The sequence below is a fragment of the Nicotiana attenuata genome, chromosome 2 (genome assembly GCF_001879085.1).
Source record: "Nicotiana attenuata strain UT chromosome 2, NIATTr2, whole genome shotgun sequence".
NCBI lineage: Eukaryota > Viridiplantae > Streptophyta > Magnoliopsida > Solanales > Solanaceae > Nicotiana > Nicotiana attenuata.
The window spans coordinates 17,896,441-17,968,529 of NC_031990.1; the positions used below are offsets into that span (position 1 = coordinate 17,896,441).

Here is a 72,089-nt window from a genome sequence, read left to right on the forward strand (position 1 = left end):
ATCAACACAATGTTAGAAACATTTTTCCTTTATATCACTTATCATCAAGGACCAGGTACATTAGGTTATAAACATCACTGTTCAAAGTGTAAACATCACTTGTTTAAAGCACAACCTTTTTCCCCCTTTTGGCATCATCAAAAAGTTGCATAAAAAATGTGAGATAACCAGATTTTAAAGCTTACTCATGGCTAGTGGGGCTACTTCAAATGCAATCATGAATTAATCATCATAGATCAAGCTAAGAATTTTAACCATCAAAGAAATATAAACAAACAGTTAGAGCAAAAGGCAGTGAATTTTATTAATGATTGATAGATTCTACCAAAAAGCATAAGAAGAAATAAAAATACTGAAAACATGAGCAAAAGAAACAAAGTCCCGAATTGGGTCACTGGTTGATCTACACTAGGTTAGGATTTAAGGCTTGGAAGAGGTAGGGGCTGGGTTATTTTCTTGGAGAAGTTTCAGCATGTCTTGAAGAGTTCCATCATTCTTCTCCTTTTCCCTTGCAAGTTCAGTTCTGAGAACATCTCTCTCAGATTCTACCTCAACCAATCGTGTCTTCAGCCTTGCTATCTCAATATCCTTTGCCTCACTCTCCTGTACCAAGACTCTGACTTTGCTATTGATAGGTGTCTTTTTAAATGAACTGGGTTCATTAGGAATGACATTGACTTCATAATCGCAAGCAAGCAGAGTATTAACCCCACTTATTCATAGGTACCTTGAAATGTGCAAGCACAGTTGTGAGAATGAAACCATAGGGAATGGCATGAGTTTTTGGTGCCATTGATAACTCTATCAGTAGGTCCGCGAGGGTTTCCTATTCAGATGCAACGGGTTCATCTATATTTTTGCCAAGTTGAACCAACCCCTCAACAGCTTCGCCAGACCCACTTCCCCCTGTTTTGCTCACACTCTCTTCTATTTCACTAAATTCCTCTCCCCAAACAACCATTGCACCAGTTTCTTTTATTATACCAACAGGAGTGGGTGAAGAATCAGCCACTCTTGTCCCCTTTCCCCTCACAGTACTCCTAGCGCCCTTGCTCTCCTTTTTTTTCATTTTTACCACCAACTTCTCCAGATTATGTAGACTCTATACCTGCTATACATCCTACAAATCTATTCTCCAAATTTGCAGCAACTTTGAAAATTGTCTCAGGAGTAACTTTAGAATCAGAAGATACCTGTTCAGTTTCGGAATACCTACTTTCTTCCCCCTTAGCAGCAGACTTAAAATGAATTTTCAGATTTCTAGGATTCTTCTTCCTACCTGCTTTCAATTGCTTATTTATTTTCTTGATCTGCTCTCCTTCAGCGACAATCTTATGAGCCATCATCTTTACTCTACTTTTCTTCGAGATTGGTATGGGTGAAGCAGTGGTAGAAGGTGTGGAAATGGTTTCCTGTGGTGGTGATGAAGAATTTTCAGAAGTGTTTGACATATCTAGGCTAGGGTATGAAAAAGAAGAGAATTAGATTGTGTTTGGAAGATAAAAGAAGAATGAGAGTTTTTGACGTCTTGAGAGAGATGAGGTAAGGAATACACTAAAGTTGATCAATATACAGGGAATAATTGATGAGGTAACTACAACTTTTCAGACTCTTAGAAGTTTAATCAAACTAAAATTCAGTTTTGAAGAGACGTTGGAGTGTATCCTTAGAATCTAGGTACTTCCATTTGGTTGGGACTCTTTTGAATAGGACTGGTTCACTTGTAACGGATAAGTCCAAAAGGAGTTTGGTATTTGGTAGGACTCTGCTCATGATCCAAATATAGTTATTTTAAATTATGCAGAGTGTAGAAAACATACCGTGTTATCTTGATGAACCAGGTTCTTCACTGATAATTCTCTTGTGTGAGTCTACATTTGCCAAAATAGAGAAAATATCATTAGAGATTAATGAGTCATTTTGACACATGGCATAAGAGTATACTATGGAAAGTATGAGACTGAGCAAGATTTAATCTACTTATACACAATTCACAGCCTTTTTAACCAATTTTTTTTTTCATTTTTTTTTCGTTTAACCTTGAACTGGTCCTTTTAGGTGATCTTAATCATCCCTAATTCCAACCTGTTCCTCTCAAAGTGATCTCTACTTAAGGCTATTGTGAAGATGTCAGCAATTTGCTTGTTAGTAGCACAAAACTCCACAGTGATCAAGCTTTTCTCATAGTTGTCCCTAAAAAATGGCTCCTAACACTATGTACTTAGTTCTCTTATGATGAACTGGTTTCTTTGTCATACTAATAGCACTAGTGTTATCACAAAAAATAGGGATGCAACCAACATCAATTCCAAAGTTCAGTAATGGTTGTTTGATCCACAATAATTGAGCACAACATGAAGCAGCAGCAACATACTCAGCTTCAGCAGTAGATAAGGCCATTGAATTTTGCTTTTTGGTAGCCCATGACACAAGACATGAACCAAGGAAGTGTGCCATACCTGAGGTGCTCTTCCTATCCACAAGGAAACCTGCATAATCAGCGTCAGCATATCCCACTAGGTTAAAATTACTACCTTTTGGATACCAAAGGCAAAGGTCAATGGTGCCTTTCAAGTATCTCAAAATTCTCTTGACAGCAGTCAATCGAGCACAAAGACCTATACTGAAAATAATATCAGGTCTGCTAGTAGTAAGATACAAAGGAGAACCAATCATTCCCCTATACAACTTCTGATCCACAGATGAACCAGGTTCATCTATATCCAATTTCGTGGATGTTGCAATAGGAGTGTCAATTTCTTTGGATGTTCCTTCCTGGTTTTGTTACTGAGGAATAGGTTCATGGACAGGTTCCCTCGAGGTTTGAGGATCAGTTCCTCTCTAGTCAGTTCCCCCTGTCATGTTGCCCTGGGTGGAAGGACCTGTTCCATCACATGTTCCTTCCTGTGATGCTTCTTCAGACTGGACTATGGTTTCACCATTTGAATTTCTTATCAGCCCAATCTCTTCATTATCTTGCTCCTGCTTCTCAGAAAGAATGTTAGTTTTAAATAACATATACATTTTTTCTACACACATAGTTCTTTTATTGTATATCTTATAAGCTTTACTATGTAAAGAATATCCCAAGAATACTCCCTCATCACTTCTGGGATCATACTTACCTAGGGAGTCTTTGCCATTATTGTGCACAAAGCACTTGCATCTAAATGCCCTAAGATGGGATATATTTAGCTTTCTCCCTTTAAGTGACTCATAGGGAATCTTCTTAACAAGAGGTCTAGTCATGCAAATATTTATGATGTAGCATGCAAAAATTTAGCAAACTTAGCATTTTCAAATTCAGTTCCATGATCAGACCTAATTGATGCAAGTTGTTTACCTAGTTGTTTCTGAGTTTTTCTAACAAAAGAAGTAAACATGTCAAATGCTTCATCTTTAGATGTTAAAAATAATGTCTAAGTAAACCTAGAGTAATCATCAACAAGCACCATCACATGTCTTTTACCACCTCTGCTTAATATTCTCATTGGACCACAGAGATCCATATGGACCAGTTCCATCGTTCTGGTGGTACTTACCACTTTCTTGCATTTAAAAGAGGATCTTACCTGCTTCCCCCTTGCACAAGCCTCACAAACTTTGTCTTCCTTGAACTTGATGTTAGGCAGCCCTATCACCAGGTCCTTGGAGACTAATTTATTGAGTTGACTCAGACTTGCATGTCCAAGTCTCTTGTGCCAAAGGAGGGGATCATTGTCCAACACACTTAAGCAAGTGAGTTCATTTTCTGAAAGTGTGGACAAATCTACAATGCATGTATTGTTTACTCTTTTTCCCTGCAAAACAATCTTGTCAATGGTAAGATTAATCACAAAATATTTGGTAGTGGTGAATGCTACCAAGTTACCTTTATCACATAATTGTGATACACTGATTAGACTGTTCTTTAGGCCATCTATCAAGTAGACATTCTCAATAGAGTGAGAGTCAGTCTTACCTACCTTTTCAACCCCAATGATTTCACCTTTCTTCCCATTTCCAAAGGAGACATTACCTCCTTTGAGGTCCTCAAGTGAAAGGAACTGGTTCTTGCTTCCTGTCATATGCTTTGAACAGCCACTATCCATGTACCATATTTGGCTGCTCCCCTTCACTTGGACCCGCGAAAGGAAATCAGGGGTTAGTCTTAGGAACCCAAACTAGTTTGGGTCCCTTTCTATAGGCAAAAGGGTGAATCAAATTCTTTTTAGCCCAACCTGGCAGCCTATTTTTCCGTTGAACAAATTCTTTATTCTTTTGATAGCCTTTTCTTTTGCAATACGTTCACTTTATAGTGACCAGTTTTACTACGGTGTGTGCAAATTTTGTTCTCAGGAAGTGTGAGGTACTTGCTTTTGGGGTCCCACTTTGGTGCTTGGGTCCCGTAGTCAAGTCCTCTTTTGTTGCTACTATGGTGTTCTTGTAGCCATGAGAGTGCATCGGAGGCCTTGTTCCATTTGCAGGTTCTGTGTAGTTCGTGTTTCACCTTTTTTAGATCCTCTTTAAGGACTCTTATCTGCTCATCTCTTTTGTACAACTCATCTTTCATTTTTCCTACATTTTCTTCTAAAGTGAGTTGTGTGTGATCAGATTTCTTTTTACCAGTTCCTAATTTCAATTTTAGATTTTCAGATTTAAGCTCTAGGACTGTGGTGTCAAGTTCATGAACCTGGTTCTTCAACTCAGCATTTTTACTATCACTCTCATTAGCCCTAAGTTCCAGGTTTTTGCACTTAGCTTTCAGAATCACACACTCCTTAGACAACTGTTCCTTCTTTTCATTATTTATAACTTCAAATTCATCAATGAAATCTAGAAGTAATTCAGATAGACTTTCTTTAGACAAAAACTTAATCTTGTCTTTGAGATGAATTATACTTACCTCAGATTCCTCATCGGATTTTCCAATTGCCATAAGTGCTTGTTCATCTCCATCTTCGTCTTCTGAGTCATCATCTGAGCTTTCTCCCCAAGCAGCAACCATAGCCTTCGTTGATCCTTTGTTCTTCTTGGGATGAACCTGTTCCTTCTTCCTGTTCCTTCGTTCAGCTCTTTCCTTCTTCCATTCAATTTCCCATTGAGGGCAATTTTTGATGTGGTGATCAGTCTTCCCACATTTGTAGCACCCTTCATTGGTTTGTTTTCAGGAACCCTTGGTTTGTTGTAGCTTCCATTTCTTGAAGGACCATTTTCTCTTATTAGGTACTTCTTAAAATCCTTTGTGATCATGGTCATTTCATCCTCATCTAGATCAGCACCTTCAGTGATTCTGAATGCCATGCTCCGTTCCTTCTTGGGTGCATCCATCTTCATGGTTTGCCTTCTAAGTTCATAGGCAGTGAGATTTCCAATTAGCTCATCCAATTTAAGAGTGGCAATGTTCTTTGATTCCTGAATAGCTGTGATTTTGCTTTCCCAAGAGATTGGCAGTACCCTTGTCAAAATCTTCTCAACTTTGTCTTCTTCAAGAATAACCCTCCCAAGAGACTTAAGTTCATTTGTCAGTGTGGTGAACCTTGTATACATCTCTTGGATGGTTTCCCCTTCCTTCATGGTGAAATTCTCATATTGAGAATACAGCAGTGTTCCTCTGGACATCTTCACTTGAGGTGTTCCTTCATGTGCAACTTGCAAAGTATCCCAGATTTCCTTAGCAGTGGTACAACTTTGAATTCTACTGTACTCATCTGGACCAAGTCCACACACAAGCCATTTCTTGGCCTTAGCATTTTTCTCCCATTTTCTTAAATCCTCAGTAGTGCAGTCAGCTCTAGTTTTTGGCACATCCACTCCTTCAGCATTCTTCTTTGTAGTTGCTAGAGGACCATCAGTGACTATGTCCCAGAGTTCATAGTCTTCTCCTATGATGTGATCCCTCATCCTGTTCTTCCACCAAGAATAGTACTGACCATTGAAAAGTAGAGGCCTAATAGTGGATTGCCCTTCCCAGTTCCCAGGTGGTGCACTCATGTTGATCTTTTCCTAAGGTGTTAACCTCTTCAAGGATAACCCGCTCTGATACCAATTGATGTTCTAAACGTCAATACCACACAAGAGGGGGGGTGATTTGTGTGGTACCCAATTTTTGCTCTAGAAGAACCTGGTTCTTCTAGATATACTAACTACTGCTGTTTGCGGAATAATAAATACAGAAAATAAAGAACACAGAGATTTTTACGTGGAAAACACCTGGCTCAAAAGGTAAAAAAACCACGACCTACTACTCAGTAGGATTTTTCCAAACTTCCACTAAAATCACTGAGCCAAAACAGCATTTACAAAAACTCTTTGTAAACCTAAGGATTAACTCTAATCCCGCTGTAGCAACCGGCCTCTAACTGCTGCGACAACTTCAAGTTAACTCTAACTTAAATACTCAAAATACCTATTACAATTGCTTCTAGATAAAGCTGAAAGGTACAATATAAAACACCTACTACAATTGAACTAGAAATAAAGAAAGACACATAAAACTCTTAATGGAGCTGGTTCTTCAATCTGGTTCATGTAGCTTCAGGTTTGCACACTTGAATCACACACGAATTGCTTGCAAAAAGCCTTGCTATTTTGCTCTCAATTCACGTTTAACTTCTGCGTTTTTGTGCAACACACGTAATGTGAGAACATCCTGCAATTTATAGAGTTAGTAGATGAAGAAATAACTAGAGTTCTGATGCAACTCTTCCTTGGTGGAAGAGTTCTAGTTGATTTCAACTTCTAACTCCTTCCCTATCTTGGATAGTGTTCTCTTTGATTAAGGACTCCTTCTCCTTATCAATTATGCAACCTTTTCGATCAGGAGATATTAAATACACCAAGTTAAGCTTATCTCCTTCACGCGCATCCCACATGCTTGAATCTGCCTGTTTTTGTGAACCTGAGGGATGGACCACTGGATGGACCTGGTTCATGTCTGAGTTCCTTTGTCAGTCTTCAAAACTAACCTTTACTTGGGCCAATTTGAGGCAGCGTAGATGGCTTGAGTTACTAAAGGATTATGATATCACCATTCTTTATCATTCGGGCAAGGCAAATGTGGTAATGGATGCCTTGAGTAGGAAGGCAGAGAGTATGGGTAGCTTGGCATTCATTTCAGCGGAGGAGAGGCCACTAGCTTGGGACATTCAGTCCTTGGCTAACAGACTTGTGAGATTGGACATTTCAGAGCCCAGCCAAGTCCTTGCGTGTGTTGTTGCTCAGTCTTCATTATTGGGGCAGATCAAGGCTCGGCAGTTCGATGATCTGCATTTGGCAATTCTCAAAGATACGGTGCTATAGGGTAGTGCCAAGGAGGTTTCTATTGGCGAGGATGGTGTTCTGCGACTCCTGGGTCGCCTATGTGTTCCTAATGTCGATGGCTTGAGGGAGCGGATTCTGGAGTAGGCACACAGTTCACGGTATTCTATTCATCCAGGTGCTACGAAGATGTATCGTGACTTGAGGCAGCATGATTGGTGGCGGCGGATGAAGAAGGACATAGTTGAGTATGTGGCTAGATGCTTGAATTGCCAACAGGTTAAGTATGAGCACCAGAGGCCAGGTGGCCTACTTCAGCAGATGCCTATACCTGAGTGGAAGTGGGAGCACATTACCATGGACTTCGTAGTTGGGTTGCCGCGGACATTGAGGAAGCTTGATGCCGTTTGGGTCATTGTCGACGGGTTGACCAAGTCGGCACACTTCATCCCGGTAGTGACTACTTATACTTCAGAGAGGTTGGCTCGGATTTATATTCGGGAGATAATTCGGTTGCGTGATGTGCCTATTTCCATCATATCAGATAGAGGCCCTCAGTTCACTTCCCATTTCTGGAGAGCCGTATAGAGTGAGTTGGGGACCCGTGTAGAGCTCAGCACAACATTTCACCCGCAGACCGACGGGCAATTAAAGCGGACAGTTCAAATTTTGGAGGACATGCTCAGAGCATGTGTGATTGACTTTGGAGATCAGTGGGATCAGTTCTTGCCTTTGGCCGAGTTTGCTTACAATAACAGTTATCAGTCCAGCATCGAGATGGCTCCATTTGAGGCTTTATACGGTCGACGATGTCGTTCTCCTATCGGGTGGTTTGAGCCTGGTGAGGCTAAGTTGTATGGTACAGATTTGGTGAAAGATGCCTTAAAGAAAGTAAAGTTGATTTAGGAAAGACTTCGCACAGCTCAATCTAGACAGAAGAGTTATGCCGATCGGAAGACGCGGGATGCATCATTCATGGTCGGCGAGAATGTTCTCTTGAAAGTCTCACCGATGAAGGGTATCATGATATTCGAAAATAAGGGCAAGTTGAGCCCAAGGTTTATAGGCCCATTCGAGGTGCTCAGGCGAGTTGGGGAGGTTGCTTATGAGCTTGTTTACCTCCCAGTCTATCAGGAGTTCATCCAATTTTCACGTATCTATGCTTCAAAGGTATCACGCCGACTTGTCCCATGTGTTAGACTTCAGTACTATTCAGCTGGATGAGAGTTTGGGTTATGAGGAGGAGCCAGTTGCCATTGTTGATAGACAAGATCGCCAGTTGAGATCTAAGAGGATTTCTGCGATAAAGGTGATGTGCCGGAGAATTTCGGCACATTTAATACAAATTGCTTAGATTTTAGCTTGTTTTAAATGCAATTATCTTATATACTTATGTAATTTTAATGTTTTTGCAGTGTATGAGGCTTAAGGACCTAAGAACATGGAAACGAAATCAAAAAGCCAAAAAAGGACAAGAAAAGAGCAAAATGCGATCGCATATGTGAGATGCGGGCCGCAAATCCAATATGCGGACCGCATAATGCCCAAAGAAATCGTAGAGTCCAACAGTTTGCTGGCCAAATTCAGGTGCAAGAAATGCAGTCCATTATGCGACCGCATAACAGGTTTGCGGGCCGCATAATGGATCGCAGACTCGTTGTAGAAGTTGTTGAAGGCGGAAAATGCAGTGCAAATTGCGATCGCAAATCAACAATGCGGACCGCATATCCTAAATGCGACGAATGCCTAGAAACTAGGGTTTGAAGATGTGATGGACTTGAAGAGAATGCGGACCGCATGTCTCTTATGCGACAGATATGCGGTCGCATAATTGACCTGTAAGGGTGTTTTTTTTCGAAATTTGTCCCGAGTTTGACCCACTATAAATAGATTTATTGGGGTTTTGTGGGGGCATCTTGTCTTATTTTTGAGCTACATTCCAAGTCTTTAATATTCCTCTCTTTTGGAAGCTTTTGAGTGAAGAATCTTGCACTTTGTAAGCTTTATGGCATTTAATATTCTCATCTTTTTGTATTTTAGCATGTGTAGCTAACTTTAAATACTAAGGTTGTGGACCCTAAATGGGTTATGTTAATGAGTGTTTAACATTGAATATATGTATAATGGTTGGTTGATATATATTTATTTCTCATTCTTCATTTATTGTTGGTGGTTGCAAACATTAACAAGTGCCATTAAATTCTTTCTTTACTTGGAAAATTGAGTTAGAATTTGGTAGAAGTAAATATCTAAGACTCAAGGCCTTAAACCTTATTTAATAGAATCGCTTAGGAATAAGTGAGTTTTATTTGGCATGTATTGATTGTTCTTAATTGCAACTCTTTTATATTTGGAAAAATCATAAAGAGGAAATACTACCCAACTATTGGAAAATATTGGGTAGTCCCATTTGCATATCTAAAGAACCTTCCATTAGAAATATATCATATTAACACCGATAGCATTACATTTCATTGAAGGGGACACAACCTTGGTTTCTTTAATCAAATTATTTACATTCTCAATGTACAATTAGTTCTCTCTTTAAATCAAAATCATATCATACTCTTGTTACAATTAATGAAATAGAATTACGACCCAAGTCAAGTAGCACACTACTCGAGTAACCTTTTCACACCTATTCCCTGTGGGATTCGACCCCAACCTTGTTGGGTTATTATATTTGACACCGACCGCCTTACACTACTTAATTAAAGTGTAGTTTGAGCGTATCAAAAGGTCCAGTGGAGGGGCCAACCAGTCGAGGAGGCGACCTGGGAGTTCGAGGAGGACATGCGGAGCAGATATCCCCATCTTTTCTCTAGCTCAGGTACTTTTCTATGTCCGTTCGAGGACGAACGGTTGTTTTAGAGGTGGAGAATGTGATGACCCAAAGGGTCATCTCGTGTTTTAGAACCCAATTCGGGGTTCCGAGGCCTTCAAAACCTCATCCTACTTCTCCTCGATCTACGTGCGCAGCCTGGGCGCGTTTCCGGAAAGCCTTTGTGCAAAAAAATTGAGAAAAATAATAATTTTTTCCATAAAAGGTGATTTTAGTTGACTTGGGTCATTTTTTTTTGTGAACGGACCCGGACTCGTGTTTTGACGGTCCCGGAGGGTCCGTAGTAAAATATGGGACTTGGGCATATGGCCGAAATCGAATTCCGAGGTCCCAGTCCGAGTAATAAATTTTTGTTAAAAATTGTTAAACTGAAAATCCAAGGATTTAAAGAAATTGAATAATATTTGATCATGTTGGTATTGGGCCCGTATGTTGGTTCCGGAGCCCGGTACAGGTTTAATATAACATTTAAGTCATGTCTATGAAATTTGGTGAGAAACGGGACTGATTTGACGTGATTCGGACATCCGGTTGTAAAAATAGGAATTTCAAATGTTCATAAGTATTTCATGTGTTTTGGTGCTAAATCCGTAGTTTTAGATTTTATTTCGGCAATTTGATCACACGAGCAAGTTTGTATGATGTTGTTAGACTTGTGTGAGTATTCGGTGTGGAGCCCCGAGGGCTCGGCTGAGTTTCGGACGCGTGTTAGGAGTGAAAACACTCCAGTTTTCTGGTATTTCTGGGCAGGTGTGGCAGGTCTCGCAAATGCGAGGATTTGTTCGCATTTGCGATGACCGCATTTGCGAGGAAGGCTTCGCAATTGCGAAGAAGCCTGAGCTGGGCAGTCGTCGCATTTGCGACATTTTGTTCGCATTTGCGAACCCAGCAGGGTCCGCATTTGCGACCCTTTTGTCGCATTTGCGACCCTGGCAGTGGGAGCCCAGGTTCGCATTTGCGATGATTCTGTCGCAATTGCGACCTTCGCATTTGCGAACCTGATGTCATAAATGCGACATCAGAGGCATGGCACAGCTTTTAAAAACGAGACTTAGCCCATTTATTTCATTTCACTTCTACACTTGGGCAATTTAGGAGCTTCCAAATAGGGGATTTCAACCTAGCACTTTGAGGTAAGTTATTCCTACTTAATGTGAGTTTAATACTTGGTTTTTGGGTAGATTAACACACAAAGATTAGTGAAAATTATGGGATTAGAGTAAAACCTAGGGTTTTAATAAAAACAAGATTTAACCACGAAATTTGTTATGGAATGGAGTAAAAATCATATATTCTTGATCCTTAAGTTTTGGGTAACAACTTTCTTCAAAAATTTCCGGAATCCGGGCACGTGGGCCTGGGGGTGAATTTTAGGAATTTTGCATTTAGGGTTGGGAAATTACTCTAATAGCTATAATATGAACTCTTGAGCTTGTATTGACTAGTTCTTACCCCGTTTGATTAGTTTTGGATCGTTCGGCTCCAAATTGAGGGTTTTGAGCACATTCTTGAATTTGGAAGTGAGCTTTGGGACGAGGTAAGTCTCCTTTCTAACCTTGTAAGAGGGAATTGTCCCCATAGGAGAAATAATTGAATGTTTGCCACTCGATGCGAGGGCTACGTACACACGAGGCGACGAGAGTCCGTGCATAGCTACTATTATGCTTAAGTCCGGGTAGTTTAGAACCCAAGAGCATGACTTACTTGCCGTATTTGTAACCTTATTGTTGATTTAAATTGTGGTAAATCATATCAAACTTGGCAAATGAATTTCTAAAAAGTAAACACCATTTTCTTGACCGTTAAAGAGAAGTTTGACATTATCTTGGATAACTTTTTTCCTGATAAATTATTGATTGACTGCTTGATATGTTTATCTGTGTATGACTGCGTCACACTTATGATTCGCGAGCGGGGTAATAGATGCATCTATGGTTCGCGCCGTTCGACCCTCCGTCAGTGCACATTTTATTTTATGTTGGATCGGACCGTACGACCTCGGCATTATTTGCGCATGCTACTTGCTTGGTACTTTCTGTAATTTGAACTGTTTAAAATGCCATGAAATATGGATTGTTAACTGAAATGTTATCTATGAAAGAGCTTGTCACTCCTATTATCAACTGTTATTTATTCATGACATCCATGCTTAGCGTAACACTTATATTTTATCATTATTGACTCTAGTAAGTGTCAAGTCGACCCCTCATCACTATTTCTTCGAGGTTAGACTGGATACTTACTGGGTACGTATTGTTTATGTACTCATACTACGCTTCTGTACTTAAATGTACAGGATCTGAGGCAGGTGCATCTAGCTATCAGTCTGGCGCGCGTTCCTGATATTTGACCGAGATTACACGGTGAGCTGCCCCTTCTGAGTCGTTCGACAGCATGCCGGAGTCTCTTCTTTTGTTGTTACTGTCTATTCTGTTTCAGGCAGTAGGATAGATGTATTCTTTTGTACATTCTACTAGTTGCCCTAGGACTTGTGACACTAGTTCCTGGCACACACATTGTAGACTATTATTTTGGGAATGTATTTCTATTACTATAACTTGACCATTATCGACTGTTTACAAGTTTAAGATTTAAATATGTTGGGACTTGTTCCAGTAAAATAAATGAGAACTCACTAGTTGTTTAGGGTTGGCTTGCCTAACCACAAAATTGGGCGCCATCACGACCTATAATGGAATTTGGGTCGTGACATCATTCATGTTTATGAATACATCTAAATACATCTAAATACAGAACATATTTGTATGTGAAATTGTATATTGTTTCTGAATGTGAAATACATCTAAATACTGTTTCTGACTTGAATATACAATCCAAGCTTAAATATATATAAATACTATTTTAATACTTATGAATACATCTATATACAATATGCAAAGATCAAAAGTAATAAGTATAAATAAAGTGCATTTAGAATACAAATAAATACATCTGCATACATGGTTCAATTAAAAGAATAGTGAAAGTCGTTATAGAAAATACATTTTGAAAACCCTTAAAACAAATTTGGAACTGAAATGACATGTATATAAATTTATATTGTAGTTAGTATGTTACAATATACATGAGTAAACTGAATAATAATAAAAGATGTTTTTAAATATGTATTTATATAATCCTGAATAATTACGTATAACTGAAGTAACATGTATATACTTGTATTTTATAATGTGTATGATGTTGTATAGATGATTAACCTGAATAATAGCAAAAACGAAATTACAACATATATTCTGACTATATTTATATAAACATATACTAAAGAGGTTAAAAAATGTTAACTCTACATTCTCGCCGATAGCTATATCACTCTGTTTTTGGCCTTTGGGATTATCTTGCAAGTTGGCATCAGATGACATTTGAATACCATCATCACGTCTCCCTGTGTTTTTCTTTCTCTGGTATACCCTTTCCTTATGCTGATTGTCTTTAATCTGTTCAGAAAGCTTCTTAAAGTTTTCATTGATCAATGTTCTTAGAGATGTGAACTCGCCCATCACCTTATCAATACACAAATAATTAGAGAGGTGTTGGAAAAATATATGAATGTTAACCACTAAACTGTAATGTTTAATATGTGCATAAAAAACTCACATAATCTTTGAATGAATTTAGATCATTCCTCAAAGAAGATACTTCATCTGATTTAGAATCTGCTGGTTTCTTATCATGCAATACAGTTTGATTGGTTTCAGATATGCCAACAGGAGGAATCTTTGATTGAGTCTCTGCATTTGAGGGATCTATAATCCGTTCTTTGCGCTTTTTGTGGGGCGGTGATGAAGATGGACCAACATTTGTATCATATTTCTTCTTAGACCGAAGATGTGGTGTAGGAGTAAAGTCATCCGAATCATCGATCTGCATACTTGTCTGAATGAGTAGGAGTAGGATTGTTCTCTACATCAACGCCTCCTGGAGGAATCTGAATAACAACAAGCTCTATATCGCTTGGTTAGATGTTATTGTAAACAATTTGAAAATCAAAATACACTCAAAGTGAACGACCATTGTTGTATGGTTACAAAGTTATGCTCGTTACATGAAATATGTATTTGTATACTGTTTTCAGTATACAAATGTATTCATGTTAATTTGGAAAACATGGAATTAAAATGTAGGTTGTATGCAAATGTAGGTTGTATGCAATTGTATTCACTAACAGAAATATATTCTAAAAAAAATATCAGCCACTTAACAAATAGTAAATTACCATGTTTCCCTGGTCATTGAACATGTCGTTCATCAGATAAGCATAAGTTGGCTGATTGACAGTGGATCTCCAATTGAGTATTCTGGGTATCTGGTTATCAACTCGCAGTGTAATTTTGGGGTCAACCTTTGAACATCACTCGTAAAACCATACTTGCATGGCGAGAGGCATCCCAACTATCCTATAGTACTTCTTGTGAGAATCCATCTTCTTGCTAATAGATTTAATAAGGTATTGGAATGATTTTATACCCCATGGATAATTAGAATATCTCCCACTCGACCAAGTTAAAATGTAGTCTTGGGATGGTTGTGCTTTTCTTCTCGGATAAAAATACGAAAGTGTGTATTAAATACAACACGGCTATCTTGATGGCATCCCCATCGTTGCCATGACCCCAATTCTTCTTATCAAAGCATGTCAACAAATCTTTCTTTTTGACATTCTTTGCACCGCCAAAGTATGTCTCAACAATCCGGTTAGGCACCTTTGTGTTGAACTGAAAATCTAATGGGTCACCAACACAATTGAGACCAGTGACAAGCGCAAACTCCCTGATTGAGAAGGATAGTGTTGTACCATTGACGTATTGAAAATACATCGTCATGACTTCCTTCTAACTGCAGAACCATGAAGCACTTGAACAATTGATGTTGGACCTCACAATGCTTCATTTCAAGAAAACTTCCAAAACAAGTAGAACCCAATAGTTTGTACTGCTCTGGAGTAAGTTTTTCTTTGAGGTCGGAGACTATGTCTGTGTTAGTATATGAACTGATATGCGGTGATGAAATAGGCTGGTGTTTCACAAATAGTTTAATTTCCTGCATACAACAAGAATTACAAAAAGATTTCATATGTCAACAGCAATACATATTTCATAGTTTAATTGTTTTGAATACATATAAATAGAACTAAATACAATATGCAAAATACACTGGAGTAAGAAATCAGTGATGGAAATAGTTATATACATATAATACATCCGCATACAACAATCAAAGTCATTGCAATGAGTACAAAACAGTAAAGGCACCTTTGAAAATACTTATGAATACATCTACATATAATATGGAAAGGTCAGTGTAGTAAGTACAAAATATAGTGAATGTACTTATACATCTAAACACATTATGCAAAAGACACTAGACTGAATAAGCATACAAATCAGTGAAGCCAAATTTTGTATACACATAAATACGTCTACATACACACATGCAAAAGTCATTGTAATAAGTACAAATCAGTGATGGAATTTTTGAATACTTATGAATACATCTAAATACGATATGCAAAGGTCATTGTAATAAGTATAAATATAGTGAAGGAAATTTTGAATACTTATGAATACATCAACATACATATAAATCAAATCAACAAATAAGAAGAGGAAGCTATGTATCAACTATTGCGCATATATAAATACAATAACATACAATAAAAAAACCCATTGGAGAAGGTAATAGTCACTGTATGAGGACTCAAATACATATTGATACATCAACAATTTCCTTTTTCTCCCGTGTATCCGAGCTATTTCTTGTATCGACCTCCTTTCCCTTGACACATGAAGCATCATCCATAAGTTTTTTTTTCTCTTTTCCGCAACAGGAAGTGCTGATTCTTTCGAAGATTTCTCAACTTGAGCTTGTTTCAAAGTGTCATTGTGTAATTTTGTTCTCTTCTCTGCAACCGTATTTGCTGCTGAACATGCAAATTCCAATTTCGTTTGAGTGATTTGCAAAGAGAAAGAGGGCCCATCGAAATTGAGTACTTTGGTGGGTATCCCTCTGGTAACCCTCTTGTGGGATGTTGAATTAGACATTGGAGAGAAAATCTCAAGTTTTCTGTTGAATACAATAATAATGGTTAGTAGAGATAAACAGAATAAACAAAATACAAGCGAAATTCTAACAAGTTAAATACTTACCACAACTATTTGTAGCAAAAAATAACAAAAGTTGAAAGAGACAATGCAGATGGCGTGGAAATTAGCGTGGTGACCGAGAATGGGGAAGATCTAGACGCTGCGGGCGAGAGAGATTTTGACGAGAGAGATTTTGAGTTGCAGAATCATGGTTTCTGGGAATGGGGGAAGAGAATGACATGTATCAAATTAGAGAGAGATAGAACGTGGAGTGACAAGTTTACATCAAATACGGTAATTATGTGAGAGAAAAATCTGAAAAAGGAGAGAGAAAAATAATAAATAGCGTATATAGTGGCTTAAGGGTAGGAGGTAACCATAATAGAAATTTTGCTATAAATATTTAAAGGTAGCTATAGAATTTAATTTTTTAAAATGATATTTATTGAAAATAAACAAGGTGTTAAAAATTCCATAAATCAATCCCATTCCTAACCAGACCCGGATCCGTCTAATAGAATCTGGATATTAAAATGGGAGACCAGACGCTAACCCTAAACGACCAGATTTTCTGGATTCTTCTTCACGTTCCTCTAGTACCTTCAATCTCCCTAGCTGCGCGCAAGCCGATAAGAATTGCGGAGTCTACTAGGGTTTAGCGACCCACCGATCGGAGATTTTCTGTTCGGTCGCTTTATCCACCGTCGGAAGGCATCGTCGGCGAGACTCACCCATCCATCGTACTGGTACATGCCTTTTCCTTTAGCAATGTTGAATTCATAACGTATCTCTATTTATTGCTGAATTTTCACTTTAACTATTTTGGATTTTTGATAATTAAATTTGAATTATCATTTTCTTTTCAAATTTGCTAAGTTCCTTGTCGCACCCACGATTATAGATACTATATGAGTGATTGGGCGTTCATAAACAAACGTTTTTTTTTGGTATACAACTGTACAATTATGCTTCAATCCCAATATAGATTCACTCCAAATACCCTCTTTATTGCATTGTTGAATTATTTGTGGATTCTTTTAATCTCCTACATATGACCCCAAGTATTGGTCTACTGGTAAGAATGCAATACATGATGTGTGGGTTAGGCGCGGTTCTAATTTTCCTGGTATATAACCGCGCCCCACTGGGCCTTGGGGATTCCTTTTCTTATCAAAAGAAAAAACCCCACATATCCCTACACTGTCATACAGTGTCCAACCTACTCCCGTTAAACAGTAGACCTAGTGCATGTGTGGCAAGAACACAAATGTTAATGGACACTTCCTTTTTCATTTTTAGTGGTTTTTTGATAAGTTTGCATGGATATTAAATGAATCTTGTGGGCGATGTGATGTGCTTGATTCATCTTGGAGTTTCATATGCACAATTGAACTGTTTCAAGTTGTTAATTATGCTGTATATTGATGATTTGATTAAAGATCAATATGGAATTTGGAGGTTCCCATTGCTGATAATTTGATTTCTGTTGAAAGTAAGCTGAGTTTTTGTCTACTTGTGCAGATACTCGAATTTACAAGTTTTTGTGGACAGAAGAGAATCAACTAAAGATGGAGGATTGGGGTAATGTTGATATCTCTCAAAGTTTTTATTAGTACTCTTCCTGTGAAAAACTAATTCAGTTACTTCTGATGCTTATGCGTCTTGCTTTATTTAGGAAACAGTTTATTGTTCCTTTTTCTTTTCATTTTTGACAAGTAGGAAGCTGTTTATTGTTATTAATTGGAAGGCACTAAACATAATTTTTTGTGTATTCCATATCTTTGTGACATCTATTGTTTCATGATTGATTATTGTTATCTATAGGCTTTCTGTATAACTTTGATATTGGGAGCGATGTGTCCCTTGCCGAGTTCTTACATGCAAAAGTAGTATGATCTTGTCTGGTGTTGTATATGACTATATTCCTTGTAATTGATATAGTTCAGCCAACCTCCTAAAAGCTATGATTTAATATACAAAATATTCCATGCCATTATATGTCTTCAACTAGTAAATGGAGTAATCTAATTTGGAGATGCAAAATATTATTTAATATCCAGCTTTTGTTGTAGCTACTCTTGTACCAAATTCATGGAAGATATATGCACTATGAGCTTTCGTGATCTTCTTTTATTCAAGCAAATTTTGAGAAATAGCACATTAATCATGATGCTGTGGGACGCCAGGGGTTTGAGGTGTGCATTTGTTGCCTGCATTACCTCATTGCTCTGTCAAACCTCAGTTTAACTAGGTGTGCGACTTAGAACAATGACTTGTTATTTTTGCTTTCTTCTTGAGGGATGGTGTTAATATTAATGTAATGTCGGGTGGGAATGCAGGACATATTAACTCAAAACTTTCCTTGTTCCATCTTGATACTTTGACACCAACAATTTTGTTCTAACCTCATATATGCATTGCCTGTTGCTCACACCAGGGGTTTGTGGGGGCAGAAAGGGGAAGGAATAAACAATAATCTAACAATTCATTTCACTAATCAGTGGTAAACTGCTTTCTTTATTATTATAGGAGTTTTATACTTTACTTGATTCTGGATGTTTATGTGCTGAGTGCACTTCACTTGAACTCACTGGTCACATGGATATGTTTTTTGCATAATGTTTACATATAGCTGCTTGCATCAAAAAGGTAAATAACCAGAGTCAAGTGGTCAAATATCTACAGTAATTGGTGTTGGGACAGCATGCGCACCTTGGCTATGCTACCTGGTACCTTCAACCTCCCACTAGCACTGGTTGGTACCTTCAACCTCCCACTAGCACAGGTGCAGGGTATCTCTGCCCACCAAGGTTTAGGCAGATGGGAATAAATCACCTATAGTGTTTTTTGTCTCCGCTATTTGAAACTGAGACCTCATCCATCGACTTCATTGACCACTAAGCAGTGTTGTCAAAGGCGCGCTTAAAGCGCGCTTAAGCCCTCAAGCGAGACTCAAAACACGTTGAGCGATTCGCTTCGCCTCGCTTTGTGGATGCTTTAGTGTCGCATGAAAGCTCTAACACATACTTTTCCTTGCCAATGAGTGTAATCCTGAAAAGGCGACCTTAAACAATTGATATTTCACTTTATCATGATTTTTTTTTTAATTTCTTTGTCCATATATTTGTTATTCATGCTTATAATGATTATTCTTGGACTACTGTGCATATTTTTACTTTTTCTCTCGTTGTGCCTTTTTTCATTAAAGCCTACGCTTTATTTGCGTTTTGCGCTTAAAGCCCCAACAGGCCTTAGAGCTTTTTTGCGCTTTTCGCCTTTGATAACACTGCCACTAAGCCGCCACACCTTTGGTGCTTGGTAATATGCTATGCACGTTAGGTCCCTATTTTTAGGAGATATTGCATGTGCAAACAAGTGTATTTAAGGGATTGAGGATTTGATTCATTTATCTTTCCGGGAAGACTTGATACCCTGTCCAAGATATTGCATGTTCAAACAATTGTATTTAAGGGATTGAGGATTTGATTCATCTATCTTTCTGAAAAGACTTGGATTCCCTGTCCATTTACATTTGTCTCTCACTCTACTGTGCATGCAGAAAAAGGGATGTACTTACCCTCAACCTAATACCCCTGTGGATAAAATCTGTTCTATTACCATAGTCTTTCTGATATAATTGCCTATGTTTACTGATTGGCTGTTTATTAGTGAATTCTGAGTTTGGTATAACTTGACAACTCTTGTTGTTTTAAGCAGCATCATTGTATGCATGATAGTCTATAACTTGCATATTTTGTTTCAGAGGATGTGCCAGTTCCGGATCTTCTTAAGAAGGAACAACCAAGGAGTAAATGGGATGACGAAGACGCAGATGATAATGATGTAAAAGAGTCGTGGGAAGATGAAGAGGAGCCTGTTCCGGTATGGTTGACTAGTTATTGATTTCCTGCTTCTGTTTTGTGAACAAGCTTGCGGTATTCGTCAATTCTAAAAAAATTCATCTTAGTTAAACTGTCTTGTTCCAATAATCCACCTCTTTGCCCCTGCTAGTGTTCTGTGTTTATCAGTATCTTGAAATGTAGAAACTGCTCTTCTGGGTTGAGAATATCTACTTGGATTAACTTATCAAAGAATTATCTAAGTGGATTTGAATGGTGTTGTTGCCGCATCAATGGGTCGTATTTCTGTGTTTTGCATGCTAACCTGGAAGTATAATGGAGTAATATTTTGACTTCTGTTTGCATACTAGGTGAATCCCATTTGTTTGAGTAGGTTGTTGCATTCACAAATTATTTAGTTATCATACGACTAATAGATGAAGAAAAGCTATGTAGAGTTGGGGTCATACGCTGTTTAACCAAGGAAACTTTCATGTGAATATACCCTTTTTTGGAGTCAGTAAAACACTCCCATATTAAATCATCTAAATGTAAAACACAGTTTAGATGCTTCTGTATCATGCCATTGTTTGCTGCTGGTGCAGGAGACCCATGGGAAATTCCTGTGTGTTCGCGTATGAGTTCATAGACTAGAAACCCTCACTTTGTGTCTATTTCTCTGAGAATAATGGTATAAGCCTGATCAAGATATAATGCAGTTTTCATAATTTAATATAGCAGAACAGAACGCGTGATACTCTTGGTGAAAAGCTAAGACTGCTTAGGTCGTAAAAGCTATTTTAGCTTTGTAATCATAACACTGCTTAGAGTTGTTAAGAGCTGTTTCAGCATTGTAATTATAAAACTGCCTGTAGTTCCTTCTCCATTTTAAATTTACTTCTGAGAATGTGACATTAAAGGCTTTCCCTGTATGATTGGCTTGTCACTAATCCATGAGGAGAATGCTTGAAAGCGATGTTATTGCATAACCTGTTGTTATTTGTTTAATCAGCTGTTTATAGAAGAAAATTACTCGTCATACAACCAATTTTAGCAGTAGGGTGATTCTCTTCCGTGGAGTATTATTTTCTTTAAGAAATTTAATTATTATCGTTCATGCGTTCTGTAAGATTATATTCATATCATTGCCTATATTTTTCTATTCAACGTCTCATGCACCATGCCACGTGCTCGGTGATTCTCATGTTCTGGTGACATGTGTCCTATGTCAAGTACCGTCTCCGCGTGAAACGTCCTATGTCTTGGTCTAATCAATTTAAGCTGTGGTGGATTGATCAGGCACCTAAACCAGAACCTCCTGCTGAGAAGGCCCCCAAGAAGTCTGCTGCAAAAGCTACTGAAAAGAAAGGCAAGGAAGCTGAAATTCATACTAAGGAAGAGCCTCTAGATCCAGTAGCAGAAAAACTTCGCCAGCAAAGGTTATAGAGCTTACATATTATTTGTCACTAATTTAGCCGTTCATGCCTCAAATAGAGTTGTTTTAGCTGAATAAGAAGTTGGTGTCATGCCAAGACAATATTCTAGTAAAGGTGAAATTACGTGGGAGGGTGACAGGTAAAGGTGTAATTTATCTTACAAACTGAAATAAACAAGTCAGGTCGGTTATAATAAGTTGAATTTTGAATCTGGTCGGGAATTGTGTGATGCTTTCCCTGTCTGTTATTGGTTGGGTTTCCAGGTGAACAAGATAATACAATTTGGTTAATTTCGGTTCTATGACATGCACACCTCAGGAGTTATTTAGAATTATTTTCGCATGTCTCCTTTACAGGCTTGTTGAAGAAGCTGATTATAAGTCCACAGCTGAATTGTTCGCCACGAAAGGTGGTGATGACAAGACCATTGACAATTTCATCCCCAAAAGTGAGAATGATTTCTTGGAATATGCTGAGCTGATTTCTCATAAGCTGCGACCATATGAGGTTTGGCAAGTTTAACCTTTTCATTCTTTTCTGATTTCTTGATTGTTGGGGCTTAATTTTGACTCGGCATTAAATGCTTGCCTTTTTTCAGAAAAGCTACCATTATATTGGGTTGCTCAAGGCTGTTATGAGATTGTCAATGACTGCGTTGAAAGGTGCAGATGCTAAAGAAATTGCCTCTTCTGTTACTGCAATTGCAAATGAGAAGATTAAAGCAGAAAAGGAAGCCAATGCAAGTAAAAAGAAAGGTAATGCTGTGCCTACTTTTGTCTATGATAATTGTGACCTCCAATGGCAGGGCTTATGACTTTTCTCTTGCAGCAGGTGCAAAGAAGAAGCAGATACATGTTGATAAGGCAGATGATGAAGCTGTGGTAAATGCATATGATGGTTATGATGATTATGATTTCATGTGAAAGGGAAACTTAGCAAACACATGCCTGTTAGGCCGACATTATCACCTTTCTAGTTACATCAGTCCGACAATATTTTGGATTTACAAGTGACAACTGTGAGGAAGATCCTGCAGCCTGTTATCTCCCAATTCTGGAGGCTTATTGAGTGTCATGTTCTCTTTCTTTTTTTTCTTTTTTTTTTTCCGGTTTACATTTTGGGGTCAGTTACTGGTTGGAGATCCATTGGTAAAATATTTTTCAGTCGATCTGCGTTTTCTTGTATGATGTGGATCTTAGATTTTGGACCTATAGATTTCCTGTAACTGTCTTATTCGAAACTATTTATATGGACTCTTTCTTCTGATGTTTTTCTTTTGTTGCCGACTATTTGGCGATGTGTTCATAATTATTTGATAATGTTTCTGTGGAACTCAAATGGCCCAGAGTTGAACGGATGTAACTTTGGTTCGATATAACCGTATGAAACTCTTGTTTTAAGACTTGGATTGCCAAATTCAACCTCTGCATGAGAGCATGAACCTCTGGCAATTCTGAACGCCTCAGCTCTTATTCTCTATGTTGTTATTTCTTGAGAAGTTTACGTAATCAATGCCATAATTGACACATTTTGATGTCTTACGAGCTCATGTAGTTGACGCAAGCCATTATCTTAACAAATAAGATGTACTAGTAGCACTACGAATCGAAGTTGAGGTGGTTCGTTTTTCTTTGAATGGAGAAGTGGCTTCGTGTATTTCAAATTCTTGATTTGGAGTATAAAGTCCAACAATAAAAATTTTAGTCCGTGTTGAAATTCATCTATGATACTTGAACACATGTTCTATGTAATTTTAGAAATTTGATCTTAAAATCCGAATTTCTGAATTGTTCTGGGAAACGCAATTAGCAAAATTGGAACATTTCTTGATATACTAGTTTCTCTTCAGATTCGGCTTTCGATGAGTGTTTAGTTTTCTATGTTATTTTTGAATATAGGAATGTTGATATCACTTCAATTGCCGTCAGAAAACATCATATGACGGTGAAATCTTAGTCTGGTGGTGACGAACTCGCATAATGGTACTTGGACAAATATGTTTTAGGTTTAATTTAGTTTTAGTTTGAATTTGTGTCCAACCTATATATTGATATTCCTTCCCTCTATAAATAGCTACAGTCTCAATTAGAAAAACAGCAACAGTATAAAGAATGAAATCACTACGTTTTATTTTTCTTTCTCAAGATTAAAATACAAAACGGTGTGAAGCAAAAAAAAAAGAAAAGAATCAAGTAGGTATTACTGTCCCTTTTAATTTCTCCATTCATACCAAAAAGAATAATAGCCTCGGATTTTGAATTTTGAATCATTATAAAGTAATTATTTTTTATTTTTCCAAATATTCTGTCCGAATTCATGGTCAGACTTTAACTCTGAAAATTCCAACACTTGTTTAATTTGGTGACCCAGTTCAAATTAATACCCAAAACCCCGCCCTCAATTCTCTCATACTTGAGCAGGCGCCACTGCGCAGCGACATACAGACAGCACAAAGACGCCATCAGTCGATACTGATATAGTAGCAGCCATGGAAACAGAGGAAACCCAAAGAGTTCTTCCATTTCAGCTTCAGTTCGACAAACCCATTGCTTCGAATGTATTCACATACTTTCTTTTTTTACAGAAATACTTATATAAGGTGTGTAATGTAAACCATTTTGCAGATTAAAATAGCGGAATGGAACCCAGAAAAAGATTTACTTGCTATGGTTACACAAGATTCTAAGCTTCTTCTTCATCGTTTCAATTGGCAAAGGCTTTGGACTGTTACTCCGGGTACCCCCTTTTGCTTACACCTGTAATTTTTGTTTGTAGCAACTGACCATTTTTTTTTTTTTTTGATAGTTTGGCTGTTAGGATAGTTTTATTGTGGTGTGTGTGTGTGTGTGTGTGTAAAGACTCTGATCTGATATATTCCTGATTAGAGGGGGAGAAATGATTAAGATTGCCATCATGATATCAAAATTGATCCTACTCCGTGGTCAATTTGGCATGTTTCAGTGTCCAAGATGTTAAGTTACAACATCAATTTCCTAATCTTGATCATCCACTAATGGGATTTTTATCTTTTAGGAAAGAACATAACATCCATATGTTGGCGTCCTGATGGGAAAGCAATTGCAGTTGGGCTTGAAGATGGCACCATTTCCTTGCATGATGTAGAAGTGAGTTTGGTGATATAAAGGATGCTTTTCTTAGTGCAAAAATTTGTTAGTTTAGTTTCATGAGTACTTCAAGAATCTGTTTAATCAAAATATTGTGGCTGCAGAATTGAAGATATTTAACATTAGATGATCCTTATATCTATCTTCGGTTATTTTATTTCTTATACTTGTAAAAACAAAGAAAAAATAAGTTATGCCATGAGATAGCAAATAATTATCTGAATACTGTGAAAATAAAGCCCTTCCGCTTTTTTTCAAATTTCTCTTGCTCAGTTTAGGATGTTGCTTTCATTTGCGATATTTGTGTCCTGTCACTATTGACTAGATACCTACTCCTGCTGTCTTTCCTGAAAGAAGTGATACTATCCTCTGTAATTTGGGATATAAACAATAGGTTCATCTTTTTCCTTTTTCAGAACTTATAGATTGTTTTTCCCCCATAAGCCTTGTAAATACTTTTAGTAAAGGAACATCACTACAAGGGTCCATTAAACATATCTTATAAGATACTGCATCTTTCAAGGATGTCCATAAAGCTTCTTTGAGTTCACATATGTAAACTCAATGTGCATTACTTGTTTTGCATTTTGACACAATGAATACAATACTAGTTTATCTCTTGAGGATTATATTCGCTGAAGAACCTTAATCGACATTTTTTTAGCTGCAAATTAGAGAAAACAAACTACTATGTTGACACTGAGTACTTTGCTAATAAAAACGTTATTTTCAAGGGGTTGGTTGATTTCATTAGGTTTAGGTTGAGTTGCAGGAATTTCATTTCGTATACTTGAGCCTTTATTGCCCCTATCAATCAGAATATAGTTGGTTCATTCTGTTTCTGTACATACCATTTTCTCATTGGGTGTTTCCTTGCAGAATGGGAAGCTGTTGCGAAGCATAAAATCCCACTCGACGGATGTTGTGTGTCTCCATTGGGAAGAGCATGGGAAAAAGGTTGTACTACTTTTTCTTCCATTTTTTGACAGACTGCTTTTCCTTGGGTAACGGTAGTGTAAGTCTATTCAATCTTGATGCAAGATGTTATTTATTGTGCAAGGAACATCAACAAGTTGAGGTCTGACTTTATTTGGACTTCCATTTGTGAAGTAAGCTGCATTATTGCGATTCACCTCGAGTATAGGAAAATAGTTCCTAACTCGTAAAGATATCTAAAATTACAAGGCAAGGTGCCCTCTCTTTCTTGTCTTAACAAAATTCCTTCCTACAAAAGCAGCATTTAGCATCCACCTGGATATTTGCTTTATGCTCCATGATGAAGCTCGTCTTGATTTCTTTTCATCTCTTAGTAACTCTAAGAAACTTAAGAGTGGTTAAGATTTCTTGCTGGATTGAATTTCCCCAAGTATTATCTCAAGTCCAAGATCAAACAACTTGTCTCGACTGTGTATAATATTTGGCTGTTGGGGAACTGTATTTTTTGATATTGTTATTTCTGTTGAGATGTTTGACTGTGATGAAAGCTGAAAAGATGTCATAGCATATTTTACAGTGTCTACAAGGGCCAATGGCCCAAAAAGATATACCACAGCTATGCATATTTGACATTCAGATGACTTGCAGACGCTTACTTCCCTTTTGTAGAACCTGGAACTTAATGCTATTTTACTAATTAGTCCAGATGGCTTCTACATATGTTTTTGTGCTTCGCTTTCTGTGCTTTCTTAAATCTTGATATGTTTCTTTTACTTTTCCTGAGCTTGTAACTCTTATCTCTTGCAATTTAGGACAATAATAATAACACTTCCAGTTATGAAGATCGAACTTCACGGTTTTTTCCTCCTCCCCCTAGAGTTCCTAAGATGCCTGGACTAGTACCTGGGGATAGTGGCTTCATGGATGATGGAGAAGATTCTTTCCAGGAGCTATCAAATTCTTCACATCAAAGATATAACATTTTATGCAGCGGGGACAAGGATGGAAGTATCTGCTTCAATATCTTTGGCATATTTCCAATAGGGACAGTTGTAAGTTGTTTGTTATCATTGGAGACGTTGGTGGTTTTTCTTTTTAGAACAATATTTTTATTTCACCTGTCTCTTTGACTAATTATCTGATGCTTCCTTTCCTCTACGTGGATTTCTTGGACTTGCTCAAAAGAACATACACAACCTTGTTGTCTCTAGTTCACTCTCAAGTAGCAATGCTGCTAGCCGACTTCTGAATGCTTCCATTTGTAAGGTATGTGTTCCACGGTCTTATAGTCTCTTAGTAGCATAGGGATTGAAGTATTCATGCTTTGTTCAATGGTACTTTTTGCTACTTCCTGCTTATTCACATCGATATTTTATTTTAGTTTCCATTTAAATAATTTTATTGAATGGATACCGGGGAAAGAGTACAGTCGCTATAGTAACAGAACAAAGTCTCAAACACCACGAAACAATAGTGATAGTGGTAAAAGTAGTGATAGTAATTTAAAAAGAAAAGTAGTGATAGTAAAAGATGCTTATGCAGAACCAGCTTTGGTTTCTCAAAACTTGACAGCATATAACATTCCAAAAAATGATGATGTGTTTGACGATTAGTAATTGCCACTTCGGATGCGAATTCTTCGCACAAATTGTGCCTAAATTCTATTCATCAATTTCACTATGCATTTTCATGGTACGCACATTCAACAAGGAGCACTGCAAGTCTTATTCATAATATTTCTTGAAATTGAGGTGCTAGGAAGATATTCCTAGTCCACTGATTTATTACCTGTTCAGTTATGGTAAACTTAAGAGTAGAACTTAAGCTAACTGATGCTTCTGGGTAAGGGGTTATGCTGCTTTAGCTTTACCATTCAAGAAAAGTACTGATGAACAATTCCGATGACAAGTTCCTGTTGAATTCAACACCGAGACAAGGATAACTTGATTCTCTGAAGAGAAGGTAGTAAAAATGGTCAAAAATAAACTGAGAACAGGTTATGTGTTAGCATCAACATGAACTTTGTCAATTATTTTCTATTACGAGCATAGCAGAGGAGTATGTCTGATTCTTAACCTTTTTTTGCTGATATCTGTGTTCTTTTATGATGTCATTGAAGGTGGCCTTGTCTAAAGATCTTTGCCATTTAGTAGTTTTGTGCAATGGGGAGCTAGTCACAGATGAGGTTGAACAAGGTGAAGGGCAGCATGGGTTACTTGGCTTACACTGCTTAGTCCTCAACACTTCAATATTTTCAAAAAGGTGATTGTAAAACACAATTTTGTGAATTTTCATATCCTGTTTTAAGATGTGAAAACACTCTATTGCAGCAACCATCGAATGTTCTTTCTGAGATAATTGTCATATATGAATTATGATGAATTTGACTTTTACTTGCATTGGCCTTTTGAGGAAATAAATAAAAGGGAACTGGAATACCGGAGATAAAAGAGATTGGAAAAGTTTGTTTTAAGATTATTATTTTTTTGGAAAAAAAGGAAAAAATTGGAAATTTGACTGGGTAGAATGTAGCATATCTGTGACACATTGTGTTTCTAAGGGTACTGCATGCTTAAATTTTTCCACTGTTCTCACGGTTTGTCATTGTTGAAGAAAGAGTAGGGTTCAGTTGTAAGTTTGTACAAGGAGCCAAGGCAGCCAGTTTGGTGAGATATGGAGGAAAAAAATAAAAACAATTTTTTAGATAGATTAGATAGATAGAGGGAGGGACGGAGAGAGGCAGGGAGAGAGAGGCTAAGAGAACTCTGTCAAGAAGAAGCGACATTGCTGGTTTCATTGGCTACTTTGATTAGGCATAGGATTGAATTTATTAAGTGGTCGAACTTACCTATACTCTTTCTCTGTTAAGTAGGTCAAGATTGGGTGTGTAGGGCCCGCTTGAGATATTCTTCTGTTTTATGGCTCATGGCTCCAAGCAGAGTGGTTTATATACGTATAATAATATGGAGACCGGAGAAAGTATACTAGGTGATTTAGCCCTTAAACGAACTGCTTGAATTGTGACTTGCTGTTTTGTTTTTTATTTGGCATGTATTTTAACTGATGTAACCAACCAACTCCAGGAAAACTGAACTTCACCAGGTAGCCCAACAGGCTTCCAACATTGAAGATCTGAGTGAAGTCGTCCGGACATCACTATCAGTCATGTCTAAGATATGGTCAGATGCTATGCACACATTTCACGAGAAGTTCAATACTGTATCGACATTGATCATTGACCATGGTAATGGCTCAAAATTCAAAATTCAACCTTAATTGTTTCCTTCTCTTCTTTATTGATGTTAAACTTTTGTTTTCCATTTCTCCAAAGGACTTGACTCTACTCCTCAGGATGAGTTTCTAAGCCTTTTAGGTGGTGCCAGGGCCAGTCCTCCACTTCATCAGTTTTTAGAAAATTCTCTTGGTGAAGCGGTATGGCCTCTTCCACAGGAGCATTTAAAGTAGGAGAAGTGTTACTGGTTAAATTTTTATTTATTTAACTATTATTGCCAGGGTCTCAAGCGGGTAGCAAAGGCAGTTAATGGTGCTGGGAAAGAGCTTCAGCTAATTGTTCTTGATCATTTACAGGTGTCCTGGACTTTTTACTATGTTTTTAGTTTGTGAAACGAAGATTTTTCATGGTGCCAGAACTACACAAAAGTTCATTTATCCTAAGATAAGCCTGTCTCTGATTCCATATTATTACTTGGAATTACTTTAAGATGATACCCATTCTAAAAGTGCCTTGGATTCTCGTAGATTATCATGGTTTAACCAGTTTACAAGGTTAACCAACTTTTATTGGCCTAGTATGTTTGGTTGCCTTTCTTTTTTCTTGAGAAACAGCTCAAAATCTGAACGCAATATTGTTTTTATTATAGTTGGCGATTCTTTTTAAAAATCTGTTTGTCTGCCTTTTGGAGTAAAGGGTAACCATGTTGTAGTTATATGTTTTGCCTGTCCCTGATGAATCGAAGAAAAAATTACTATTATTAGTTGATTTTAATGGGTGAAGTTTAACGGTAAATAATTATGCAAGGAGATGAGGCTTTTTTGCTCTAGTTCTTTTTCTTTTTCAAAGAATTGATTCTACCTGCATTTAGAGAAGCTTTTATAACTGCTCTGAACAAAATGGAATCTGTCCATTTACTCAACTTCGTTACTAATGGTGGTTGGTGATAATATTGTAATATCAATTAAGTATTCTGTGTTTCTTAGTTATATTTACTTTTGTCAATTTCTTTGATGCTTTGAGAACTGAGCTCCTGTTTCCAGCCTGCTGCAGAAATTATTGGATTCAGAATTGGAGAACTGAGAGGGCTTTCAAAATGGCGTGCACGATATAAAGGTATCGGCTTGGATGAAAAGTTGATGGATAATGCTACGGAAAGGGCTGGCATGTTACTCGTACAGGTTGAACGTTTTATGAGGGTTTTAGCTTCTGTTGTACAGCAGGTAATTGTTTATTTGTTAACTACTCTTGTTGTACTCTTTTCTAGAGTAGGAGCCTGCTTGTTACTTGTATTTAGCGCTATATTTCTTGTGGTTAAAAATCAGTTCTCATTTATTCTGCTAGTAAGGGACTATAATATGTTGTCTCGAGATTTCTGATTTTGCTTTTCAAGATAACGAGGATAAAATGTAATCTTTATAGCTTGAAATGTTTGTTACCCTCTTTGAAAAAGAAAATCACAAAATCATGAAAATATTGAATGCTAGAATTGTGCCATTCTATATTTTTCTAGTCTAGTTTTCAATCCTAATGATCCCATTGTACATAAATAGCATATTGACAGACAAGGCTTTCTTTTTTACTACTTTATAAGTAATGTTGTAAATTCCAAAGTAGATCTTGATTGCCAAAACAGCCTTCTTTATGTAGCTGTATAGTTGTGTCTATGTTAGAGATGAATAAGAGGAGATTATTTTATCACCACAAGGATGGGCAGGAGTAAACTGCTCGCTTCATACTGAGAAGTTATCCTTAACTAGCATTGTTATCCTAAACCATAATTTTCTTTTAAAGAGTCCTCAACCTTTTGTATGTGTTTGCAAAATGTTCTTATTTCAATCAGCGGCCAACTTCCTAATGTCACTGAAGGGTAGTATGGGAAGACTGAAGAGCACTGAAAATCCCAGAAAAACAGAACTATTATATATTTTACAAAGCTTAGGAACTATCTATCTTCTTATTGCTTCTCAGCACCACCTCCAAGGTCTACTTTCCAATGTCATGAGCTTGGGGGTAGGCAACTATGTTGCTCGGACTCTTCGGAAATGTTGCCGGGTGCGTGTCGGATCCTCCAAAAGTAGTGTATTTTTGGAGGATCCGACACGGGTACAGCAACAGTTATGGAGAGTCCGCACAACATAGGCAGGCAAAGCTGCTGGACATGGGCTGGAGAGAAGTGAAAGGGGGCTGTGGATGAGGGCTAATGATGGAGTAATTATTTGGGATGGACCTTGGAGAAGAGTGTGCTCTGCTTAGCTGTGGGGAGGGGGTAACTTCAGAGGAGTGGAAGAGGGTTTACAGTGACAAGGGGAGTTGCAACTGTGGCAGACTGGCAGTGCACATTGACAGGGAATTACCTGAAGAAGAAAGGGGTATGAAGATGGATATTTATTGGCTGGATAATATTCTTGGCTCATCTTTTTTAATTTTTATTTTTTAAATTTTATTTGGTAAGTTTCCTATCTTTTCTCTATGTAGCATTAGAAATGAACTTAAATGGCTGGCAGCATGAGAAGACACATAGAGCATTGAAGCAGATTTAGTGAACCATATCTTTGTGCATATTCTGGACAATTTGGCTACTGAGAAATAGAGCTTGTTTGATGGGCAGAAAAATCATATTTCTAGAATAAAAAACAAGTGTCTGCATAATTTCTGTTTTTTGGTGTAAGAGTATTCTCACGGAAACCATTGATCAATATATGGACTTTCTGGAATTGTTAGGGAGATGCTGTAACTGACTGTATGGATATTCCCAGCATTTTTATGTAACTTTTTGTTACCATCTTGATACTCAGTAATAAAGTTTTACCTTATCTAAGAAAAAATGAACTTAATAATGTTTTTGGTGGTGTTAGAGGACTATATATAGAACAGAAATAACAAAATTGAGTACATTTCAAAGCTTTGTTGACATTTGTTCTCTTTTTGTTTATATCCATATATATTAACTGTTGAAGGAAGCTTTAGGCCTTCTTGAAAGCTTTAGCTTCTCTGAGTTTGTAATTATTTATTCCTTTTCTCTTCTGATTATTATAGTGGTTCTAATTAGTCTTGTTTCCAGTTTTCAAATTTCTTCAGCTGGCTTCTGAAATCTGTGAAGATTCTAATGGCTGAACCAAGTGATCAGCTACCTTTTAATAGGTTTAACTTTCATACAGTCTCACTTGTTTCCACCATTTTTTAATTTTATATCAACTTATAAACGGAATCACTTGGTTTTAATGTCTTTCCCTGTGCTTCTTTGTTTTGACAGTGAACTTGTTATTATATTCTTGAAGTTCCTATATGATCAAGATCCTGTAAGGCAGTTACTGGAGATTTCTGGGGGAGATAGCAGCGTTGAAGTAGACCTGTAAGTTGTATTCCCGCCAAAAAGAAGTTTGTGCACAATACAAGTTATTATGTTTTATTCTCCAATATGGTTATGTTTTGTTTTAAGTTTTAACCTTTATGTATCATGTTTCTTTTCTTTTTGTTTTCCTGAAAACTCGTCTGCTCCCAGCATCACTTTCCTCGAACTTTAAGACCGCAGCCCAAGCCCATGGGGGGAAGAGAAAAATAACCAAAGCTCATTGCAATTTTTTCCTTTTTCTTAAGGTGGAGTCGTTTAAACTCAATACTCTACTGTACATGCATGGTGCATATTAGATTACTTGTGTGCCTGTGGGTTGACTGTGCTAATAGTCTATCTTGATTGAAAAAGTAGATCGATCCTGCATAGTTGGTTTCTTTTCCATGAACATTGACTAAAAAAGCTCAGTTAAATTATGTATCATACTTCTTTTCTTTTAGTTTTCCTGAAAACTCGTCGGCTCCGAGCATCACTTTCCTTGAACTTTAAGACTGCATCCCAAGCCCATGGGGGGCAGAGAAAAATAACCAAAGCTCATTGCAAATTTTTTCTTTTTCTTAAGGTGGAGTCGTTTAAACTCAATACTATACTGTACATGCATGGTGCATATTAGATTACTCGTGTGCTTGTGGGTTGACTGTGCTAATAGTCTATCTTGATTGAAAAAGTAGATCGATCCTGCATAGTTGGTTTCTTTTCCATGAACATTGACTAAAAAAGCTCAGTTAAATTAAGGCACTTGGAAATGGAATTGCAGTTATGGTTTAGGATGAGAAATGGAAGAGCCTGGGAATAGAAGTCGGTTTGGTTGGGGGGGGGGGGGGGGAGCCATTACTCGAAACTCTTGAAGCTCAACTTTTTAACTGTTGGGATTTGTTTGAAGATCATTGCTTGTCAATTAGCAATGTTAAACTTTATTTTTGTGTGGATGATTTAGAAGCTATTATTCTCTTTCGAATTCACTCCGGAATCAGACTAAACTAGTTTAATCTACTTGTGTTTTCACATTTTTTATTGTGCTGGGCCTATTTATCTCTTGAATAATTGTTGTAATTCTAAATGTTATGTTCTTTGTGAATAGGGAAACGATGCAAAGAATTAAACAACTAGCACATTTCGGAGGGTTTTCAGATTTAGAATATTTGAAAAGGACACTAGCAGAAGAATTTCAACAAATGGAGTCTTGGTGCGCCTTACTTCTCTTTGTTTTCTCTTTCCTAGAGTTTGTGCATGATCTTTGTTAGCATCATTCCTGTGGCAGTGATGGCTGTTAAAGATCCCAACTGCCTGGGGCTTGGCGCATATTTTTATTATTTATTTGTTTGTTATTTTTTCATGATCAAATATAGCCAGTACAGGTGTAGGGTGGATATTTTTTTGCTGAATTTATTGATGTTCCTATGGTGCCAACAAACCCAGAAATTGGAAAAGAATTGTTGGATGCTCTTGAATATATGCATCTAAGACCTAAGTTACTCAGACCCGGGTGTAGGTATCCGACATGGGTACGGATCCTAAGCTCGGATCCTTCATGATCCAAATTTTAGGATTCGAGGATACAGATCTAGGTACGGATGCGGGTGCGGGGATTTAGCAAAAAATAAATTAAAAATCTAAAAATATAGTTATAAAGATATGCATAATTATGAGACATTCTATGGAAAACTTACATGTAACTTGTGCCTTGTAGAGTGTAGTAACTGAGTCTTTTATTTTTCAAGTCGTAGGCATGCATGTAGACACTCTCCATAATGGCACGATTCATCAATTTTCCTACAACTCGCACAACAAAGTATTAAAATAAGATATCATAAACTTATTGAAATATAACAAATAAAAGTTAAAAAGTGATTTACAGATATAAAACAAATGAAACATACCTTTAGAAGTTAGAAGTTAGAACTAAATAGACTAACAGAGAATCAGAAGTCAAAAGTTTTAAATAATTAGCTAGTCAAATTAAGCTAGTCTGACCACCAAAAAGTCTTTATACGAATTGTAAGTTCACAAGTTCATAGACCAAAAATAAGTACATAACATGCACATTTAAACTAAGCTAGACTTGTCACTTGAGGCATTGTACATGAGTACATTCTATTCAAGGTCATCTTCCTCAATGTCAACTTCTTGCAAATCTTCAACTTCCTCTTCAAAGAAGACTCCTTTTAGTTGAGGTTCGTCTATTGACAATTCAACTAGATCATTGATACTTTCATCAATATTAAAATGATCTCTGCCTAAAACAACACCAAAATAAATTTAGAAGATTGTGAAAGGAACTTATCATGCTAAAATAATTACTCAAGAAATATCAAATGATGGATATGTGTATATACCTAAATCCCAATATTTGCTTGGACCACTTGTATATTTTTCCTTTTTCCTTTCTTCGAGAGTGCAAGCAAAGATTATAATGGACAAAAACTAAATCTTCGGCTCTAGAAGTAGCTAGCTTGTTTCTCTTGATGCTATGAGTCAATGAAAAAGTACTCCAATTCCTTTCGCAACAAGATGAAGAAGCCGGTTGGGAAAGCAATTTGTAAGCCAAATTTTGTAAAAGTGGGGCATTTACACCATGGTTAGCCCACCAAAATAGAGGCTCCTCATACCCTCATAATATCAAGCACATGAGGCTCACCAAAGTAACAATTCCCACAACAAAATGCCCCATACTCCAAAGAAGCTTGCTTTAAATCATTTGGATCCTTTAAATAGCTATGAAAGCTTTTGAGCCTATTTTGTGAAATCTCTACATCTTCATTAAGATTAAGCCTTCTTATCCCACCTTTAAGCTACGACTCATCATAGTATTTCGGAATCAGTGAATGTGTGCATACAATGCAACAGAGTATTACTCTTATTCCACCTAGACACAAGAATTCCTTGAATTGTATCAAAAAAATTCGATTGGCTAGTAATTAGATCTTTCCCCTCATGCTCAAATACAATCACCTTCACCTTTTCAATCATTGTATCCCATATGTCGTAAATAAGGTGCAATTTTGGACAATCAAGGTCGGCACTTCTAAGCATGTATACAATTGTTTCAATTCACTTCAAAAAATATTCAATAGTATCCCACCATTCATCATCCATCACAAGAGATTTTATTTCACTCGCTTCAGCTTTAATTACTTTATCTCCCTTATAATTCTTCCATTCGTCATCCATCACCATTTTTTCCAATGACAATTTAACTTTATGAATATGAGAAGTCATAATAATATGGGAAGCAAATCTTGTTTCCGCAAGTTTCAACAAAGATAACTCCGAATGCTTTTGGAAAATAGCATGCGCCATGTCGTGATTCACCTCAAAATTCTTTAAGCTACTCACTTGACCAGTCAACCTTAATACCCATTTGCTATTATTAAAGTGAGTTTATTTTTCCGAAGGCTGAAACATATTTTTCAAAGCAAGATTTAAATAATGAACGACACATGGTATCCAAAATATGTGCGGAAAAGTTTGCTCAACAATAGAACCGGCAAGCTTCATATTACCTACATTATCAGTGATAACTTGGACAACGTTTTTTGCTTCGATATCTTCTATGGCTTTAATAAACTTGGCAATATATTCACCATCCGTAATAATCCCACTTGAATTGATTGATTTCAAGAATATCGGTCCGCCACTAGATGCTCCCATTATATTTATCAATGGTTGCCTTTTAATATCCGACCATCCATCCGAACAAATGGACAATCCTTTTCTTTTCCATATATCTTTAATAGGTTGTAGTTTTTTATCTAGATGAGCATTTTCTTGGGCCCAAAGAGTTGTTCTTAACCTATTAAAAGTTGGTGGAACATAACCAGGTAAAGAATTCACTGTCAAAACTCTGAATAATAATTTTTTATAAGGAGAAGTTGCAGAGTTAAATGATAAGCCTGATGCATAGAACATACGAGCCGCCAACTTGTTGGCAGTGATTCTGTTACAAATGTTAAAAGATTTCTCCCGTGCTCCACCATTTGAGCCTTTTCTTTTTTCGGTTGTGATAAATATGAGCCTTCCAATTAAGATACATAATCTGCCTTTTTTTTTGCATTCAGGTGTGCATCTAATTTTATCTTTTCAGCTTCTTAATTCTCCATCTCCAATGTTGCATACTCATGAAGTGTGTAAAGAGATTACTCATGAAGTATGTGCAACATTGATGAAGGAGAATGAAGAAGCCGAAAAGAAAAGATCAGATGCACTACGAAATGCAAGAAAAAAGGCAGATTATGTATCTCTACCAGAAGGCTCAGATTTATCACAGCCGAAAAAAAGAAAATGTTAAAATGGTGGAGAAATCTTTTAACATTTGTAACAAAAACATTGCCGACAAGTTGGCGGCTCGTATATTCTACGCATCAGGTTTATCATTTAACCTTGCAACTTCTCCTTACTTTAAAAAGTCTTCGGAGTTTTTGGCAGCGAAAGTTTTACCTGGTTATGTTCCGCCAACTTTTAATAGATTAAGAACGACTCTTTGGCCCAAGAAAATGCTCATATAGATTGAAAACTACAACCTATTAAATATACATGGAAAAGAAAAGGATTATCGATTGGTTCGGATGTTAAAAGGCGACTAATGATAAATATATGGGAGCATCTAGTGGCGGATCAATATTCTTGAAATCAATCAATTCAAGTGGGATGGTGAATACATTGCTAAGTTTATTAAAGCCATAGAAGATGTCGATGCAAAAAATATTGTCTAAGTTATCACTGATAATGCAAGTAATATGAAGCTTGCCGGTTCTATTGTTGAGCAAACTTTTCCGCACATATTTTGGACACCATGTGTCATTTATTGTTTAAATCTTGCTTTGAAAAGCATGTGTCAACCTTCAAAAAAATCAACTCACTTTAATAATTGCAAATGGATATTAAAGTTGATTGGTCAAGTGAATAGCTTAAAAGAATTTTGTGGTGAATCACGACGCATGCCATTTTCCAAAAACATTTTGAGTTATCTTTGTTGAAGTTACGGAAACAAGGTTTGCTTCCCATATTATTATGACATCTCGTATTCATAAAGTTAAATCGTCATTGGAAAAAATGGTGTTGGATGACGAATGGAAGAATTATAAGGGGGATAAAGTAATTGAAGCTAAAGCACGTGAAATAAAATATCTTGTGATGAATGGTGGGATACTTTTTGAAATGTACAGAACCAATTGTATCCACGCTTAGAAGTGCGACCTTGATCGTCCAAAATTGCACCTTATTTACGACATGTGGGATACAATAATTGAAAAGGTGACTTTATTTGAGTGTGAGGAGAAAGATCTTATTACCGGCCAATCGAATTTTTTGATACAATTCAAGGAATTCTTGTGGCAAGGTGGAAGAAAAGTAATATTCCGTTGCATTGTATGACACATTCATTGGTTCCAAAATACTATCATGAGTCGTGGCTTAAAGGTGAAAGCAATGGGAGTATGGGGCATTTTGTTGTGCGAATGGTTACTTTGGTGAGCCTCATGTGCTTGATGTTATGGGGTATGAGGAGCTCTATTTTGGTGGGCTAACCATGGTGTAAATGCTCCACTTTTACAAAGTTTGGCTTATAAATTGCTTTCCCAACCGGCTTTATCTTGTTGCGTAAGGAATTGGAGTACTTTTTCATTAACTCATAGCATCATGAGAAACAAGCTAGCTACTTCTAGAGCCGAAGATTTAGTTTTTGTTCATTATAATCTTCATTTGCTCTCTCGAAGAAAGGAAAAATATACAAGTGGTCCAAGCAAATATTGGGATATAGGTATATATACATATCCATCATTTGATATTTCTTGAGTAATTTTTTTAGTATGATAAGTTTCTTTCTCAATCTTCTAAATTCATTTTGGTGTTGTTTTAGGGGGAGATCATTTCAATATTGATGAAAGTACCAATGATCTAGTTGAATTGTCAATAGACGAACCTCAACTAGGAGGAAGTTGACATTGAGGAAGATGACCTTTGAATAGAATGTACTCAAAGTCTAGCTTAGTTTATATGTGCATGTTATACTTATTTTTGGTCTATGAACTAGCAATTTGTGTAAGACTTTTTTGTGGTCATTTGACTAGCTAATTATTTAAAACTTGTGATTCTCTGTTAGTCTATTTAGTTCTAACTTTTAAAGGTATGTTTCATTTGTTTTATATCTCCTTTTAACTTTTATTTGTTATATTTCAATAAGTTTATAGTATTTTATTATAATACTTTGTCGTGCGAGTTATAGGAAAATTTGATGAATCGTGCCATTTGGAGAGTGTCTACATGCAAGGCTGGCTCAACGAAATTGGTGGCCTGAAGCCAAACTTCACAGAGAGGCCCTAATTTTTTTTAAAAAGAAAAGATCGTCATATATATTTTTATTTAAAGTCTACTTTTCTAGCCTTTTTAGATGCAAAATTATTATCTTATAATCCATTTGGTCTAATAACTCCTTTTCAATTGATAATATAACTAATACATTCAATCTCTCTTGAGACATTGTTGATCTTAGATAAGATTTTATCAATTTTCTGATTCAAGATTTTTATTATTTGTTAAAAATCTATCAAGGGCTCCCTTTTGGGAGTTAATTAATTATTCACATTTTCTCTTTTTGCATAACCGGATTCATATTTTCTAGTTGACATATTTAAATTGAATTAAATCTAATAATAACTAAAACAAGAATATATACTTAGGAACTAATAATATCAATAATGACAAATTTTTAATGAATTTTTTTTATAAAGTTAGAATAATAAAACCAAGAATTTGATAAGTTGATATAACGATAACGGAATAGTGTTGCACTGCTTCAAAACAACGATTGCTTTTGTCTTGTTGCTATGCTTGAAATTTTGAAGAAGACAACCAAAAGCAAACTTTGATCTTTTGTGAGCACGCAAGAAGTTTTCTGGAATGAAATACAGAAATAGTTAAAGAGAGAATAGAGAATGCAAAACATAAATATAGGAACGGTCTCCACATAAATATAGAATTACTTAAATATTCATTACATTCCCCAATTTAAGCAACGGTCCCCGCATAAAAGGTAAAAAGTAAGTTACTTTCTTCCGAAATTTTCGTTCCCACAGTATATGAAATAATTTTTTTTTAGTTTTTTTTTAATTATATAACATAATCTTTAGAAAAAAATGGGGCCCCCAAAAAGTTGGGGCCCCAAGCCATTGCTTTAGTTGCCTTATAGTTAAGCCGCGCCTGTCTACATGCCTACCTACGACTTGAAAAATAAAAGACTCGGTTACTACAAGTTACATGTATGTTTTCCATATAATGTCTCATAATTATGTATATCTTTATAGCTATATTTTTTGATGAATCACCGTATCCTAGTATTTAGATCATGAAGTACCTATGTCGGACACCCACACCTGGGTCCAAGTAATTTAGCTTGAAAGCGTTTCCATTGTTCAATGACTAAACGAATTTGTGTTGTTTCCTTGTTCAAATGGTTAATCTGATTTCTGAATTGCAGCTTCAAAGATGCTTTCGAGATGCCATTTTCTACTATTTCGGGAAAACTACTTTGTGAGGATCTGCTGCCACTTTTTCCCATTGCATCCTCTTCGAAACTAAAGCCTTACAAGGTTCCTGCATCAGTATCTTACAATGAGGTACTTGTCCGGTCTTCCTAAGATCCTTATTTTTTTCCTTTTCTCTATTTAGTGGGCTTTTGAACATAAGAATAAGAATTGTAAAATTTCGGGAAAAGTGAAAAAAATTTTCAAGTGAAAATGGTACTTGAAAGTTAGAGTTGTGCTTGGACATGAATACAATTTTGGGCTGTTTTTGAATTTTTGTGAGTGGTTTGAAGTGAAAATGTGAAAAATAGCCTTTTGGAGTTTTCAAATCTTCAATTTTTTTAAAAAAATTCTTCTTCAAGCGAAAATTGAAAACTTCATGGCCAAACACCGATTTCCAGAAAAAGTAAAAAAAAAATAGAAAAAATTTGTATGTCCCCCTTAGTGTAATTAGGTTATTTGGTATTAAAAACCAAATCTTTAAGAAAACTTCCAACTCGGAAGGGATGTTTTGGAACGAATGATTTGCTCTCAACGCTTTGTGTAATAATAACTCATGAAAATTTGGTGGAGCTTCAAAAAGACTTCATCAAGGTTTGGATATGTCGTGGTCCAAAACGGCTAAAACAATGTTGATAAAATTATGATAGTCGTTGTCTAGATTCTCATCAAAGAGTTCTGAAAGCTTAATTTCACTGTAGGTGTATCCTAATCGTCGAATTGCTTTTGTTATACCTGATTATTCTTGGAGCTGTTGAAAGTTGGTAATTTCTCATCCCTTCCATTTGTCAGGACATTTTGCATGAGTCTTCAGAGAGTGAAATACATCAACAGGCGCTCACTGGGTACATATCCTTCAAATTACCAGATGATTGTTTCTCAATCGCAAACTGCATTGGTATTGTCAGGGGCCTTACACATGATTTAGGCAAACTAGAGGGCATATCGGATCCAGTAGAAGCAGCCCTCTTATGCATTCCTGATGGATATCACTGTATTGACCTCTCACTTTATAAAGTAAGTGAAAAATTGTCACCTGGTATTAATTTTGTGGACCTACAAGTTTTCTACCCTTCAACTGCCATATAACATGTCACCATTCAAAGCAGGAGGGTCAAATTGTTTTACTGTTAGATGAAACTGCAACCACTTCTGAGAGCTCTGGAAATGCGTACATGATGATTCTACAAGCCAGTGACCTCCCATTTGTATCTCTTTCAAAATCTAACACACTCAATTCTTGGAAACTTCACGAACTTCAGGTATATGACATCATCACTCCACCAAATATTTGCATAAATTTCTTGGACATTCTGTATCCTATGGCATACATTCTATTTTATGATCTTGGTTGGACTAATTTTGTCCAGTTTACACCATTGCATGACATCACTGAATTTGAAATAGGTAAAGAAGTATCTTTACATGCTACATACTACATAGTTTGTTTATCCGAATATCAGAACTAAGTGCTCTGGTGCTTTTCCTCTAATTTTGTGTTGATTTCAACGTGATGATCAGCTTTCTTAAATGCATTATCTTTTGCCATTGATAGTCATGTTGACTTTTAATCTGCATGATAATCTAGGATTCTGCTATATACCTGCAACTGGAGAGTGAAAAGGCTCGAAGTATTCCACATTCTGTGGTTCCTCCCCTGGCAGTCAGTGGTGAGTGGTTCTCTGTCGTTGTACTATTCGGGTTCCAAATGTTGGTAGTATATAGGAAGTCTTTATAGAGGCTAACCCATTCATGAGAAATAGCCAAGAAAAATCTGGGTTTAAAATGATTCATGCAGATACGAATGATGTTATCTTTTAACAATTCTCATACAATACGGATGACAATTGCTAGACACTAACCTCATTGGAATTTTGTTTGGATATCCTAGCAAGTGATTTGACATTCAATATGATTTTCTTTATCAGCATCAAGAGGTGTAGCTTGTGTTTTTGCTGCAAGAAAGCGCGCTTTAGTTTACATCTTGGATGAAGATGAAGATGAAGTCTCTGATACAGAGTGACAGTTAGTGCCTTCTGCTTACTGACTCTTCTGCCCCATCTATCGATATTGGTCAGATAAGGCAGTGTTTTTTTTATAGCTTAAATGTAGATTCCCTGTAGGTGTAGTTCTTGTTGTATCCCTCGTAATTTTTGTTTGGATTTTTTTCTTGAGAAAATCATGATTTTGTAGGATTACAAGAGTCACAGAAATAACTTCGGCTTAGTAAGAAAATGGATCTCAACTTACTTGGATATTGTTCGTCATTTTGGGGCTCGACGTCTTAGGAATAATGATACACATCCATTTTTAAGCATCTCGTAATTGAACAGTTGCTATAAACAATTACATTGAGGCTCCAGTTGAAAGGTTGTATTAGTGATTGGACAACCCCTACAGGCTAGAAATAAGAGATGCACGTTTAGGTGATCGATGGAAAAAATATTTCCTTCTCTTTTCTTTCTGAAGGAGCTTAATTAAACCTTCACGAAACAGTTAAATAAAAAAGACACTTAAACGCACTCATTTATTCCAAAAATAATTTTTTGAAGTTATCCTATTTGTCGGTTTTTCAAAAGATGGGGCAGCAAAAAGATTAAAAGTATTGATTGAAAATGTCTTTAAATAATTTTATTAAGCATAACAAGGCTTTCAATAGCTAGTTAGGAATAAAAAATTCACGTAATTTAAAATTTAAAAAAGGGATAATTACATCCCTTGTCACTTGGCCTAACAGCCCAACCGAAAATGGCTCACGTTTGAAGTCCTTATCTAGTTTAGCACAGGTTGTACATAATCTGAAAGAAAATTTTCAGCCTTTAGCCACTATTACAAACACACTTTTAGGGTTTCTTTATTTTTATTTTTCCCCAGCACACTCTATACTCTCAACCCGCCTCTCTTTGCTTTCTCCTTTCTTTCTCTTCTCTCACTCACATAGATCTGAATAATTGTAGAACTCAAACTTGATTTAAAGTATTTTCTCTACTAAGTTGCTTAATCTTCGTAAATTTTTATAAATCTCAAATATTTGAATCTTGATTTATGTGTGTCCAAATTTAAAATTGAAATTTTGTTGCATCCATATTCTAAACTCCATTGAAGGAGCTTTGAAGCTCTAAGTTCAACTCAGATTTGGAAAATCTAACTCTAAAGTGATGGGGTTAGTTAAAATATTGTAAAAGCTTGTAATGATAAGAATCTTGAGTGCTGGATTAACTGTGTTTGATTAACATTGGTTTTGGGAACCATACTAGTTGAAGAAAGAAGGTCAGGATGAAATCCAGTTTTGTATACACCGTTCTACATCATTATACAATATTATACAACATTATACAAAATTATAATGAGGGTATAATATTGTATAATAGACAAGAGGGGTTACTCTGATGGTAAGCAACCTCTACTTCCAACCAAGAGGTTGTGAGTTCGAGTCTCCCCAAGAATAAGGTGGAAGTTCTTGGAGGGAAGGATGCCGAGGGTCTATTTGGAAACAACCTCTCTACCCCAGGGTAGGGGTAAGGTCTGCGTACACACTACCCTCCCCAGACCTCACTAAGTGGGATTATACTGGGTTGTTGTTGTTGGTATAATGTTGTATAATATTGTATATCGGGTGTAAAAATACTGTTATACAACATTGATCTTTTTTCTGAAGTAAGTTTCTCTTTCATGATAGTAATTTTAGTTTTGTTGCACGTTTTTTATTTTTAGTTTTTTCACAGTTCCCTTTTGCTTTTGTTTTCGTTACTTTTTGTTTAGATTTTTCTTTTTACTTTTACTTCGTATTCTCTATGTTTTCTATTAACATCGAGTTTGCTTTTTTTTTTTTTTTGCCAGCGAAATACTGGTATACATTATTCAACATTTCATATACAAGTTTATACAAACTTATACATCAATATACATTACTGTACAGATGAAGTTAAAACTGAAAAATAGAATTTTTGTATTTTTCTCACTTTTATCTAACAATTTATATATAAAGTTAATTTTTTCGTTGATTTCTCTACTAAATGATGAATTTTCAAAATTTTCTTTTCTTGTTGAGTTTTCTGTCAAATCATAAACTTTGGAGCAAATTCATCTATATAGAACTTGAAAAATAAGAGATTTTAGGTCTGTTTTTGTATGTTTATAGCTGGGATAGGAATGTATAAACTTGGATAAGAAATAGAACAAAACACCATGAAAAATTTGCGTCAGAATAAAAAGGGCATGAAGGTTTTTTCGGATCTGAGCCAAATAATATTGGGCTACATATTTGTAAACTTAAATCTGGGTCATCCGGTTGCAAGGTTAACTTGTGGAGTGTATTATTACGTAATTCCGTCTTTTAAAAAACTTAAAATACATCAACTAACTTAAACAATCTAATAAAAATTTAAAATTGAAATTCATCTTAAAACTAAGCAACTTATTTTGCTAAAAAAGTTACTGCAGTAACTGAAAGCAATAAAGTATCAACACTCCTCCTTTGCTTCAGTTGCTACAATTTAAAAAGTTGCTCCTCCTCAAATCTTGCTTCTGTTGTTTGTGCTTGAAGATTGTTTTGAGCATCGTTGAAATTGCTCACTTTTGTAGTGCAGTTCTTTTTCTTCTTTCTTTTTCGTCTTATGGTTTTGTTCATAAAAACCACCCTTAGTGGCCTTGTCTTATCTGAAATATCTTTTGAAAGTATTTGATTCTGGACAATGATATGATTTTCAAGAATTGCTCGTAAGGATTGTTCTTCCATTACAACATTCAATAAATAATAGGTTTAAGTTATGATTTTATTTTCACTGAGCAAATCCGATAGTTTTCAGCAGTGAAAGCTTGTGGGGCATTCAAAGAGATACTACTGCTTGCCATATTTGAAAATGGGTTTAAAAATTGATATCATTAAATGATTTGAAAATGGTTATTTGGAAGAACTCATAAATCCTATAAGACCAATGGGGCTCTGATACCACTGTTGGTTTTTCTAAAAGATAGGGCAACAAATTGAAAATGTCTCTCAATAATTTTATTAAGCATAACAAGGCTTTAAATAGCAAATTAGGAACAAAAAGTTCACATAAATTAAAATTCAAAAAAATAAAATATCTCAACTAACTTAAACAATCTAATAGAAATTTAAAATTGAAATTCATCCTTAAACTAAGCAAGTTATTCTGCTAAAAAAAGTAAGAGAAAACTACCTTGTATGGCCGTTGAAAAAAAGTATTAGCCCAAAGATTTGCACGTAACCCGAAATATTCAGTCGGATAAAACTAATATCCAATTGTAGCCCATCGGATAAAACCAATAAATAAAAGACAAAAGTAAATTTTGGTACTAATTTTTTTTATCTTCCCTAGATATTTTTCCTTCCCAACACCAAATTGTTTTCTCTTTCTTACGTATCACACTTGACTTTTTACTCTGTAACACCACGTAAATTCGGCTTAGGTCTGAATGTGTCAAATGAGTGGTAAGGTTATATTTTGGAAATGTGAAGTTCCATTGGTATGATTATGGGTGAAAATAGTTATTTTAGAATCAAGACGAAGAGTGAAGTGTACAAGATTCGATAAAATCTACGAAGTTTACAAAAGATCAGTCTTGCAGGAGGTTTGGTGAAAAATGTGTAAGGTATTTGGAATAACTCAAAACACCAAAGTTGTAGTACATTGAAATAGATTTCCAACGATATATTATGGAGCCTGAACGGATCTCTGTACAAAAAGTTATGCGCGTTTTACAGAAGAGTATGCGATATGCGCGCCCTGTAGCACGCCCCTAGCGCGACCGCGCTAATTTTGAGGCAGTGTTACTGCCGTTATGTGCGGTCAGTAGCGTGGGCAGATCTTCAGGTGTGCGGGCGCACTCGTGGGGGGTCATTTTAAAGCTATATTTCGTCCCCCACAGCCCCAAAACATAAAAACTTGCTCTAGAAAGGGGAACTCTCAAAAACCTAACTCCTTAAGGGTCCTTCCACCACCCAAGGTAAGTTCTAATGGTGATTCTAAGTTAATTTCAATTTCCCAATATCTTATTAACATTGGGACATCATCGTTGAGAGAAGAAAGCCTAGAACTCGAATTCAAAGGGTTTGAACTTCAAAAAGGTAATGTCTTCACCCTCTAATTGATTCTAGCATTTGTTTAATGATTATAAACCCTAGTTCATGAGATATGAGTTGATGGGTTTGATAGAAAATCATGAACGATTATAGGGTTGGGGTGTTGATTGTTGATTATTGGTTAAGGGTGTTGTTTACCTTATGGGTGATGAAGAATAATGTTGATTATAATCATTTGAGACTTTAGAATTTATCTAGGAACAAGAGAATGGGTTGTTGGGTGTAGAGAAACCATTAATAAGGACTATGAAACTTTATTTTCACCAAGTGTTTGATAAAATGCTTAAGTGACAAAAACATGAGCATCATAGCTAATATGGAATCTCTTTGACTTGTATTGCTATAGATTAAAGTTGAAAGGGTTGACAAACGTTGTATTACGCTCAAGAGCAGGAAGTTAAGGTATGTGAGGCTAACTCTCTATGTTTGGGAATTTTAATGATTCTCCCAACACTACGTTTCTTTTACGACATAACCAATTGCCTCAGAAATATAGTTAAGCCTAGTTCCTTGACTAGTTGTAGAACTTCTACCCTCCAGCTTGATAACTCGTTTATGACTTTCATTTTGAACGTTGTGAGCTCAGTTCGTATTCAATATAGACTTGGGCTTGATGTCCCTAAGTCACAGTATTGCTTACTCAGCATGTCATAAATAGTTAAAGTTTCAGTGTGATTCAGCATTTCAGTATCATGTATTTTAATATGATTCTCAGTTCCTGATTTTATATTCTTGAATGTTGAACACCTGTATTTGGGCTTGAGGCCACAGTTTATGCTTTATGCATCTTTGGGCCTGAGGCCGCAGTTATATATACATATACTTGGGCCCGAGGCCGCAGTTGTGCATATATATATATATATTGGGCCTGAGGCCGCAGTTTTATATTCAGAGAAACAGGTTGTTCATCATTCAGAAGAGGCAGTATTCATATCCTTACTTCCTTGTTCAGTTATCAGTTTATCAGCAAGTAGTTCAGTTTCAGTTCCAGTATTTACAGTTCTTTTCTTCAGTTGTTTTATATACTAGTGCAATTCAAATGTACTGACGTCCCTTTTGCCCGGGGCGTGCATCTCGCGATGCAGGTAACGATTTTCAGGTTGACGATTTTGCTTGCTAGGACATCTCATATCAGCTATTGGTGAGCCCCAGTTTTTCGGGGCCTTATCCCTCTTTTGTTTTAGTCATTATAGTATTTTAGTTAATAAGGTATACCGGGGACCTTGTCCCGGTAAACAGTTAGCATTTTCAGTATTCTTTAGAGGCTTCGTAGACTATAACCCAGTCAGTCAGATATTAGCAGACTTTTATGTGTTAGCCTTGTTGGCTACTTGTCTATACTTGCATACCTTTCAGAATTTTCCGCATCTATGATATTTCAGTCAGACTCGTTAGTAGAGTATCATGTCATATATTTACCTCTAGCTTACAATTATACCACATGTTGATCCAGCCATACAGTTGGTTCGCTCGGTCACATGCAGTCAGGCACCAAGTGCCGTGTTACGCCCAGGCCATGGTTCGGGGCGTGACAAAGCTTGGTATCAGAGTCGGGTTCAAGAGTCCTAGGGAGTCTATGAAGCCGTGTCCAGTGGGGCCTCTCTTATGTGTGTGTGCGTGCCACACATGTAAACAGTTGACCACCAAGACATTTAGGATTGATCCATTTCTTTCATACTCTAGATCGTGCAGTTAGAGCTATGCTTTCAGGAATCTTTCTAACCCGTGCGAATTGCGTGTTTCAGAAAAATGCCTGCAAAAAGTAAGTACACCAGGAGGGCCTCAGCTACTAGCCAGGGGGCCACAACTAATGCTGCTCAGGAGGAGGACACTCCGGCCCAGGGGGTTGCACCGGGCTCAGTGCCCAGTGCTTCAGACATGGATGTCAGGGGAGCTATCCAGTTGCTTACCCAGATTGTTGCTACTCAGGCTCAAAGGCAGGGAACAAATGATGTTCATGAGACGGGTAGTTCTAGGTCTAGGGAATTCCTCAACATGAAACCTCCCGTCTTCACAGAGTCCAAAAAGGATGAGGATCCGCAAAACTTCATTGATGAGGTTCAGAAGATATTTCGTGTGATGCATGCTACAGACACTGAGGCAGTAGAGCTTGCTGTGTACCAGCTGAAGGATGTTGCCGACACTTGGTATGAAACATGGGAAGAGTCCCGAGGGGAGGATGCGGATCGTGCGACTTGGAAGGAGTTTGCAGATGCATTCCTTGAGCACTTTCTACCCATTGAGGTCTTGGAAGCTAAGGCTTTGGAATTTGAGAGACTCAGACAGAATGATATGAGTGTGAATNGCATATATATATATATATATATATATATATATATATATATATATATATATATATATATAGAGGGCCTGAGGCCCCAGCTTTATATTCAGAGAAACAAGTTGTTCATCATTCAGAAGAGGGAGTATTCATATCCTTACCTCCTTGTTCAGTTATCAGTTTATCAGCTAGTAGTTCAGTTTCAGTTTCAGTATTTACAGTTCTTTTCTTCAGTTGTTTTACATACCAGTGCAATTCAAATGTACTGACGTCCCTTTTGTCCGGGGCCTGCATCTCGCGATGCGTGTAACGATTTTTAGGTTGACGATTCTGCTTGCTAGGACATCTCGTATCAGCTATTGGTGAGCCCTAGTCTTTCGGGGCCTTATCTCTCTTTTGTTTTAGTCATTATAGTATTTCAGTTAATAAGGTATACCGGGGACCTTGTCCCAGTAAACAGTTAGCATTTTCAGTATTCTTTTGAGGCTTCACAGACTATAACCCAGTCAGTCAGATATTAGCAGACTTTTATGTGTTAGCCTTGTCGGCTACTTGTCTATACTTGTAGACCTTTCAGTATTTTTCGCATCTATGATATTTCAGTCAGACTCGTTAGTAGAGTATCATGTCATATATTTACCTCTAGCTTACAATTATACCACATGTTGATCCAGCCATACAGTTGGTTCGCTCGGTCACATGCAGTCAGGCACCGAGTGCCGTGTTACGCCCAGGCCATGGTTCAGGGCGTGACATACTCTTTCTATATTTTTTTTACTTCTTTTCTTCAATTTTTTTGATTGTAACACCTTTTTTTCTCTCTTACTTTTACTTTTTTTAATACTATTTAATATTGAATTTAATGATAGGCGAACTGCAGTGTGTATATATATATATGTATATATATATATATATGTGTGTGTGTGTGTGTGTGTGTAGGTATAAAGTTGTACATACAGGATAATTTTAATGAATTATAGTTTTGTAGAAAAGTTGTGTGTGTGTATATATATATATATATATATATATATATATTATTTTGCAATGTATAAATATTGTATCCTAAGTTCGACAGTGTATCCTTAGTGTATATTGAGCCTATCTCGAGTGTGCTTGTGTATCTAAAGTGTATATATTTGTGTACCCCAAGTGTATTTTGTATCGTGAATGTATAATCTGTCTGAACAATGTATCAAAATTGTATATACATGTGTATTTTCTAATATGTAAACATAGTGTATATAAATTATATACATTTTGTATGTGTAATGTGTGCACACCGTGTATTTAGAGTGTATCATGTATTTTTGTATAGTGACAGTCTTTTTTGTATGTATTTTGTATAGTTACATCTATTTTGTATATTTTGTATATAAATAGTATATCTTGTATATATTTTATATAGTGACAGTATATTTTGTATATATTACGTATAGTGGACATCTATTTTGTATATTTTTTTGTATAGTGACAGTGTATTTTGTATAAGTTTTGTATAATGACAATCTATGTATAGTAACAGTCTATTTTGTATATTTTTTGTATAATGACAGTCTATTTTTGTATTTATTTTATATAGTGACAGTCATTTTGTACATATATTATGTAGTGATTGAACACAATTAGTAAACACAATTGTGTAATTGAAATAATCGTCAAACAACACGTTACCTCATTAAACTGAAATTTATTCACAGGCAGGACAAATAAGCATAAATAAAGCAAAACAGAACACTTCATTGATGTAAATACAATCTACTAAGCACATTAATTTCTTGGTTGCACCAATTTAACGTAACTGCATTACTTATATTAATCCTAAAGCCACATAAACTAAAAAATCCACCTAAAACAACAAAGTATATGTCCGTCACACGTGCCACCTATATAAAAGCCACACCAGTTGTGCTTTTTTAGAGGACAAAAACTAGTGAGTGCCTCGTTGATCTCTATGTAGCCCATGCTCACCACTTCTCTTTTGAACTTTCTTGAGAATAACTCCAAAAAGTACACACACAAAACAACGAAAAAACTTAAAGAGAGAGAAACAATTCAATCTCTCTCTCTCTCTCTCTTTCTGTCTTTAAGCTTATCAGCTACCTCTATTCATATCCAAGAACATCAATGGGCGAGGTTCACTTTGCTCTTTACCCCATTTCGTTTTTTTTTTTTTTTGGGGTTATAGGAAGAGAAGAAGAAACCAGAAGAAGTGATCTTCAAATTGAAACAAGAAATTAAGCCCTCTATGGTTGGTCCTAAGAGGTCTGTTCTGTAGTATTTGCTAGCACATTGCAATTGGAGATTGAGCATCGTTTGGTCTTGATTTAGCAGTGATTTTGGAGTTCCTGAGTTGTGCCAACGCTCCTGGCTTTATGTATGTATAATACGACGGCATTGAAGATCTCAAATTCCTGCTTCTTATCTTAGATTTCATTTTTCTATTTTGGAACTTGGGTTGGAATTGGAGAAGAGCGATTTTTGGATGAAGGACGGGACTGTGCTTCCGTGATAGTTGGGGGTGTCTAGCCTTTTAATTAGTTTTGGGCTATAAAATACATACTGCAATTTTGTGGCCAGCGGCTAATATTAATTTCTAGCAGATGGCCATAAATAAGTTTGCTCAAAGTTAGAGAAAACTGCTGTAACTGAAAGCAACAAAATATAAGTTGTGTCAAAATATAATTCACTTGCCTTGAATGAAAGCTCTAAATACAGTGACATACCACCCCCAAAAAAAGGGTCTCTTTTTTACTTTTGTAAAATATAATTTATTTTTTATTATACTCTTCCACAACACAATAGTCAAAATATGCCACTAAATCTTTCTGAACGAATATAAAACAATTACTAGTATTTTTCCCCTTTTCTTTTAATAATTATGCCAGATACAAAATTGACAAACAAATTGGATCCTAGATTGTTTGATCTAACAGATCCTCAAACACTCATAGTACAATGAAACACGATTATTCATTCAATATAACAAATTCTTGAAGGTCCACAATATCGTTTTTTGATAATTTGTTCACAACAAATGTTCTCTGAGGCAAACATTATGTTTTCTCTGATAAACTCATAGTAAGAAAACACTAGAAATTACAGCATCGGTCAACAAAAACATAAAAATAAACTTTGCTACAATCCTGAGTTAGCATAAGGGAAGCGAAGTCATTTCCATCCATCTCAATAGTAGAAATCAGGTCTAAACAATTGGAATTTCCCTTCAGCTAGAGCCAAGAAAACTGCTCCAGTCTTTGAACCTCAGATAATATGCTGAGAAAACTATCATAAGCTGTATGTTATTCTGTTAATGGAGAGAGAGCAATCTCCACGGACAGGCATAACTGTACATTAAGAGAGGCTTCCAGATTCTGATTGACCCCAAACCAGTGCCAGATGCACATGCATTGTCATACCAAATTCCAGAAGCGATGATACGCTTCTTCAAGGAAGCCTTTAAACATCATCACATCCAAGTGGTTGCTATGGAAAGGGGAAAGATCAAATCTAGGAGTCATCCAATTCAACAATTTGTGCTCTTCTTTCAGCCGCTTTCTTCCTGATGAAGATGCCCCATCTCAAGGCAGCTTTGAGTTTGAGCCACCCGACAACAGCCTTACCTGAAGAACGTGTCCGGTCCTCATCAAAACCAAAGGTAGAAGACATGTTGGGCATGTATGATGATCCATACTGGTAATTCTCTTCTCCAACACTAGAAGAAGCATGACCTTGTCCCATGCTGAAAATACGGAGCAGATGTTGCATGTCTTCATTTTCAAGCATCTCATGACTTCTCATACGTATTTCTTCCTCTGTTAAGAAGTCCTCAGCTCCCTTATATGGATTAGGCGTGCTAGCAGCAAAATAGCTAGACAGCGATGGCTGTGGTGGGCGAAGAGCCAGCATGCTCTCACTTCCATGTGGTTGAGCTTGTTGTGACATACCTAGCAAATGGTTCTGAGGAGGAAATGAAGCACCATTTAACTGCATGTTACCATTCAGATTCATGTGCTGAGGCTGCATGGTATATCTGCTACTGAGGCTCTCATTATACCCTGTTAACAGAGAAATATTCATGTTATGAAGTCATAAATTGGTAGAACTATAAAAATACAAGATACAAATGAGGTCATAGTATATCTAGTCAATTAGCTTGTTTGAGGATTTATTGACACATATAATAACAGCCAGTTTTAGGAGCTGGTTAAAGAGGTAATTGCAGTGCTTAAACTAGGTATCCTTCACGTTCTGCAAAGCAGTAAACAGTGCAGGTCGAGAGACCTCCTTCAATGCGATACAAATTGCCAAGGTATACATTATTTATAACAATAAAATCGAAAAAATTGGCTAGTTATTGAGAAGTTTGTTTGAGCATCAAATTATGGTTCTATATTGTTAAAAGAATTTGAGACTTGAAATTTGTAATGTATTAATTCAGAAGTGTTTCAAACATTTTGGGATGTCTTAAAATAGAAAGTGTCATGTAAATTTGGAACAAAAGGAGTAAATATGATATGATTCAACAACCTGCTTACTCACAGGAAATCAATTGATATAAAACTTGGCATCCAATATTAGCGCTTATGTTTTTTTCAGTTTGGAAACTTTTCTTCTTGTTAAGATACTCGTCTAGTGAGGACTTATTCTTCAATCACCAAAAAATCACACAAAGACCCTAAACAGCAGCAAAAGCAGAGAGGGCAGAATTCAACACAATTCATGAAGAACATATGGTAGGTGGTGAGGAATTATTGTTCCAATCACCCAAGAAATGCACAGAGAAGCCCAAACAGCAGTAAAAGCAGAGCAGGAAGAATTCACACTTTAACAGTAACACATATGTTAGGCAATAATGCATATTTATACCTCCCATGTTCAGTCCTGTATTCATAGCAGGCTGCTCTGATGAAATTGAAGCTGGAAGACTTGGTAAATTAATTTGTTGATCAAAAGAGGTCGAATGGTTCTGAGAGCCAATTGTAAGATCATTTTGAGAAGTAACTGAGGGTTTATTCTGGCCCAGGCTTAAAAGAGATTTTCCATCATACTCAACGACATGCATCCAGTTTTCATATGCCTTCTTGACTAAAGTATCCACATATACCTGCAAATATTGTTTGATGTTTGCTTAAGCAATTCGTCACACAAACTTGGAAAATATAACATCCAAAAGGTCAATTAAAGCAAATCATAGCAACCCTCAGAAACTCCAATGACCACTACTTCTTTACAAAGTTATAAAATGTCACAGAGAAAAAGGAATAAGTGCAGAGCACTTTCAACTATTGTGGCAATTCAGGAGGTTGCAATTAGAGTGCATGTTTTTTTTCTCCTTTTCTTAAGCCTGTTTAGATGAATCCAAGACACCTAATTACACAAAAGAGAGAAATGGCTACAGATTGCAAACCTTCTGATTTTCTGAAAGAGAATCAACTGAATGATACTGTCCACCAGAGATTAAACCACATAACTCGTAGATATTGTTAAAGACAACACCAATGTTTCTCATATCATCAGGATAGTAGACATATAGCTTCCCACCTAGAACACAGGTTTTTGCATGCTCCACAAGAGCATCCCACATCTTATTTGACATTCCACTTCCCAGGATCTGTGATAACGAGATGAAAAAACACAAAAGAGGAAACATTAATATACAACCAAATTTATCATTCTAATCTCCAACTTGGCAAGTTTAAAAATCTTACATTTCGGAGCCTCTGCGAGTCTCGCACAACAAGTCGCAGGAAGTCTTCCACTTTATGTATGCCAGCTTTATTTAGCCTCTTGTGGAAGGATCCATCTTTCCCTATCTTTTCCAATCTCCAAACTTCATCATCCAATGCAGGTGGATAATGTTTCTTGTACACTGAAAGGAAACAGTCACATAGAGTTACTACAAACCTCAACAAACATAATAGTAGTTTCCATACAAAAAAGGGCACATTATATGGGCTTACATTCTCCTCTATGATCCTTGACAGTGAAGGCATCCGTTTTTGCCTCACGGATGCGAATTCCCTCACAACAACCTGATGCAACTTTTAAGCCTAGCCTGAACTTTCTGCTTCTGATCCAGCTGGAGTTGTCGGTAAATGTCAACTCACCAAGAGTGCCAACACCCTCCTTCAATATCACTTGCAATTCTCCTGTAAGAAGAGGCCTTTTACCTTCGCGCTCCTTCACTATATGAGACTCAAATTTTTCTTGAGTCCATCCATCATCATCCTCGTCATTGAAATCTCCTTCAAGCACAACAATATCTAGTTTAACTGAGGACTCTGGACCTGATGTTACAACATGGTTTGTATTTCCATCAATCAAGACAATATGTATCGCAGAACCCTGCTCTCCCTCTACTTTTCCTCCTGTGAAGAGAGGTAGTGACAGTTTGGACCGAAACTGAAGCTGCAAATTTCTCCCATCAGGTCCTTCAATTCTTTTTGGAGAAACCCTGCATGGTTATCGTAAAATTCAATCCCAAAACAGAGTGGACAGCCAATTAAAACAAAATACATTAGAAGCTCAATCATGCAAAGGGCACAAACTTTTCAGTCATGCTAGTGCTTGGAATATTAGTTCACATTTTTGGTCATCATCCAATGGGACATTCCCCATACATATATACATCCTTGAAAACTGTAGAAAATAAGACTTGTGCTCTGAAAGAATTAGCGAATATTTGTGCAGCCATACCTTGCATTAAGTTTAGCAGGACCAAGTTTAGCCAAAGCACGCTCAACTTCTTCACTAACCTGTGAACACAAGTGGTCGTTCATAAATAAGAAAACAAAAGCCAGTATAGAAGAAAGCTTGTGCAAGTACAACAAGAATGCACAAGTTTGCATAGTCTGGCCATCCCCAAACACAGAAAATATGAGCACCATTCTGCACCCAGCACTGTCTCAAAACAATGTAGAGACTCATGGGCTGGTTAACAAGCCCATGGAGATGCAAAGGTTTCAAGTACATGCACATAAGATAACAATAGCTCAGCTTTTACAGCTAAAAGGAAACAACCTGAGATGAAGCCACGTTAACACGCATGAGTCCAACAAAAGAACAACTGGAGTGCAGATACACTTAAAATATGTCATCCTATTCAAATATAAAACACAGAAGTGTATTTAGTGCACCCAGTAAAGATTTTACATGAAAATTTGAAGCTATTTTTCTCCAGAAATTATGCACATAAGCAGGATATGGGGACAGCTCTCATTCATTGATCATTTTGAGAGAGAGAGAGAGAGAGAGAGAGAGAGAGAGAGAGAGAGAGAGAGAGAGAGGTTCTCAGTGAAAATTCTACAATGATCAAAGCACATATAATTCTTAGTAGAAGTTTCAGCATATGAGATAAATCTTATACTTAATAATCCAGCTCAAATATCTTGCACTGGCCTTATTCACTGAGAATTAAATAACTGTCACACTGAGTCATACTGGAAATATGTATCATGCCCCAGTAGTTATATAACTAAGAATCGAACTTTCATAACTACTAATGGTTGGTTGTCTAAGTGAAACTTCACGCAAGTAATGTCCAATGAATAGGAAGATAATTTTAAAGGGCCTAATAATCTTACAACTCTTCGAAGAATTGGTTCCAGTGATGAGCAGAGTTTCTGCAGACTGTCCACCTTAAGCGCTTCAACAATGACACTGCAGTAACCATGTATTTTTCAATAATCGGTGCTACAGTTACCATGAATAGACACAGAAAGATGAGTAAATCTATAACAGGTACTAAATTTAAGCTTTTCAAGAAAAATATTAGACATCCAGGTCACATTTCCTGCCACATGACACCACAACAAACAATCAACAGATATAAAGACTTCTAAAATGAGAAGCTTTTACTGGTTACTTCGTAAGATAAGATGAAGACAGTTGATGGACCATAACAAATAGGCCATAGTTAGAGAGGCATCTGCCACTCAGACACTCAGAGGAAACTAAAGCGTTTGTAGGATTACAAATGCCAGGTGACTACTTCCCTTGGGAAGCTCAAGTATGTCCATGGCTACAAGATATAGAGACAACTCTACCTCTGAATGATGATTGAGAAGAATAAAACGTGGATAATCCCATTGACAACTAACAGTGAGGAATCCCATTTGAAAGCTGACTAGTGCACCACTCGGCAGTCCCAAAATATTCATTGTGAGCCATTTGTCACAAGCTCAGAGCCTTTCAATTCACATCCTAGAATGACACAAATTCTTAAAATGATGCTTATGAATTAGGCACTATGAGCCTCTTCTCATTTTGTACTCTCAGCATACAGCACTATGAACCTCTTGTATTTTGTATCACATCCAATCAAATAAATAGGGAGCTTGCAGTTCTAAACCAAAACAAAGAACAAGCTACTTATCAAGCCAGATTCAATCAAAATGTTCCTTCTCTTGCAGTCAACATCCTTATCCTCCCGGTGCACTAAGCTCCCGCTATGCACGGGGTCCGGGGAAGGGCCGGACCACAAGGGTCTGTTGTACGCTTACCCTGTATTTTTGCAAGAGACTGTTTCCACGACTCGAACCCGTGACCTCCTGGTCACATGGCAGCAACTTTACCAGTTACGCCAAGGCTCCCCTTACAACATCCTTATCCTCAATCTTGCAAATTATAAACAACCAATAAAGAAAGCTCTCATATCTTCCCATCCAAGGATCTTGAAAATAATACCTCATTTTTATAGGTATCTTGATAATAATACCTCATACCTCAAACATATTCATCAAGATCAGATTTTTCTTAATAAAAATTACAATTTCCACTACCCCACATAACATAACCATCATTCTCCACATCTTCACAACAATTCTCACAATACCCTCACTAAATACTCTACAATTTCTTATTATCAAAATCAAAATCCTAGCAGAGTTTACATGATGACCAATTACAAGAATAACCCAACTGTAATCACAGTACTAAAATTTGCTAAAACATAAAAGTTATCCCTTGACAAAAGAATTTTAAAGAAAAACCATTTTTTGTGTGCGAGTAAATTACCTAGCAAGAGCAGGTCTCTTCCTTTCAGGTTGACCTTCCTCACTACTACTTGGATCCAAAGCACGTTTGTCCATATACCTCGTTTGCATTTTCTTACTAAACACTTTTCTTCTTCAACTATATCTGTTTTCAGATCTGACCTAAAATAAAGTTTCTTTTTTTTTGTTTGTTTAATTTTTGAACTGTTTGTAGTGAGGACTTTCTTTTTTCACTGGATAAGATTCCCAACGGCAAAAAGAAAGAGAGAAAAAGGAGCGAAAAAGGGGAAAGCGGGAAAAAATTGAAAGAAGAAAGAAGATGAAGAGAGGTTTCTCGGAAAGTTCAAGGAAACAACATTGGACTTTCGTATGATGGCACTAGCTGTTAACTATAGTTTCTATTTTGATGGCTGCTGGTTTTGGTTTTGGCTTGTACACTGGATCTTGCTATATATATCTAACGCGTGGGTTTTTCTACTTGACGCGCTTATTTTGAACTACCACTTTTGTCCTTTTCAATTTAAATTATTCCTACTTGACCTCTTCTTTTTCTTGGAAAACCTAATTATTTTCTAAGTTGCAAATTTTATCAATTCATCAAATCTGTGTAGTGTATATGATAAAACTTTGACCCGTAAAGGCAAAAAAGAAATTAGATCGAATGCTTAGACATTTCGTCCATAAAATATTTTTAAAAATGTTATGAATTTCTTCGGATGTCATTGTATGACTATTATATCAACATTAAGACTTCGAACCAGTCTCTAAATTGAGATTTGCGAAGGGTAAAGAAAAAGTCATTTTACTAGAGCAACTTATGCATAAGTAAAGGAGTAGTCCATCGGTGGTCCACCATTAGTGTGCTTTCCACAACAATAATGATGACACTAGAAATAATAATTGTCAATCAATGATTATTATATTCAGCATTATTGATTACCTTAAACAAAAGCTGTTGAGCGAGTATAGTCAAGTAATTAGAGCTAGCGAAGTAATTTAATATTTAAAAATGCGTGGACTCGAGAGATACTCCCTTCGATCCACAATAAGTGACCGATTTGATTTTTTATTTTGGTCCAAAATAAGTATCCATTTATATAATTAAGAAAAAATTTAATTTATTTTTACAAAATTACCCTTATGTACATATCCCTAAAAAGTTTTCTTACTCCTCACATTAAATATTTAATTAAGAGTAGTTTAGTCATACTAGGTATTTTTGTATAGAATTTAGTATTTTCTTAATGGGCATGCCAAAAATAAATTGGTCACTTATTATGAACCGGAGGGAATAATTGGGAAGTGCCAATAAATGGTGACAATATTTGGTTGTTAATGGACTACGTACTCTCTGGTCAATGCTCCTTTCAGTTTGTAAATTAAAAGCTTAGGATGATGCTAGGAATTATATAAAAGAGAATTCATTGTCATCTAAACTAACGCTCTAGTGTTGGCTTTCTGAGTTTTCTGGTAGTTAAGATTCATAACAAAATGTAGTCAATTCAATTTTATATTTTTCATCATTAACTATATAAACTGTTACTCCTTCCATCCCAAAAGAAAAAATGAATCTACTATACTTTGGAGCCAAAAAATTGTTTACCCTCAAATTCGGATAATAACTAAACTTATATTGTGATTTTAAGGTTATGTGATTTCGTCAAATACCAATTGATAAGCAAAAAAATAAACGAATAAATTAGAGAGTAAAATAAATCAAATCAGTATGCTAGCCAGGTCTCGACCTCGACTTGAGGTAGTCTCGAGGTGGGATATGAACAGTAAATGATAAAGCAACTTTGATGAACAGTAAGTGAAATAGCAAGAAAGTAATGGGTGTATAAATTCTTATCAGTGAACAATCTCTTTACAAATGAATAGGATCTCCCTTTATATAATAGAGGAGTCCTAAATAAGGTACACTTCTAATTATAGTAGGAAACCATATTAACATCTAGTTAACCGTCGTGGATTGATCCATTCCGAGATTCACACCACGATCTTCGACGAATCGCGGATATCTCGCCTTTTCCGTTATCAAGCTATACCAATGTCAGTCGGAGTCTGTCTCTCTCTAGCCGTGATTGACGTCCTTGGTCTGAAAAGAGGCTTCGATTCCGAGCTCGACGTCCTAGCTCCTTGATGCGACATCCCCACCTCGACCAAAGAATGAAATCGGGTAGCCCTGATTTCTATCGTGTACAAATAGTCCCCTTGTTTCTTAGAATGTAATGAGGAGAAACGAAATGAGTCTTTGATTACCATGACGTCATCCTTGTGACGTAGGCGATGGAAACGACTGAAGCATTGTGCCGGTACAGTTCCCAAAACCATTAATAAGTGTCAGTTGGTGGTCGGCCATTAGCAATCTTGAACCGTCGCCATGAAACCCATAAATTGATCCCTTTTCCAGTTTTTGACTTTTACCTTCAATCTAATCTCCAATAATTCTTTGCATTTCCCAAGTTCTTCTTCTATAAATTGTCTAATCTCTTCTTAATATGCCAAATCTCTCATTACCGGTTATTAACCGTTCTGGAAAAATGGCTAAGACTTCCAAAACTGTCCCTCATAAGGAAAACGCCTCTACATCAAAACCCGCCGGCGCCCGGCGCCACCGCGGCGGTGAATTATCCTCTTGCTGACTTCGTTCCGACGAAGTGTGCGACTGCCTCCGATTTTAAGGTGGAAACACGCCCTCGACACCGGGGCGGTGTGAGCCCATGTCGAGGTACATGTGTACAATTACTAAGCGCCTCCTCGAGAAGGTAAAGAGGAGTGCAACTAGGTTGACAAGGATGTTGTAGTGCCTAGCCCTGAAAAATCCATCACTACTTACAAGGAGGGGTATTTGACCGTCTACACCTACCCCTTCACAATAAGTCCCTTGGACCCTATCATCGTTGCCTTTTGCAAGAGGTACGACGTCACTCTGGGCCAGATCCACCCGTCATTTTGGAGGATCGTTCTCCTTCTCCGATTCTTCGTAAGTAAGATCGAGGGACATCCTTTTACCCTCGATCATCTCATGCGCCTCTACGCCCCTCGGCTCTACCGAGGAGGCACGATCAAGCTTTATCGTAGAGCTACCAAACCCCCATTCCCAAGTATAGACGAGACTCGAGACCGAGGTTGGATGGGCAGATTCGTGCGAATAAGGACCTCGAACCTGATCCCTACCGGAGATATGCCGTTCCCCGAGAGGTGGAACATGGAATGTAAGTGTTTGCTTGGCCTTCCGAGTGCTTATTATTGATGTTCCTGCTTTCTTCTCCTCCCCTCATTTAATTTTTTTTAATGTTGCAGTCAAGGCTGTTGTGCCGAAAGTGATCCCCGACCTGAGGCAATGGGTAGGGTTGATGTCTCAAAAAGTCTACTCCAAGCGCGCCTGGATGGAGTTGTCGAGAGGCCGATGGGAGGCTCGGAACCATGGTAATTTTTTCTTTGCAAAGTTTCCCTTCGTGCTTTATTTCTGCATTTATTAATTTTTCTCATTTTGTAGGTCTAGGAAGGATGTGCCGATGAGGCTCCCTTCTGCTGAAGAAATGGCGCTACTTTCTGCGTCTGTCCCGAAGCAGGGCAAGGAGAAGAAAAGAAAAGAGGCTCTGGGCTCCTCGAGCCCGGAGAAGAAAAAAACAGCTAGAAGGCCCCGCAAACCAAAGGGGGAGATCATCCCCTTGACTTTAGAGTCCGTTCACCAGTTAGCGGAAGAGACCGAAGACGAGGATGAAGAAGAAGGTTACAGTTTGGCGCGTCGTGTGCGGGCCGACATCGAGGTTCAAAGAACCACTGAACAGGCGGGGGTCAAAGCCACTTTGCCCCGTCCTACTGAGTCAACGAGATTTGAGGATGCCCTAGCTCAAGATAAAGAGGCCATCGGAGGACCAGTTGAGACTGGGGCAGAAACCGAGCTCGAGGTTCCCCAAAATTAAGGTGATGCTTCCAAAGATCCACTTGAGGCGATAATAGCCAGGGATTCCTCCTCATTCCCTCCAGTCCCGGATCTGATGATTCGTGATGTCCATGCTGCGGAGACTTGTCACGGATAGGGAGCCCAAGGTGAGGAAGACTTTTTTCGTAGCTATATTTCCGATGTAGAAGACGTCACTGGTTTGGGAGGTTTGGTCGTACCAAAGAAAAGCTCGAATGAGGCTTCTTCGGGCTGTATATTGACTAATCAGTTCCCGATTCCCAACGTTGATCCAGAACGGAAACGGCCCCTTATCATCTCGATCCCGGAGGATACACAAGTTTAGACTGCCCCCGTAGGGGTAGCAAGTTACCTTCAATGTCTGATCACTGAGGAGGACCAAGCTAAAATGGACGCAGTGGATGTTGCCTGCTTGTTTAATGAGGCCCAGCATGCCCTGAATCGGGTAAGTCCAGGGGTCATTGTCTTTACATGATTTTTGTCTCGTAAATATTCCTAATATTATTTCTTTTCTTGCAGGCTTCGATGTTGCATCACGAGGCCTTTCTTCGAACCTGAGAGGAATGCAAGGTTGAGGTTCAATGCCTTACTGAGAAGTGCAACACTTATAAAATTCTCAGTAAGAGGCTTTAGGTGGACCTGTTGGAGGCCCGGAACGCACATGAAGAGATGGTTGAGCAGGTATTCCGAATTCTTCATGATAGTGAGGACGAATTAGAGATCAAAGGCTTTCAGGGGTAAATAAACGAAGTGCGAGCTGAGGCCAAGCGATTTAAGGGGTGTATGGACATCCTGGCTGCACAAAAGGAGACCGTTCAGGGAGAGCTAGATTCTGCCAAGTCGCAACTTTGTCAGGCAAAGGACAAAGCCTCAGCCCAAGAGAAGAAAGCTGAGAAACTCGAAGCCAACCTAGCCAAGTTGGCCGAGGAACTTGATGTCGCCAGATCCGAAGTGGCTGCGGCCAATAACAAGGCCCAGGCTATCGTAGATCAATACAAAGTTGATGCTGAGGCCACCCTCGAGCAGGCTAGGGGCATGGTTAATCATTCGAAGTGGCAGGCTCGAAGGGAGGTTCTCGAAGGCATCCTAGTTCGTAGTGTCAACATATCCTCTGAGCTTGAGATCGCCAAGGCTGAGGAAGCAACGACTCGGAAGTTAGCGTTCCCTAATGAGGATTCCGAGGACGTGAGAGGATCTGGTGGAGAAGATTCTGAGGACAAAAAAACTACCTCCAAAGAAAGCCAGGCCCTTAGGATTAGTAGTATTTCTTTTAAGGCTGCCCCCTAGCCTTTGTATAAAGTTTTAGATCGGACCAATGGTGCTTGTAAGAAAATTTTTGGTATAAAAATTTCCCTTTCTGAATTTCCCTTGTTTCATTTTGACTTGCTTTATTTCAATTTCTGCCTCATACAAATTTTGTTTCGACCATGTCTCGAAAATTTTCACACGTGTGAGGCTTGGGTAATTTGATCGAAATTGGACTAGTATAGTCTCTATAATCGAGTGAGTACTTTGCTCGAACTCAGAGTAGAAAAAACCCTTAGGTTTCGGTTGAACGAGGGTGGATTCTCGAACCCAAAAATATAGTGGCCCTTAGGCTCTTTGCATTGGGCCATATGGCCTCAAAAGAGTGGCTTCTTCCCCTTTCGGCTTAAAAAGTTTAATCATATAAGAATTTATTATGCCTTAGCATGAGGTAACTCTGTACCCATCAGGATTCTCAAGGTTTAGAGTTATCGAAAAACTTTGTTATGCCTTAGCATAAGTTTGTTCGAGAGTTCGAACAATTTTGGTACCCCTAAAGGTATTTGAGGGTTGATGTTATCAAAACCCTTTATAAATATGCCGAGGGTATCCCTTTTTTTAAACCGGTTTTATCAGAATATTTGAAGGCCTGTTTGATTACGGAATTCGGACATCTCCAAATCGTGTTAGTTTGGCCGTGACCTTAAACTTGAGATTTGCCCTTTGGGCTTGTTTCTCAACAGTACTTCGAACTTGTTCGAATTACCAGTCCCCGAGTGGGATGGCCGTAGCCTGTAAAATCGAGAGTTGCCTTTATAAGGTCTTATGATTTCGAAGCTTAGATAATTCGAACATGTTGATTTTCGACGACAGTTCCCGAGTAGGGGGGTTAACCGTTCGAGATGTATTTATATTTGGCCCTTGAGCCATTTACTGTTCGAGGTATAGTTGCACTTGGCCCTTGAGCCATTTTTCACAAAAATCATAAGCATGGAGCTTGTATAGTAGAAAATTTTCTTTGAAGCACAAGATATTTGATAAGGAAAAATGCTTCTTTGAATAATTTATACATGTGTACATGTTTTGCCATTGGGGCTCGATTAATCTATATGGACACGGTTCGTTCGACCGTTTGGCCCATTATAAAGTTTCCCTATCAAGGCCCTTTTGACACGAAGTATTTTCCCTTGAAAATATATCATCCGAGGGTGATGCCCCCCAGTATTCTAGGTTGAATGTAGAGAAGCCTCGGATACTGTTGAATTTTCCCCAGGTAGCACATATAATTGTTGCCTCGTTAAAAACCTCGCCGGAAAAACCCATTTGGGATAAAAACTGATCTAAGGAAAAAAGAGTGCAACGTGTGCTTTAAAACCTAAGGTTCTTGCGTTGGAAAGCTTCTCGACGTCTTCGATCAAACTCCTACAATAAGTTAGTACCAAATACAAATGGAAAGGGAGAAAGTCATACCTTAGCAATAATACCGTTTGAGGAGTGATATATTCTAATTGTTTGGCAAGTGTTCGCCCACCATTGTGCCAAGTTTGTAGGATCCCTTTTCGATGACACCGAGGACCTGGTATGGTCCTTCCCATTTTGGGCCGAGCTTCCCTTCGTTCGGGTCTCGAGTATTGAGGGTGACTTTTCTCAGGACTAAGTCCCCTATTTTGAGGTGTTGAAGATTGGCCCTTCGACTATAATATTGTCACGACCCAAACCGATGGGCTGCGACGGACACCCGGTACCTTACTTAACCGAGTACCAACATAACGTATCTTTTCATGTCATACTATCATAGATAACTGAGCCGGAAGGCTACCGTGAGATAAGTAGAATACAATATGTGATACCAACTTATACATAAGACATACGGGCCTATAAGGCCAAAATAATCACTCGTACATTGAACATAGGCTGACAAGGCCATACAATCTTTTACGTACATGACATCTGTCTACAAGCCTCTAAGAATACATAATTTTCATAAAGGTCGGGATAGAGTCCCGTCATACCAAATAATACACATCTAAATCATACTAACCAAACAAGCAACTCCGAAGCAAATGGACCGCACCAACATCTTCTGCTGAGCTGATAGCCTACTTGGAGGGCTCTCGACCTGTCTATCGGGATCTGCGGGCATGAAACGCAGCGTCCCCAGGCAAAAGGGACGTCAGTACAAATAATGTACCGAGTATGTAAGGAATAAAAATCAGTAAATAATATACATGAGATAAACATGGGGTAAAAGACTCGACATGTATGTTTGCATAGCTCTGTGAATCATTTCATTTTTATAATGTAATGCATATGCGTATAAATGCCATACCATGCATGGGTATATGTGTTCATAACATCATTAAGCCTCTGAGGGCATCCCATCATATCATCTCGGCCACTGTGGGCAAATCATCAACGTATACCAACTGATTAGGTGGTGGTGCGTCTATAACGCCGTAACCTTTTCCCATATCCCATATCCCATATATATATATATACATACATATATATATATATATATATATATATATATATATATATATATATATATATATATATATATATATATATATATATATGTATATACATACATATACATAGATATATATACGCGTATATAACGCCATCTGGTCATCGGTCAATGTACACGAATGCAATGCATGAGAAGTACGTCAATAAAATCTCTTGGAGTGTCATAAGACTATTATACCTTTGAATAATATCATAAAGTAAACTTTTTCAACTTACGTATTTTTCTGAGACCCATGAACAGATGATAGAATAATATGACACATGGAGAATTAAGAACATAAGCATCTCTAGCATTTCTATGAATAGAGTCATTTATGGAAATTGCGCATTTGCTCGTTTCCTTTGTGTCGTATAGATCATGTCAAAAGAAAGAAGGGATAGCCTTAACATACCTGAGCCGATTCTCTTGACAACCCTTCTGACATATGATAATCGCAATAAAATACGTGACGGCAAGACCGGAGTAGGAAAAAATCTGTTAAGCTTAGCATCACCAAACGTAGCATCACCAAACAAATATCTCATTAAGAAAGCTTCATACTTTAATGAAATTTGAAGATCTCTCAAAGTTTGGAACTCCATCCATTAGCTTGTTGAAGACTTCATATAGAATCTTTGTTGAATCTCTTATTCCATCTCTCTTTAATGAATTAGAAAGATGGAATTTTTATCTTATTGAGTGGGCCCCACATGAATGACTCACCCTTGCCTAATTAGGCCACCTTACCACATAATTCAAGAGTCATTATATGTGTATAGTGGGCTGTTACGTTGGGCTTCAAGAATTCTATCCAAATGTCTTAATTAATTTGTTAATCCCCCATTAACCAATAATTATCAAATTATCCACATAATTAAGAATTATCTCAAATTACTTAAATACTACTCACTTTTAACATACCTTATACACCTTACTATCATGGTCATGTGGTACCTTGTATGGTACTAGTCCATAAATATCGGGTATTAACGCTCGGCCCGTATTTTATCCCAACATGCCAAACTTGGACAAAAATTCATTTTCTTTGACTTGCTTCCCCTCTTACCTTCACGAATTTACTCATCACTTGTTTGAAATAGCATAATCCTTATAATCTCCAAATAATCTATTCCTTGGATTGATGTCAATTACCTTACGACAAATTTAACGTACAATACTACAGGGTGCAACATCATCGTAATTTAATACTGCGAAGTGTAACATCATCGTAATGTAATACTGTAAGGCGTAACATCATCGTAATATAATACTGCAGGACGTAATATCGACGTAATATTGCGGGGCGTAACAAATACCTCTCGATTCGTTGTTTTTGCGCAGCTATCCGAACGAGTGCGGCTTCTCGTTTCTCATCCAATAGTTTGAGGTTAGTATTCATAGCTTCGTGATTTGATTCTTCCGTTGTATGTCGAAATATGGCGCTAGGTTCCCCGACTTCGACCGGAATTAAGGCCTTGGAGCCATATGCTAAGGAGAACAGGGTTGCCCCTGTACTGGACTTTGATGTTGTTCGATATGCCCAAAGGACCTCGGGTAGAATTTCTCTCCATTTTCCCTTGACGTCATTCAATATTTTCTTTAGATTCTGAATGATAGTTTTGTTCGTTGACTCGGCCTGTCCATTTCCACTTGGGTGATACAGTGCCAATAAGATCCTTTTTATTTTATGTTCTTCGAGAAACTTCGTTACCTTCTTGCTGATGAACTGCTTTTCGTTGTCGCATACGATTTCGGCGGGTATCCCGAATCGGCATATGACGTGATCCCAGATTAAATCTATAACTTCTTTTTCTCTGACTTTCTCGGAGGCCTGTGTTTCCATCCATTAAGAGAACTAGTCAGTCATAAACAAAATGAATTTAGCTTTTCCTGGAGCCGATGGCAGAGGGCCGACGATATCCATCCCCCATTTCATGAATGTCCATGGGGATAGGACCGAATGAAGTTGTTCTCTGGGCTGATGGATCATTGGTGCATACCTTTGGCATTTATCACATTTTCGAATAAACTCCTTAGCGTCTTTTCCCATACTATCCCAATAGTATCCTGCTTTGATGACCTTGTGAACTAGTGATTCGGCACCGGAGTGGCTCCCACGAGTACCTTCATGGACTTCTCGTAGAACATAATCGGTGTCCCCTGGTCCCAAACATACTGCTTAGGGGTGTTCAAGGTTCGATTTAGATTGGTTTTTCCCTTAAAAGAAACCAAACTAAGTAAGTCGATTTTTCAAATATTAGAACCAAACCAAGCCAATTAAGTCGGTTTTTTCTCGATTCGGTTTATGTCGGGTTTTTGGTTTTTTCGGTTATTTGTTAGTTTTTTCTTAAATATAAGACATACACTACCAAACACATATTCCGGCGACCACATTTTCAACGTAACACTATCAAATCAATTGCCCTTTGAGAAATCTTTTATTTACCAAGATATATTGATAATAATTAAATCAAATAGTGATGAATAATTTAAGGACTCAATTAAAAATATATTATTTTTAACACGAAATGGATTCTTACACTTAACAAAAGAAAACTACCAATCAAACTAGAATGTAAAGGTAAAAAAATATACTAAAAGTGTAAACTATTAACATTTACCATTAAATTTTTGAAACTTTGTATAAAAATATACATATATATAGGTGTAATAATAAATTTGAAATAGCTACTCCTATAGTCTGTTTGGTTCGGTTGTTTTCGGTTTTTTCTGATTAGAACCAAAACCAAACCAAATTTGATCAATTTTTTAAATTCAAAACCAAAACCAAACCAAACCAAAAAGTATCGGTTTTTTTGGTCGGTTTGGTTTGGTTCGATTTTTCGGATTTTTATGAACACCCCTATTACTGCTAATGGTCCGTCGAACGTCCTCATATACAATGTTCCATCTTCAGCCAATGTGAATCGAGCAACTTTTGTTTGTAGGGCCCTCGACTCTTTAGGGTCCGAAGGGAGCTTTCCGTTTTTCAAGTACTCAATATATTTATTCCTCCAATCCCAAGTTAAATTTGTAGAGTTTATCTCAGTGTGACCTTCTTCGATCACTGATCTCGAGAGTTGAACGACAGTCCTCGAGCTGATTTCGTCCTCATCGACCGATGACCCCAAATTTGCAAGAGCATCGGCTTCACTGTTCTGCTCGCGACGTACGTGCTGCAAGGTCCATTCTTTAAAACGGTGCAAATTCACCTGTAGCTTGTCCAAATACCTTTACATTCTATCCTTTCGAACCTTGAAGGTTTTGTTTACTTGGTTTACTACCAGCAAAGAGTCGCACTTGGCTTCAATGACTTCCGCCCCCAAGCTTTTAGCTAGTTCGAGACTTGCAATCATGGCCTTGTACTCGGCCTCATTGTTAGTCAGCTTAAAGTTTTAATGGATTGTCTAACAGTGCTGCTCGTGGGCGGTTTGAAAATGATGCCTAGCCCGGACCCCTTCACATTCGAAGTGCCGTCCGTAAAAAGGGTCCACAACCCCGATGATGTACCCGATTTTAACAAGAGTTCCCTCCCGACTTCGGGTATGAGGGTTGGCGTGAAATCGGCCACGAAGTCCGCTAAAATTTGAGACTTAATCGCCATTCGGGATTGATACTCGATATCGTACCCACTGAGTTCGACGACCCATTTGGCCAATCGGCCCGATAGTTCGGGCTTATGCAAAACATTACGAAGTGGGTAAGTGGTTAATACACATATGGGGTGACATTGAAAATACGGTTTTTGCTTCCTAGAGGAGCTTATCAATGTAAGTGCCAATTTCTCTAAGTGTGGATATCTAGTTTCTTCTTCTCCTAGAGTTCGACTTACATAATAAACAGGAAATTGCGTACCTTGCGCTGCTCGAACCAGGACACCACTTACCGTAATCTCCGAGACTGCCAAGTACAAGTAGAGTTTTTCATCTGCCTTTGGAGTATGAAGCAATGGTGGGCCGAGAGGTATCACTTCAATTCTTCTAACGCTTGTTGGCATTCCGGGGTCCAGGCAAAATCGTTCTTCTTTTTGAGTAGAGGTAAGAATCTATGACTCCGATCCGATGATCTCGATATGAATCGGCCTAAGGCAGCTATCCGCCCTATCAACCATTGCACGACTATAACGTTGTCCACGACGGTGATATCTTTGATAGCCTTGATTTTATAGGGGTGATCTCGATTCCCCGATTCGACACCATGAAGCCAAGAAACTTTCCCGAACCGACCCCAAAAGCGCATTTCTCAGGTTTGAGCTTCATGTTGTATTTTCTCAGTATCTCGAATGTTTCTTGCAAATGTGTCAAATGGTCCTCTGCGCGCAGGGACTTAACTAGCATGTCATCAATATATACTTCCATTGACTTACCTATCCGTTCTTCGAACGTTTTATTTACTAGGCATTGGTAGGTAGCTTCTGCATTTTTTAGCCCGAAGGGCATTATACTATAACAATATGTTCCATACTTGGTGATAAATGAAGTCTTTTTTTGGTCTTCCGAGTTCATTTGAATTTGAGTGTACCCGGAATAGGCATTGAGAAAACTAAAGATCTCATGGCCCGCCGTGGCGTCGATCATGCGATCAATGTTAGGCAGTGGAAAAGAATCTTTGGGACATGATTTGTTTTAATCCATATAATCTACACACATCCTAAGTTTGTTCCCTTTTTAGGAACTACGACTACATTAGCTAAACATTCGGGATACTTTACTTCCCGAATGGACCCTATTTTGAGAAGTTTAGTTACCTCGTTCTTTATGAATGCGTGCTTTACCTTGGATTGGGGCCTTCTCTTTTATTTCACCGGTCTAAATTTTGGGTCCAAACTCAGTCGATGAGTGGTGATCTCCGGTGGGATCCCTGTTATGTCAAGGTGGGACCAAGCAAAACAATCCATGTTATCAATAAGAAAATGAATAAGCTTTTTCATGAGTTTGGGGGTTAACCCTGTTCACAGGTATACCTTTCGCTCAAGCAGGTGTTCGATCAATATAACCTGTTCCAACTCTTCGACCGTTGATTTGGTGGCGTCGGAATCTTCGGGAACAACAAAAGTTCGAGGGGTCAAAAAATCTTCCTCTTCCTCTTCCTCTTCCATTTCCTTCTTCTCTGATTCGGTCTAGGCTGGTGGCGGTGATTGCTATTTGGCTTCCTGTTTGCCCTTGATGCCCGATCCTTTCGATGTTGATAGCGCCGAAATCGGTATTACCTCATTGATCGCGAACATTTCCTTTGCAGCATGATGCTCCCCGTACGCTCTTTTTATCCCGTCCGACATCAGGAATTTCATCATTTGGTGGAGAGTCGAAGGGACTGCCCTCATATTGTGGATCCAAGGCCTCCCGAGTATGGAGTTGTACCTCATGTCTCCCTCGATCACGTGAAACTTGGTATCTTGGATAGTTCTAGACACGTTTATCGGTAGGATAATCTCTCCTTTAGTTGTTTCACTGGCCATATTGAAACCGTTCAAGACCCGAGCTGCGGGCACGATCTGATCTTGTAGGCCGAGTTGCTCCACGACCCTAGATTAGATGATATTTGCTGAGCTACCTGGATCCACTAAAACACGCTTAACTTTAACTTTATTTAGTAATATAGATATTAGCAGAGCGTCGTTGTAAGGATGAGAAATTCCTTCTGCCTCTTTGTCGTTGAATGATACGGTCCCTTCTGGCACATAGTCTTGGGTCTGTTTCTACCTAGTAATTCATACCTTAGTACATTTGAGCACGGGCCCTTATGGAATATCGACCCCTCTGACGATCATATGAATTACATGATGTGGCTCCTCCTGTTCAATTTTGTTATTGGCGTCCCTTTCCCCGAAATGATTCTTGGCTCGATAACTTAAGAATTCTCGAAGGTGGCCCTCATTGAATAAACGGGCTACCTCCTCTCTCAATTGCCTGTAATCCTCGGTCCTGTGACCATGCATGCCATGATATTTATACATCAGATTGGGGTTCCTTTGGGAAGGATCGGTCTGCATGGGCCTAGACCATCTGGTGTCTTTGATTCTTCCAATTGCTGATACAGTACCTGACGCATCGACACTTAAATTATACTCTGATAATTGAGGTGCCTCTGTGGGGTCTGCGTACTTGTCAAAACCATTTTTGCTCATGAGTCCTCGAGAATTTTGTCCTCGATCGCTTCTCCGATCGTTCCGAGCGTGACTGCATCTTGGACCACTATTCCTACGATCTGAGGTGTACGGTTGATATCGTTTTTTGTTCAATCTTGTCTCTCTATCGATGTCCCTCTGATATTTGGCGGCTCACCTGTTCGGGTGCACTGAACCGGAAGGAGCTCCTAATTGGTCATCCTCAATCCTGATCTTCGATTGGTACTGATTGTGTACATCTGCCCAAGTTATAGCCGGATATTCAATCAGATTTTGCTTTAGTTGACATGATGCTATCGAACTTCATTCATTCAATCCCTGAGTGAAATCTTGAACGGCCCAATCATCTGTGACCGGTGGCAACTCCATGCGTTCTATTTGAAATCGGGATACAAACTCCCTCAATATTTCATTATCCCTCTGTCTTACTTTGAAGAGGTTCGATTTCCTTGTCGACACCTTTATGGCTCCGGTATGTGCCTTTACGAAAGAGTCTGCCAAGATGGCAAACGAGTCAATGGAATTTGGTGGTAGACTGTGGTACCAAATCATTGCTCCCTTCGATAGGGTTTCCCTGAACTTCTTCAATAAAACATATTCGATCTTATCATCTTCCAAATCGTTACCCTTGATGGCGCATGTGTAGGGGGTGACATGCTCGTTGGGATCGGTGGTCCCATTGTATTTAGGTATTTCCGGCATACGAAACTTCTTTGGAATGGGTTTCGGAGCCGCACTCGAAGGGAACGACTTTTGTACAAATTTCTTCGAATCCATCCCTATCACGATTGGTGGTGCCCACGGTATCTGATCAACTCGGGAGTTGTATGTTTCCACTTTTTTATCATTAGCTTCGATTTTCTTCTCTCCTGACTCAATTCTTTTGGTGAGCTCCTCAAGCATTTTCGTTATTGCAAGATCAGTCCCCAATTCATTACCATTGACCTTTCTGGCACTGGATTGGTACGGCTAGTAATTTCTGGCTCGACCTCGCCGTAGTTCTAAGTTGATTTTGTAACTGAGCAATAGCGGCCTGTTGAGCCTGTAGCATCTCGAATACCACCTGAGACTAACTCCGCCGTCTCCTCTACCCTGTGTACCTTGGCCACCAGATTGGCCTTCTCTGCGTACACTCCCTTCGGGGTCCGCATCTAGGTCTGCATTTAAAGCAACGTGCGAACTAACATCGACTGAATTGGCAACCGGTGCTCCCCCGAGATTAGCCTGTGGCACCCCGGCTCCTGGAGCAGTTACATTATCGTTTTCCCC

General features: G+C 37.7%; 3 protein-coding genes across 5 annotated transcripts; 2 read left to right on the forward strand and 1 right to left on the reverse strand.

The window, feature by feature from the left end:
• On the forward strand, positions 16,722–22,729 carry LOC109244762 (eukaryotic translation initiation factor 3 subunit J-A-like). 2 transcript variants are annotated; one of them, XM_019411904.1, is made up of 7 exons: positions 16,722–16,928; positions 17,704–17,763; positions 19,946–20,064; positions 21,321–21,460; positions 21,814–21,964; positions 22,056–22,212; positions 22,286–22,729. In XM_019411904.1, the coding sequence occupies exons 2-7, from the start codon at positions 17,751–17,753 to the stop codon at positions 22,378–22,380; spliced, it is 675 nt and encodes a 224-aa protein (XP_019267449.1). In that variant the 5' UTR covers positions 16,722–16,928; positions 17,704–17,750; the 3' UTR covers positions 22,381–22,729. The 2 variants fall into 2 exon arrangements, with proteins under 2 accessions (XP_019267449.1, XP_019267453.1); XM_019411908.1 differs by having other exon boundaries at positions 22,289–22,721.
• Positions 23,689–41,974, forward strand: LOC109244777 (anaphase-promoting complex subunit 4). Its single transcript, XM_019411920.1, has 19 exons — positions 23,689–24,014; positions 24,082–24,193; positions 24,491–24,582; positions 25,462–25,539; positions 26,331–26,570; positions 26,704–26,784; positions 27,638–27,780; positions 28,602–28,762; positions 28,850–28,950; positions 29,032–29,106; positions 29,794–29,973; positions 31,815–31,894; positions 32,007–32,105; positions 33,187–33,291; positions 39,580–39,718; positions 40,418–40,642; positions 40,735–40,887; positions 41,214–41,295; positions 41,554–41,974. Exons 1-19 carry the CDS (start codon positions 23,946–23,948, stop codon positions 41,646–41,648), a joined length of 2,310 nt encoding a protein of 769 aa, XP_019267465.1. The 5' UTR covers positions 23,689–23,945; the 3' UTR covers positions 41,649–41,974.
• Positions 50,964–57,432, reverse strand: LOC109244785 (calmodulin-binding protein 60 B-like). 2 transcript variants are annotated; one of them, XM_019411937.1, is made up of 9 exons: positions 57,028–57,432; positions 55,596–55,671; positions 55,033–55,110; positions 54,709–54,767; positions 53,973–54,466; positions 53,721–53,881; positions 53,420–53,623; positions 52,879–53,116; positions 50,964–52,067 (listed from the first exon to the last, which is right to left on the reverse strand). In XM_019411937.1, exons 3-9 carry the CDS (start codon positions 55,057–55,059, stop codon positions 51,520–51,522), a joined length of 1,731 nt encoding a protein of 576 aa, XP_019267482.1. In that variant the 5' UTR covers positions 55,060–55,110; positions 55,596–55,671; positions 57,028–57,432; the 3' UTR covers positions 50,964–51,519. The 2 variants fall into 2 exon arrangements, with proteins under 2 accessions (XP_019267482.1, XP_019267477.1); XM_019411932.1 differs by lacking the exon at positions 55,033–55,110.

Bases quoted from the DNA above. Each gene is read 5' to 3' on its own strand.
- LOC109244762 (XM_019411904.1), top strand. The intron at 20,065-21,320 runs GTATGGTTGACT...TGGATTGATCAG, and splicing joins ATGAAGAGGAGCCTGTTCCG to GCACCTAAACCAGAACCTCC. The intron at 21,461-21,813 runs GTTATAGAGCTT...TCTCCTTTACAG, and splicing joins GAAAAACTTCGCCAGCAAAG to GCTTGTTGAAGAAGCTGATT.
- LOC109244777 (XM_019411920.1), top strand. From the start codon at position 23,946: ATGGAAACAGAGGAAACCCAAAGAGTTCTTCCATTTCAGCTTCAGTTC. The intron at 27,781-28,601 runs GTGATTGTAAAA...AACCAACTCCAG, and splicing joins ACTTCAATATTTTCAAAAAG to GAAAACTGAACTTCACCAGG. The intron at 40,888-41,213 runs GTATATGACATC...ATGATAATCTAG, and splicing joins GGAAACTTCACGAACTTCAG to GATTCTGCTATATACCTGCA.
- LOC109244785 (XM_019411932.1), bottom strand. From the start codon at position 57,116: ATGCAAACGAGGTATATGGACAAACGTGCTTTGGATCCAAGTAGTAGT. The intron at 54,768-55,595 runs GTAAGATTATTA...TTGTGTTCACAG, and splicing joins AACCAATTCTTCGAAGAGTT to GTTAGTGAAGAAGTTGAGCG. The intron at 53,117-53,419 runs GTTTGCAATCTG...CAATATTTGCAG, and splicing joins CTCTTTCAGAAAATCAGAAG to GTATATGTGGATACTTTAGT.